Here is a 72089-nt window from a genome sequence, read left to right as displayed (position 1 = left end):
AGGTATAGTATTCTATTGCAATGTGTTTAACCTCAGATATTGAAGTCAGTAAATATTTTACTAGTAGTAATTTTACATTGCTTACCTGTTTCTACACACTTCAGAAAAACATAATGAATCATGCTGAGGGACTGTTGATTTCTGGCTGTGTTCACCTACCTATAAAATACAAGAGAAACTTGTAGAGAGAAAACATTGTCTGTTTGTGGAAAACGCTTTGCCCTCTCAGTTAATGGATCTCTTCTGCTTCCGTTTAAACTCAATGTTTTCCGTAAGATTTGGAGTTCTTTTGAATTTTCTTGTGCATGAAAACCTCAGGACAAGAACAACCGAGTTTGACCTCATACTAAATGTCATAATGAATTAGCTGTTTTCCTGAAATCTTTTCCCAAATTCAGTCTTTCAAGACACCTGTAACCATGTGGATTTCTGTAGGATTACAACCAGATGCTGCACCATGACGTGCAGCAGCTCCACGGCCGGTGGGATGCTGCAGGGATGGGGGGAGCCAGCACACCCTTGCAGGAACGCTGCCCCGGGGGCTCTCTCTGGTGGGCTCCCGGCCTCGGCTGGGCCCCCGGCCTGGGCAGAGCTGCCACTCCAAGCCCCCGGGGATGTGAGGGCCTCGAGGCTGCTTCCCTTACAGCAGGCTGGGTGGGTGGGAGACTGGCTGCCATGCTGCCGGGAGGGCCTGCCGCCTGCCCTGCCTGGGCCCAGCGCCCCAGCTTACTGTCTGTGCCCATCATCGCCCGGACCTACCGCCAGGGCCTATCGCCCAGGCCCGCTGCCCGCGCCTGCTCCAGCACCCGGGCCGACGGCCTAGGCCCGCCGCCCGAGCCCGCTGCCCAGGGCCACCGCCCGGGCCTATTGGCCGCGCCTACCGCCCGGGCCGCCCGCCCGGGCCCACTGCTCCGGCCCACCGCCCCGGCCCGCCGCCACCCGGCGCTCCGCCGAAAGAGGGCAATGTTGCCGTGCAGAAGCGGCGAGCGGCCGCGCCGGTTTCCCCGCGGAGCCGAGCGGGCGGCGGCCGCCCCTGGCCCCCCCACTCCGTCCCGCCGCCGCGGAGCGGACTCTGCCGGGCGCAGTGCCCTCCCCGTGGGGCTTGGGGCCGAGCATGGCGGGTGTGGGCGCGGGGCGGCCGGCCCGGCCCCGGCCCCTTCCCCTCCGCTGGCCGGCGGAGAGGCCGAAGGCTGGGGGCCGCGGCGCCAGAAGCGGGGCCGGACACGGGAGCCCCTACCATATTGAACAGGGGGCATCGGGCAAAGACGGGCACACCCCGTGCTGCCCTTCAGCCCGAAGGCGATGGTCGTGTTTCATAGGAATAATACAGATTTTTATAAATGGACAAACCGAGTTCTTACTCCTGTAAGAGGGAAATGAAGGTTCCTTTGCCATTGCTCAGGCCCCAGAGCCAGAGCGGGGCCGGGGGCTGGCTGCAGGCAGCGAGGGCCGATGCTCCCCATCCCTGAGGGTGTTTACAAGGTGTGTAGATGTGGCGCTGGGGGACATGGTTCGGTGGTGGCCTTGGCAGTGCTGGGCGAACGGTTGGACTCGATGGTCTTAAAGGTCTTTTCTGACCTAAACAATTCTATGGCTCTAACATGGCGGGCAGGGCCAGAGGCAGCGGGGCACTCCCAGCTCCCATGTTCCTGTATTTAACTGGGCATGAAGGGTTTGAGGTAAGTGTACGAGCCCAGGGACAGAAATAGCAGCAAGGGGGGGGAGCGGGGGGAGCGGAGCCTGCTGTAGGTGGTTCCAGGAAAGCCTTATTTAACATGGACTTAGTTCTTACCGTGAGCTCTGCTTTTCATTTCTTGAGTCAAAGCTCTTACACCAGCCATTTCATTTCTGCTGCCTCTCCGACATCTGTCAGTAGCTGTACCTGAGAAAATCTGTTATTAAAAGAATAATAACTGTATTGCAGGTTTCTGAATCCGAGATTGTATTTTCTTTCTCAAATATTCATTAACAATATAGAATGTATTTTATTGAAAGTGGCCTTTAATGAATAGTATTCTTGTTTGCGTACAAGAAGTAGCTTCCAGTGCAATTCTCTGACAGTAATTGTGGTCTGAATTGAGACTGCACAATAACTGAGTGCAGTTAATGGCTATCCTGTGGATTGAGTGCTCCACTTTTGTCATTATCAGGCTACTTTTTAAAATGCAGAAATTAGTTAGGCCAGCAAAGAGTTAATTACGTTCCTGTGACAGGAAACCCTCAAAGCACATTAATTGTGAAGAATTCTTTGTCTTTAATGCAAAGCAGAAATTCGAAAGACCTTTGCAGATGATATCATAGAAGTAGTTACCCAGAGCATCATTTAAAAGAAAGAAAGAAAAAAAGAAGCAATGACTACACGAGGAAACCCTCCTGGTAAATAAACTCCTCTTACTACAGTGAGCTGGAATAATTTTGGAGGCATATACTCTTTTTCGTGTTTCTGAAGGAAAAACTAGGCACCTAGATAGAGTCTTTTTGACTCTGCTCACTTTCTAGCCTCACTTTCTGCTGACATTTTTCACAGTTTCTAACGCTCATGCCTTGGCAAAGGCACATTAAAAAAATCTTCCAAACTTCCAGAACAGAATGCTGAGGCTGTGCTTGCAGTGAGATGCAGAGCAATGCACAGTGTTGAACGTGTAGATTTCCAGTCTCTGGCCCAAATAAGCTCCTGCCCTTGGGCTGTGCTCTTGGCAAGGGTGCCGCGCACCTACCTTGCCACCTTTTGAGCACACGGCAGCCCCAGGCGGCTTCAGCCTTGGAGAATGCTGATGGTGTGGGAGCAGCATCACCTCCATGCAGCTTGACAGGGACTCAGCCACCACTCAGCCCCCTGATACCTGATGCTGGGTATCTTGAGGGGCATGGGGCAAATGGAAACACCACATCCCCTTGTTGGGGGCGGGAATCCAGGAGAAAAACCCCAAAGAAGCTGCCTGAATTGGCCTCACAACAAGAACAAATCAAGTCATCATGTCCTGAATGTTGGCATTGCCACAAGACCTGTGAGTAATTGTTGATTACTGGGCTGAGGAGGAGCAAAAATTGTCAGCACAATCAGAGATGGTGTAATTAACTGCAGTATGTAAAAAATAAATTAAATAACACCTCTCTAATGATCAAATGCCACGCTGAGTTGAGTGGGTTAATACAGCAGGTCACCTAGGTCCCTGCATGGGGAGCACTGGCTGCTGCCATGGCTTGGCTGATGGCTGGGCATCTGCCAGCCTCGCTCAGCAGCAGCGTGGGGTCCAGGAGCACTGGGGTGTAAGGCAGGAGATAATGACAGCCCCCACTGCTGTGAAGGGAGAGGTAGGGTGCTGGCTTGGGCAGCTGATCAGCCTGGGTTTCAGGGTGCTGGGAGGAAAGCTGGGCGAGTCACTTGCCAGCTGCAAATGCTCTTCTGTAGCTATTTGCCAGCTAGGCTGGGCTTTTGGCTGAGAATAAAAAACCTGTATCACAGGCTCTCCTTCATTTTTAAATACTTTTACTGATGCATTTATTGCTGGAATTGGACCATGGAATACCATGCTTGCAGGACCGTTCAGAACCTGGTAGTTAAATTGCAAGCACCCTTGTTACACAAACCACAAACTTCAAGTGGTGATGGCAAAGTCTTCTAGTCATAGAAGAGATGTTTTAATTAATGAAGCAGCAAGCTGCAGCAACACCCAGAAATCAAGTCTTGCCCATTTTAAAATCAAGCAAGATCAAACATAACAAAAGTCCCAACTAGTCCTACAAAAATTCAGTCCTAAAGGCAGATTGAAAAAACGTAGCAGAATAGAGAACAAAAGCATATCAGGTAACTTCCATTAACCAAAAAAAAAAAAGATTTGGATGTACAGAGGTGGAGTTGCTGTGTGTGGTGGGATGTGGTGAAAAGCGCAGCCTGAGGCCAGTGTGGCTGATGCAAACGCAAGACCCTGGGGAGCAAGAGGACAGCAGAAGGGGTACAGTGGGGTCAACACGCAGAGCTCTGTGGCCCTCATCCCACCAGAGCACTGTGCCAAGGCAAAGCCTCGGGCAGGGTAGAGCTGGGCTGGGCATCAGGACAGCCTGTTGTTGAGTTCTTCCCAAAACCACAATCGCCTCAATGGCAGCAGGAATTCCAAGGATTTTCCCCCTTTTGCTCATTGCTTTCTTGGCTTCAACCCTACACCATGAACGTCAATAGAGCCCTGACCCTTGCAGGTTAAGAAACTACCAGGGATTGGAGTTGAATTCTCAACTGTCTGAAAACTGAGTCACGCTCTGATCAATACAGTCCATTCTTCATTGTCACTAGCAGTTAAGGAATGATAAGGGGGCTGAAAAGTTGGATAATCATGTAAGACAATTTTAGACTGTTACTTTCAATTATGAGTTAACAGAACTGTTACTTTCATTAAAACAGCTAGTAGCCAGTTTCCACTCAATGCTGGGTTTTTTTTTTTCAGTTGCAGTTTCTCCCAGCTTATTTGCTAATTTAGGACAACAGTTTAACTAAGTCAGAATCAGCTAAATAATGTATCTTGCCAAATATCCCAGGCTTTTCCCATTGCAAAGTATGGCCATTGCAAATTATGAATAAAACTCCTCCCATTCAAAGCAGGAAAGTTGATAGTAATCACACTTGTAAATACAAACTCTGCAGAAAGGGACAGATTGAGCACTAATATACTTGGGGTTTATAGGGAAAAAACAGGCTTCAATGAACATTTTTTTACATAAATATTTTCTGTTTGGATTTAATTAATCAATTTTAATGGAAAGTGTTAGTATCAGAAGCCGACAATGTCAGGTTACTGCTATGTACCTTTGTAACAGGATTAGATTCCCTGAAAGAAATATATTATCCTTAAGACTCAGGCAAGCCTCTGGATGCTGGCCAGGAGCTGCCCAAGATGTGATTCTGCCGCTTCCTTCTCCCTGCCGGAGCCCATCTCCACCGGCAGCGGCTGCACCAGGGCGTTATTAGTGTATGCCGACAACTGGTTTTGTCTCTGGGCTTTCATCAGGATGGGAAGCACAGGAAATTTCGACTGTCACTCTTGTTCTCTATTAGAAGATATGTTCCGGAGGAGGTTACTGATCATCTTAAAGTGTCAGCTTTTGGGCTTCTTTGAAGGCAAATTTATGCACTACCAATTGATCTCTGATGACAGTGAGTCAAAGAGATATTATGAAAGTTCAATGTGGATAGTTCCTGTATGTTAAAGTACACCAACACACACAAACACCCAAGAATACGCTAAGACGTGTGGCTATCATTCCCTCAAGCCAATTCCTCAACCATTGAGACAAAGCTAGAAGTGGCATTGCAGTGTGGGATCTTTAGCTTTGCTAGCATCCAGCCTTTTTCAGCCAAGAAATTATATGCATAATTGATTTCAAATATTTAAGCCCCATTCGGGTCTGTGTAGAACCCAAAATTCAGCTCAGCCTCATAGAAGGCTTTACAGAGCCTTTTACAGCATTGTTTAACAAGCAAGCGTTAAGCGCTTGTGTTGCCTGATGCCCCTGGACAATTTTCAAGCAGAACGGTGCTAACCTTGTGGCTCTGGCTAGAAACCATGCAGAAGCTGGAGTTAGGAGTTTGTGATGGCTAACAAGCCATGGAAAATTGCTGTGGTTTTCTGAGTGAATTAGAAGTGCAACAGGAGCATTTGGTGCAGAGGTAATACAGCACTTCCTTCATCTCCAGGCAGAGACTCCTCGGACCAGGTGGGCAGCAGCCACCCAAAGCAGCCATCCGAAACTTGGGGTGAAGCTGCTGGAAGCAGATGATCAGGCAGAAACCATACGATTTCCATGGTGTATAAGCCGACAATAAAAAGAAATAGTTAGACCAAGGCTAAGCAGTCATGGAGGACCTGCCAGAACAAGAAAAATGGGCACCACTGGCTGTGTGAGGTGCTTCCCTGCATGGGATGTGTGGTCTTTAGGGATCTAAATAATTCAGGAGGAAACTTTTCCAAAGGTCATGGAAATGTATACACTTCACACCAGGTAAAACCTTAGCTCTCCCCATTTACAGAGTTGAAGGGGGATAAATGATTTGATGATGTTATCGGAGTTCATCTCTAACCATCTCTCTTCACTAGAGGAGCCTCCAGTGGTCCTTTTATCTACATCAGATGCTGCTCTGCCTGGTGAATGAAAGGGAGGGAGGTCTCACCACAGATTACACTAGTAATTCTTCTCCAGAACTAATTAACTTAAAAGATACGTACTGATTGCAGAAAAGGTGTTAACAGAAGCTTGAGAAGTTGAAAAACAAAATAGATCTGCATTTGAGAAAGGCTCTCTTTAATCTTAAGTTTGTGATGTAGAAAATACTCTAAATGGAGCATATTGAAGTAAATTAAGAATTTCATTTTTTATATGTTTGAAAAGCCACTATATCTGGGAGAGGAACAAGAAGAAATATCAACAATTTTCATTTCCACTTGCCACTTTGTTCTTTCCTGATAACACGAAACAGAAGTCACACACCTCCAGAGCATGAAGCCACACTTGGTGTTAATTGCCCTCCCCACCATCCTGGGGGTCCGAGCTGTCAGAGCCCTCAGGGAGGCCAGCACGGCCATGGGTGAGCCTGTCCATTTCCAGAAGGAGAGGCACTGGGATGGAGGCAAAGTCCGTCCCCAGGAGCCACGCTGATCCCCCCTCCCTCAGATGTGGAGTGGTGCTGCATCCAGGGTACCAACTGCTATGTGCCTTTTTAAATATTTTGTTCATATATTGAAAGCACTGAATTGTCAGATTTTTTTACCCTCTAGAACATCAATGTCATTAAACCAGGCTCTGCTGTAACGACACACTGGAGCCGAGTCAGCCCACAGCTCTAGATCACCAGAAATTTTTTCAAAAATTGTTAATTTGTTAATTAACTCCACTACAAATGATATAACTGTCCAAGAGCCACTCCAAAGACGGAGGTGAGGTGGCTGCATGTGCACACACCGGGGAAGGGGTTTTCACGCAGGCTGGATGTGGGAGCATCGGCATGCTGCAGCCCCTGAACCATCGTCCTGCTGCAGCCTCGAATCCCGCAGTGCGGGAGGGTGCAGGCAGGACTGCCGGGGGCACGTGGACCCTGGTGCGGGGGGAGCCCTGCAGGCAGCAGCTCTGCCCTGCCCCTGCCAGCCTGCTGAGACCAGCTTTGCCCACCTCTGTTCAGGGGAATGTGGGGGTTTAGTGTTTTCCATGGATCTCTCTTCCCAGCTAACAACTTGGTATTTTGAAACAAAACCCATGGCCAGTCTTTGAATATTGTGTTCACATAAATTCCTTGCAAATCGTAAAATGGAACTTTTAAATCTGATTCCTTTAAATTTGGTAGCACCCTATATTTCAAGGCATTTTGGACATTGCTGGCAATATTTTTCTTTCTCGTCCTATTTCCTGCACTGTCCCCATTCTCCTTTTCCATCCATCCTGCTTTAACCTCTGACTACGCTAATGTCTCTAAAGCTTTGCATTTACACCCACAAAGGTCCAGCGTCGCTCTGATTTACACCCAGGGTGGGAAGGAAACCAAGCCCTCTGAGCCAAACACAGGCATTTTCTGCCGGGAAGTGTGGGCAGCCCTGACTGTGCTTTGGATCTTTGGTGGTTTGAGATGGGCAGGAGAAGCCAGGCAGGGTCTCCCCAGCTTGGGGGTCATGCCAGTGGCCCTGATCCCAGCTTTCTCCCCTGCAACCCTCATGCCAGCCCCAGCTTCTAATGAGGTTTCCCAACAAAGGAGGAAGATGGATTATATTTTAATATCCAGAGACTAAAATTAGTTTATATTTTAGCAAGTTAGCACTTCTTAGCAGTTGATTTACTCTCAAAGCTGCAAAATCTGTGAACTCGCAATTAATCACATGCTGGTCATTTTCTTTCAGAACCGTGGAGTTGGGCTGTCTGGATCATAATAGGGGCAAACCGCAATTTTGTGGCCAGGAATTACAGCCTCTGTTCAGCTCTGTCATAACGTAGTTCCTCATCTGCTCATTGTTCTTGGTGTGATAAAAGAGTGCATTTTCTCATTTATTTATGGAAATAAATTTATTATGGGATTATTTAGGAAAACCGCGAAAGGGTTATCTGCTGAGAAACAAAGTGCTTGCCAAGCCGTGTGTGGCACAAAGGGGTTTGTGACATTAAGATGATGGGAAGAGCAGAGCGGCGGATGGCAGCCGCCTGCCAGTGGTGTGCAGGGTCCATCCCTTGCCCCTGCGCCACTGCTGGGCTGCTGCCTCTGCATCTGGGCACACCGGGGCAGAGCCTGTTCCTTCTTCTACAAACCCAGGACAAGTTCCTAATGAGACATTAAGGTGGCAAAGGAGGCTGCGCATAAACATGAGTTTGTTTAAACATCGTGGGCTGTATACTTACGAGGAGCTGTTTACTAATAAATCACAAGTAAATTATTGGGTTTTGCTGATGTTAAGTCACCTCTGCCAAAAAATTAACCTGTAAACAGTTTGACATCATGGAGTAATATATCAAAATGCTGCCAGCATACTGATCCCTCACTATGCTGCTGCAACAAATCAATTAGGCTACCAATTCTGTTCATTAGAATTCATTTAAATCTCAATTAAAAAGTTAATTAAAAGTAAGAGTGAGAAGGAAATCATGTCTAACATTCTTATTAAACTCAAATCACCAAATTAATTTTAAATCCAAATCAACAATCAGAAGTGGAGATATAAAGAAAAAGGGAAAAAAACCAAAACCAGTACAGTCTGGTCTCCTATGGGAAGCAGGAAGGAGGTTGCGCTTTAGTACTCCCAGAGAACGATTTTCTGGACCATAACGCTGATCAGAGCCTTGTGTCTTGCAGTTCCACCCTATTTTATTTTAAAATATAGTATGTCTGAGTCTAAGATAAATTTGTCTTTGTCAGACTGAGCCTTCAACAACCCCATGAGTTCAAACAAATCCTGCTCCCCCTCTTTCCCTGTTAACTCACCCCAAACTTTACGCTTTTTCCTTCATGCCTGTGTCATGGGAGACTTTTCTGAAAAAAGGGAGTAGGCCACCTTCTGTGGGATTAAGCTGCCCTCACTGCAGGCGGTGCTGCCAACAGCCCCTCTGTCCCCGGGGTGTGGTGGGACCTCTGCCCTGGGCAGGGGATGTGCAGGGGAAAGGAGGGGGCTTCCCCAGCCCTGCTGCCCTGGGCATCTCGCTGTCTCCTCTGGTGTCGGGGGCAGAGGGACATAGGTCCAAAAGGCATCTCGCTTTAACTGAGGTGTGATGATGACCTATGACTTTTAAGAGATTGTTTTTAATTAGGACACAGAGCTTTCCTGCTTGGCTGGAAGCAACGTAGTTTTTTCTTTTGTTTTCTTAAGGTCCAAAAATAGAGCCCCTTTGGTCGTGAGCATCCTCCTGACAAGCTGCAAAAGGCTCAGACTAATTTCATATGCAGTTCTTGGCACCGAGGTCTGGGTGGAGGTGGGCAGGGTCCACCCAGCCTTTCAGTCTCATTAATCATTTGGCTTTCCCTGGCTGCTTGCAGCATCTTCTGGAGGAACCCTTCTCTTTATTCATTCAGACAACCCTTTGGATTAAACAGAGCCAGCTAAATGTCAAACCAAATCTGAGTCTTGATGCAGATAATCATTTCAATAATATTTCTCCATTTGTGCCCAAACACCAAGGGAATAAAGCTTTTCTGCTGTCAGGTAGTGTAAGACTGCAGTTGGTGTAAATGCTTGACATTGAGCCAGATGGCTTAGCCGTGCTGCAAACATATGTTCAACAAGCAGGCTTGCACACATTGGAATTTTATTATTTTGAACTGGTGAGGCATGCATATTTATTTACTTGACCCCCCCTTTGGTGTCACTTTGGTATTAAAACAATCAGTTATAGAGCGTCTCCAAGCAGCGGGGCAGCCCTGGTTTATCAGCTCCTTGTCAGGCTCCTGTCAGCGCCTGGCACTGGCCGGACTCACGCCGTCAGGGGAGCAAGGCTCCCGGACCACCCCACGGCACGGAGGAGTTCCCCTTCTCTGGACAAGTGTTGACTCTGCAATTATACCAGTAATTTTCCCACTTTTTAAAAGACGGGATCTCTCGACAGGTGATATATTATGCTCTGTCAAGTGCATCCCAAACATCTTGCTGGGAACACCAAATTAGAAAGAAATATCAGTGCAAAGGGGAAAAAAATGAACAAGATAAAAAATTAAAATCTTTGGATGAAAGCAGTGGCAGTCAAACACAGAGCTGAGCAAAATCAAGTCTTCTTTTTTTTTTTTTTTTTTTCTTGCAAGGCTGATATTAAATAGCCAGACATAAATCTAAGTAATTTCACAAAACAGCACCAGAATGACCTGGGACCTGATCCAGAACTCATTAAAAGCTGTAGGAAGCTTTCTTCTGCCTTACATGTGCTCTGGATTGGGCTTGTGTTATATTTTTGGGTCCCAGTTCTGGAGCTATGCAGACCAATATAGTGCTTTCTGACCCAGACTGGTGTGAGGTGTATTTTTTTTTTTAAAGAAGTACCAGTATGCAAACTGTGTAGCCTCAAATAGTTGTAAAGCCAGCATAGAAACTCAAAATATTTCAGGATGTTGCTTTTGTTTTCATTAGCCACCCTGGAGCGTGGGCAGGCACATTTAGCCCTTGCCTCTGCTCATTCCCATCCCCACCCTTGGAGCGGGTGGTGGGGTTGGGTTTGCTGACCTGACTGCAGCCCTTAACTTCATGAATGCCCCTTGTCACAGTCCTCAGGGCAGGTGCAGAGGGCTTAGGGGTGCTTGGCAAAGGCTGAGCAAACCCTCACAGAAGGTAGTGAGTAGCTTCCCACTGATCTGAGGGGCTCTGGATCCCACCTTGACACAGGCAAGGCCAGTAGGTAGCAGGGGCTGGTTTGTCACTGATGGGCTGTATTTAAAAATGCAGCGTATCACTAATATTCAAGACTACTTTTGAGTCGTAAATACTAAACCACTGTTAAAATAACGTGAGAATGCAAACAATCCATCTATTGCAAAGAGTTCAGCAAACTCTTTGTGGAGGAACGTCCCACAGCTGTGACCCCAGAGTGCACGATCGGTTAATTAGCCCATGGGGGTGCTCCATGACTCCCACGGAAGGCTGCAAATCTTGCCAAGTGCTCTGTTAACAGAGTCAGTAGGTGACTGTCTGGGGCAGGGATTGCCGGCCATATGGGTGAGGGGTGCACCAGCATCCTCGCCTTCATGCCCAGGCTGAGCAGGCAGCATGGGCTGCCCTCACCCTGCCTGCTGCGCCTGCACTGCCGCAGCCCCGTGGGGCACATCCCTGCCCAGGGAGGCTTTTCCATGCACACCACTGTCTGCAGCAGGATGATGACTCCTGCCCGGGGAACATCTTCAGCTCCAGAAAGACAGACATAATAATTTAAACCAATATCCTGTCCTTGCCATTGGGTATTCAGTGGAAATCAGAGAAAAAAACTTGCCGTGACTACAGTCGGTGCAGGTCAAGTGCAGGAGCAAATGGGATAACAGGCACAGCCCGTGCTCTTTCACAAATGCCGTCACTGCCATCATGCTTTGGCTTTCCACAGTCATGCTCATTGTTGACTGGGGCTGAGTTTGTGCTATTTCAGCTTCAGAGGGCAAGGACCGTCAATTATTTTTTGTCCATAAAGTGCCACGCACATCTGCGATGCTCTTTAAATAGTAATAATAATAATGTTGTAGCTCCTGACAAAGCTTTTGCCCGTTCCACGGTCCTCAAGCATGCTGCAGCAAATTGCTAAGCAACACCAATTTCCCCACTTGTTTGCAATTGTGAGGTGCATTACCAGGGCTCCTGGTGGCCTCTCACCCCGAGGGCCAGCATGTAGCTCGCCACCACGCTGCATCCGAGGGTGGGCTTCTGCTAAACACACTCGCCCAAAGCACGCACAGATCCTGCTGCACTGGGATCGAGCGGCTGCTGCTCCAGGTGCTGCAAAACACCAGGTGATCAGGTAACAGCAACCAGAACACCCAAACTGAGAGCTGGGTGAGAGCTCCCTGGTGTTCACAGAAAAGCAGCGATGTTTTTAACGCAATGGTCCCTCTGTTTCTGCTCTGTGCCTTCAGGGTTTGTGCTTTCATCTTTTCGCTGCTGCTGTACACCTAGTTCGTTTATTTACTTACTTTCGGGAAGGCTGGAGAAGGATGCCGTGGCTCTTGTCATAAAACCATGAAGGCTGGTGATGCCCCCGCACCCACTGTGCCGCGCCTCGGGCATCGCGATGATGTATTGCCTGCATCTGCAGGAATGAATGGTGCGATCCTGAATTACACTGGCCGGATTATATATTTGTTGCATATGAAATAGGATTATCCTTAATACGAGATAAAATTCTTTTCTTCCCAATTTCTAAATCTTTGGAGCGACTAAAGGGCACATACAAATGGGTACAGTGACTAAATGAGTTATGCCATGCTGCGATAGCGGAGACAGATGTGTCATGTTCAGATGCGGTTGCATTTCCAGAAGTACTCATTTTGAGCTAATCAGTGCTGCTAAACAGTCGTTTTGATTTATATCTGTTGATAAATCATTCTTCTTTAGCAATGTCCAGCTGCGATTCAGTCAGGAGGAGAGGGCGCCTCCTCAAAGCTGGGAGGATGCTCCAGCAGCTGGCTCCAGGGGAACTTCAGCATGCAGCCTTGGAAATCGCGGGGGCTTCTCCGCAAACATCATGTATGTTCAATGGCAACAAGAACGATCACCAGCACATTAGTGTTGCTGCTGTTATCAGAATTCTGGTTTGTTGGGTTTTTTGCCTTGAAGTTGGTGCTTGCCGGGTGTGAAGCCATAAGGATCCGGGCAGCCTGCAAGCCCCAGCCGCTGAGCCGGTGTGCAGGCACCGCTGGGTGCTGGGGCATTGCACCCACGGGCTGTCCCAAGCTGTGTCTCCGGCGCCCGAGTTGCCTGGCCACAGTCCCTTCATTTACCTCAGGAGCAACTACGTAAAGAGCAGAAGAAAATTTATGGAGGAAGGGATTGCTCATGAATTTTCCTATTTATTTTGCTGGGTTTTGAATTACTTTCCTCCACTGAACAACCCCACCCATCCTCATTTGCATAGTGGGAGCCAATGACGGTAATATTTAAAATTAAAGGCCTGAGCAGCCCTGCTACAATACCAGGGATTTTGTTGAATGTGAGAAGAAAGTGTTGCTTCTTGTCCGTGTATCTTCCAGTGAACGGTTTCCAGATCCATTTAAACCCAACAGCTATTTGACCAAGAACTTGTGTTGCATTAAGTCCTATATATATTTATTTTCCATTTCCCTGAATTCCCATCCTTTCAGTGGAAAGCTCGTGGGTGTTTGTCTTTGACACTACGCACTGTCATTACAAAGTATCTGAGTATAACTTTGGAAAAAAGAGTTCTGCCGTGGAAATCTCGTCTGCAATTACAAATGCAGCTCTTGGACAGTCACTTCAAAATCCTCAGATGAGTAATGCGAGATAGAACTATAGCATTTATTGCCACGTCTGTAACGGGATGCTGAGTTGGCTGGATGCCATGGTGCTCCATGTGAGCTGGGTGACCAGAGCCAGGAGGAGGGTGAGGGACTCTTACGGACCCTGAAAGAGCTTGGGTAAACTGCTGCTGGCTGCAGCACGTGTGGGGGGTGTGCAAGCAGTGTGCAGATTTCATAGCAAATGTTATATGTGAACCTATATACTGCCACAGGGGTGATGACGTAAAAAGGGGAAAAGAGGTGGTTAAGCTGCAGGGAGGAGCAACACAGGGCTGCCCTGGGTCAGCCTGACCTGCTGGCAGCACCAGGGGCAGGAGCAGGGGGTGGGCAAGGTGCTGAGGGCAGCGGGGTCCAGCTGCACCAGGATGCCTCGTGCACCGCAGCTGGCGATGGCCTCTCCTGCCAGAGAGCTGTGTCCTGCTGGGCGGGTGCAATTGGAGCAGCAGGGGCACCTCACCGGGTACTTTTGGGGAACAGCGGAGCAGCTCCCCTCCTCAACAAAATCCCACTAGAAAATAGAGTAAATCGCACCTGACAGTGCTTTTCCTTCAAAAACAATGAAATGGAACTGGAGTTGACTTAGGATATAAATCTCTATCCTCTCAGTCATTTTTGTGCTAGTTTTTCATAAACTTGGCTGCTTCTCGTTTGCCCTCTAATAATTCTCTGAAGGCTCATTTCCCCTGTATAACTCTGTGTAAACACGAAGTTGAGGAAAGGGTATTTAGACTCATCCTTCAGGAATGCTGTTTTTGAGAAAATGCTTGTTTACCTACGTCAGTAATTTTCAAAAATATAATGTGCATTTGAAGATCAAAGATAATCATGTGTGAAAACTCCAGCATTTTGATCAGGTCGAAACTCCTGCAGAATTGCATTTTCAGCTCTGCGCCATGCAGGCTTGCTTTATATCATGAAAACAATGAAAAGGCAAGTGATCCGCCAGCTCTAACAATAGGAGGATTAATACTGAACACCTCCGATGGCTGATGGCGTGGGTCCTTTATGACATTATTCTTCATGAGTGAGGAGGGATCTGATAATTCATGTTATTAGGTCTTCCCTCATGAGTAAAGATAAATGTCATCAAAGGTAGGAGCCATTATGTATTCTATACAATGCAAGTTACCTCGCTACAGTTTTTTCTCAGTGTATTTTCTTATAGTTTTATGTATGCAAGGGGGGAAAAATGTGTAAAAGCTCATACAAATTATTTTTAATGCATTTTTTAAGACTGTAAAAGAAAAAGTTATTGATGATGTATTTGGCACACATCACATTCTCCTATCTTTATCCCAAATTCACAGAAATGGACAACCTTGAGAGGAAAATCACAGCTTTGGTTCCCAAGTACCAGAAATGCATCAAGTTGGGTGTAACTGGGCAGCAGAAGGTGACACCCCCAGTCCCATGACCAGTGGCCAGGCTGTGCCAGTGCCGTGCCAGGGGTTCCAATGCACCTCCCAGGCACCCTCCGAGGAGTTTGGTTCTGCCCAGCACCCAGACTTTGAGTTTTCAAGAAACCTGTGCCAGGTTGTGTGGCCAGTATTGCATGGTCAATCAAGGCACTGCTGAGTTACGCTGATAACTGTGTACAGCTCCAGTGGCTATGGGCACATCATTGGGTAAGAATTGGGCTTCTCATTAAAGGAAGTCACAGCAGCAACAAAACCTCTTTATAAAAACCTCAGTAAAGCAAAGAGATTAAAAACCTGACTGATGAAGAGCCAAAAAACTACGAGGCCCAAGAAGATCTCTAAAACTGACCCTTGGGAAAACCTTAGGAAATTTTAACGTGTCCTTGCTGAGGGGCTGATTCATACAAGCTGATACCAAATTATCCAGCAACCCTGAGCTGGGCTCAATGGGGCCACTTTAATTTTACATATGTGTGTTTGCATAAAATAGCTTATTCCATGACATAACACCGAGGGAGCTGTTGTGGTTATCATGGGCATCAGTGATGTTGGGGATTTACAGATAGCTGTGGGCTATGGGTGCCCCATGCATTGGCACAGCATGGCATGCGATGGCATGGCACAGCATGGCATGGCACAGAATGGCATGGCACCACCTTTAAAATAGGACAGCAAAACAGCTAGGAGACCATGATGGGTGGTTTAGATTTATAAACAGAAGGAAAAATGCGAGGTCCCCTCATTTTGTGCTAGTGTTTCCAAGCACAAGGTCAGGGATGCCCTCACATGGACCTCGCAGGTGTGTGCTCGCGTGGACCTCGCAGGGGGTTGAGGTCTCCTTGGGTCTTCACCTGTAAATTATTCACTCTGCAGTTTTTGTCTGCTTTGGATTTTTCTGGGCTGGCGTCTGCTGGCACCACTGGCGCAGCGCGGTGGGAGCCCTGGCGCCCTCCAGACTCCGCTGGGCTGCTCTTATCAGGCTGCGGGTATTTCAGCGAAGCACTGGTGAAGGTATTTGAGGTGTGAGTGCCACGCTGGAGGCGGTGGGGTGGGAGGCTGAGAGCAGATGGCTGTCCCGGTCAGAACACCCAGCTGCGCCACCGCTGCTGTTTGATATTTCCATGGCTTTCCAGCCCAAGGGAGCCTGGGGCTGCTTCCACACCCTTTTCACTGGCAGAGAGTAGTGCCATGCTGCAATGGGGATGGACCCATTATTTATACAGGCTCAGGGACGACCTGCAGCATCGCGGTGACGGGACAATTCCTAAATCCCGCAGCAGGAAGCTGGCCCTGAGGCAATTCATCAGGTGAGGCAGGAAAGGCTCTGTGCCCATGCCTTCAGCAAACAGGAATATGCACGTCCACACAAGGGCAATTACTTTGTGCGAATGTGACAAGGGAAAATTGAATGTAAAGTCTGCTGTAAACAGCCAATAAATCTTGCTTTCTGTGCTTAGTAGAGGAGGAGCCCAGGTGTTTGTAAGTCCCTGTGTAGGTAGCAGGAGTGCAGCTACGTGTGGTGAAGGCAGACAGAGCGGGGTACTGGAGCTGCCTGCGCCCCAAGCGCGTTCATGTGCATCATCCGCCCCACAGGTTGCCAGCCTCAGAGCGCCTGTCGCTCCCATACCCCTGTGTGCTCAGAGGAAGAAACCTCTGGAGAAGCTGCCGGCACCAACCCCACTTGTGTGAGCGATGCCCAGATGGCTCAGCTGCAACCCCACTTGCTCTCCAAAGCCTCTGCGTGGTGACCAAAGGGGCTGACAAGGCTGCCCGTAGGGGCAGTGGTGATGCTTTTGCACCGGTGTGTGCCTGCCCTCACATAGGAGTGCTGGGTTTCCCCAGAGGCATGCCCTGCAGCCAGGAGAAGACGTGACACATGGTCCACTTACCCTCTCTTGCTGCCCCGGCCGTGGTGCCCACACACCATGGTATGCCCACAGACCATCCCAGCTCTGTTGCCATTTGTCCCTCTGGCATTTTGCTCTAAAACCCTGTCAGTGCAAGCACTCCATCCCATGCCAAGCTGCCCTTGTCCCTTGGGGCTACAGAGGCCACATATAGACCCTATAGGTGCATTTGGGCTGTGCCCCATGCCCTGCCAACTCCCCACCCCTGTGCCCTCCAACAGGTATCGGGGTGTGTAGAGGGTGATGCTTTCCAGGTTTGGGGCATTGGGGAGCTCTGCAGGCAGCGTGCCCCCCCACCCCCCCGCACCCTGGGGTGCCCATCCTCTGGTAAGGGTGGGAGCAGGGATGGGGCTGGACGGAGTGCTACCCAGCACCAGGGAGGAAAGTTTGTAAAGAAAGTACTGAACACAGACTTCCTGGGGTATCAGAAGGAAAATTTATGCATCGCCTTTGAGTTCAACTTCTCCATTAAAGCTTTTTCCCTATAATCTAGGGAGTTCTTATCTTGGTGACTTATGATGTTATGGAGGGGCTCATGCATGGAAAATGTCAATAGAAATAGTAACTCTAGAAGGGAAGGGCCTCCTAATTAGTCCCCATTTAGATTTTATGATGGCTTGGAGATCTGCTCATCCTGACAGTGCGCACTCTGGTTACATATTGTTCTAGCCTGAGGGAACCATAGGAAAATCCAGATTTATTGTACCTATCATACCAGCATATTTCATTTGCCATTATGAGCAGCCATCTCGCAATGATGCAGGAGTATTTATTACAGATTAAATTGTAGGACCTGGATGGTTTAGTGAGGTTCTTGAGGTATCATTTATGTCATTAACTGGCTCATTATCAGATCTGCAAATCTCAATTCCTTTTTTGTGCCTTCTGTTTAAGAGCAGGGACCTGGGCTGGGGCTCTGGCAGGCTGTGGGTCCCGGAGTGTGCATGTATGCCAGCACGTGTGCATCTGTGCACGTACACGTGTGTGCGCGTACACATGTGTGTGTGGTGCCAGGGCGTGGAGGAAGCACAGCCCCTGCCTCCTGCCTCGGGGAGGACAGGCACTGGGAGCCGGGGTCAGGCTGCTCCGGCTCGCCAGGGACCCTCGATGACAGCACTTAATGACCAGCTATGCACATGTGTAAAAACAGGGCACAAACCTGCCTCGAGCGAGGGTGGTATTTCACCCTGTCCTCTCCCATATGTTTCTGTACCGATTCCTCTCCATTAAACCACAACTTAGAAAGGAAAAGCTGAGAAAGGCGGTGGTAGAAGAGGAGGTAATTTAACTCTAATTATTTAACAAGTCTATTCCAGGCGTAAGCTTATTACCGGTGGCGAAAGAATATGCTGGATATTTTTTTTCCCCTCTCTCTCTCTTTTATGCTTTATCTCTACTTGGAGAATTATTTGAAGAGGTTTAATCCAGCCTTGATTGTTGTTGTTAATGGGAAAGGAGAATAGGTTATTCTTACATGTGCTCAGCTGCTTGGCTCTCCAGAAAAGTCACAGAAAGGAGCTTTCAGACACTGCCTCTGCTCTTCGATTTAGTGATATTATTTGAATTTATTGTTCGATTCGACTTGCGTGTCCTTCCTTGTTGGTATTTGCCCTATTTACTCTCCTATATTGCTTTTTCATAAAACCAGGGAATGGCATTTAAGTTGTTGTGTTCTTTGGTATTAAAAAGCACTCTGTACAAGCTCAGGAGCACATCCTGGATTGCGGGGTTCAGGGCACAGACTGCGGCAGAAGGTGTCCCACTGTTTGGTTGCTAAGATTAATTAATTCATGCGATGGCTAATATTTGCAGGGAAACTAAAGCTTGGGAAGTGGGCAATAATGCATGAAAAATACAATCTCTCTTTTCCCTTCACTTCGCAAGCCGAAGGCAGTGAAAAGACTTCTGTAGGTGTTTACATTGGTTGATTGCACCTGAGAGTTATTTTTGTAAAAGTAATAATTTGGGGGCTCTAAATTCATGGCATTAAGAGGATAAATACGGGCAGTCACCTCCCCAGGATTGCTTACTACAGGGAGTGGCTCACCAGGGCATTTCTATTGCTTCAGAGCTCTGCACGTGCCTGTATGGCATCGTCACAAAGGGAACAACTTGGTGTGATGCTCTGGCACAGAGAGGGGACCACCCCTGAAAGGGAGCTGAGAGTGAAATTCAAGCCCGATAAAAGGCTGCCTCAGAAGTCTCCAAAACGTGATTGGCACCCAAATATTTTCTGACCGAGCCTGAAAACAAGGCAAGTCACCGCAGCGCAGACGCCTCACGTTAAACTTGTGGCTGGCAGCCCAGAGCTGCCGAAGCGGTGTGGAAGGTCAGTGGAGAGTCGCACTCCCTTCTGCTGGTCAGATCACTGGGACGCTTCCCCACAGCGTCCTCCTTACTGTGCTGGCCAGAGATATTTTCCCCCAGTGATGCCTTAAACAGTCCCCTGTAAAAATATATATGCATTTTAACCTCCAAAGTCCATAATACATTTTGGAGGTCTGTAAAAATTAATACTTCAGGGGTTTTGGTGCCATGCTGATGATTTTATTCAACGTTTTGTACATACCTCTTAATAGAGCTATTGGCTCCAGAGTTAAAACGTGCAAACCAGGTTGAAAATAGAAGGCGTGAGGTCATTTAGACTGTGCTTTTTCCTTGAAAAGGATTGGAATCCCCTAAGCATTAAAAAAGTTTAAATGAGATACTTCTCTCTGTAACTTATAAATGGCCCTTTCCTCTTTATTTCATTTATTTTGCATTTTCCTCTATCAGCCTGAAAAAGGGGACATTTATAAACTAAAAGGAGAACAATTGTTGGATATTTATCTCAAACCAGTCTTCTAACATTTGCCCTGAGTGTTCACACTGGGTAAGGAAATCTTCAATGAGAATGTAAATAAAAGTGGTGATGTGTGCGTCTTCTTTTAAAGAATATTTTCTGTTCTGAGCAGCTGCAATGCCATTAAGTAATTTAGATATTTTGTGTGCTTTAAAACTACAACTGCATCAGTGAGGAAAGTGTCTGTAAATAGAAATGGTTTGGATATTGTTTAGCTATTCCCTCAATGGGTATTTTAAAATGAAAATGGATTGTAATTATTAAAAAAAAAAAATAATAAAAAAATCCCTTTACCTGAGTTGATAGCCAATTACTGAGAACTTAGTGCTAAATGAGTCGTCTCTCCCAGCTGGTATACTATAGGTACCCATGAATAAATACAAATCTGAAACGCTATAAATAGGCTCCTTGAAAGAAGAGTCTTATCTGAGCCTGCTTTGTAATGCTGCTCTCGCCAAGCTCAGTCTTTGCAGTATAATCTTAATATTGAGCTTGCTCGTTAATCTCCATTCCTTTTTTAGGTTAGTCTAGACTGTTCCGGTAGCAGTGGTGCTGGCTGGGTTGCCGTAGGAACAAGGAATTCAAGCAAATATGCTCACAGAGAAGAAATGTCTACTAATTAAATGTGAATAGCATTGATAAGGTGCCAGATCTGGTAAAATGTAGACCATAACGTTCTTTGATGTAATTCATTAGAAAATATACATATATATAAAAAAATATAAAATATATACATGAGAGGTTTGCAAGACATATATGATACATATACTTCTTTGTGGGGAGGGTTACATATGTTGAAGAAGGCAGCAACATTTTTATATATAGAAGTGACACTTTATATGGTTTTGTTCCTTTTGAGGCTATAAATTCTGTAATCTTGGGCATATATCTTTTTATTGCATTTACATGGCAGATAAAGACATTTGATTCGCTACTGCAAGTGCTGGAAGCCCTGATTAATCCCTCACCAACACCTAACTCGATTTCCACCACTGAGATATAATTTTTCTCGTTGCTCAATGAAAAGGGGCCCCGGGCCCACAGTGGGGTGGGGGTCCCACCGCCAGCAGATGCTCGTCCCAGCGCATCGCCCGGGTCACCCAGGGGAAGCTGTGCCAGCCTCCTTGCTGCTGCTTTGGGTGATTTTTATTCTTATTCTGTGTTTCAGCCCCCCTCCACAGGACCTGATGCCTCAGTTTGCCCTGGGTACAAGTGGGATAATAACATTTCTGACCTCCCTGCTTTCTCTTTGTTTGCTACTTGGCCAATCCCTTTATTTTCCAGGCAAGGACTATTTAATACTGCGTACATAAATCAAACCTGGGTAGAGCCCCAGCAGGTACCGGGGCTGTGAGGCGTGCCTAGCAAAGCTGGCTGATCAAGGATACTACCAAAATCCAAAATTTTCCAACTATGTAATTCTAAAATGTACTGCAAACACTGATAAATACACTGATGTTACAAATGGGGAAAGTGAGTCATAGAAAGAAGAAGCAGATCTTATTTCAAAGTCTCCAAAAGTCAGCTGCCTCAGCTTCCCCTTCCCAGAACACCAGGGAAATGGCACATCAGTCACGTGCAAGGGGAAAAACAGGGTTTGCTTTTCGTGCCTATCACCCACCCACCCAGCCAGCCGTTCTGCAGCACACAAACATCACCTGGTGCTCTTGGTTGTCTTCACAGAGCCAAGGACTCGGGGCTGGGATGCTGAGAGAGCATACATAAAATGGGAACCATTCATCACAACTTCGGAACATGACTTTGGAACGTCCCTGTTCCCTGAAAATGGTGTGTGCAAAGATATCCTCTAAAGAACAATGTTTTGACTGAATTTTTGCTGGTTTTGCAGAGGATATTCTACCCACCAGGCAGCAGGTTCTCAGCGGATAAGGAAAGTGTATTCTTATCTGCATAAACACGTAGGCTCTACAAGCACGCTAATTTCATTCTCATTTTTAATTACAGTTCAAAGACTAAATTCATCTCAGTCATGCTCATGCTTAGGTGGGATGAATGCAGTGAGGGTCCCACAGATTTACAGCAGTGTGGTAAAAGCAGGATTTTGCCTAATTTCCTGATGCCCCCCCGTGCTTGCTAGGGGCTTTTACACTTAGTCTTGGGTTGTTTTATTTTTACACTTGCCTTGGCTTTTACCCTTAGCCAGCTCCCCGAAGGGGACAGGGGTCAGGACAGAGCTTGTCCTGCTTCACCGGCCTGAGCAGCTCTGCATTCCCTGCTGGCACTTCTTTAATGTCATCATCTTCTGTTCATCAACAGAGTCACCACATTGGTTCCTCCTGTCCACATGTGGCATGACCTGAAAATGCCACCCTTCCCCTCTGTTCTGGGGGATGCTCCCAGGCAGCCAGGGCAGGGGCCACCCGGGACCCCCAGCCTCCCTGTGACCACCCAGCTCCTGCCCCGAGGGGGTGCTGCCTGCCCCCCCCAGCTCTCCCGCTGTTGGGGGGAAAGGACCCACGGGACAAGGAGTAGTGATAGTGGGAGGCTCCAGCTTTGGCTGCAATATCTGGTGGCCTGGAGTCCCAGGGTCCTGAGGGACAAGCCACTGCTTCCCCTTAATGCCAGTGGTCAAGCCCTGCCCCGGGCAGGGGGAATGCCTTCACCCATGGGCTCACCCTGTGTTCACCTGCCGGCTGCCCAAACCAGGGTGGGGGCTTATCTGGAGACCGGTGCTTTGCACGTGTCAGCAGTCACAGGATCAGGCCATCAGCTTTCCGACCTTTTGCAGCCATGGTCCCCACCATGCCCAGCCTGCTACCTGGGCGCCCTGTGGACACAGACACCAGTGGGCATCAGGCAGCCGTGGCAGCCTTGCCGTGAGTGGTGCCTGTCCCTGCTGTCGGCACGTGGTGCGAGATGCAGATGATAGCCAGCAGATCGCTACTGCAATGGAAAAGCACCCAGAAGAATGACAAGCTGATCTGAGTGTCCCCGACCATTTACAATTTATATGTCCTTGTCAGATAGCGAGTTTGATGACTCTAATGTCATGTTTGTCCTTCACCCTGAGAAAATCTCCTTTTAAAGATCACCAGCCCATCTCTATTGACAATAACTGTGCAGGTCACGGTATTAACATGTGTTGGATTTTTCCAAAATGCTGATCTTTTTTTAACCATAAAAAAAAGCAGCAAAAAACTTAAAAACCTGCGATTCACAAACCAGACAGGACACAGACCAAGTCTGGCAGAGAGGTGAACTGGGGCTGGGTGTGGGTGAAGTGGCAGCCTGTGTGATGCTGGAGCCTGGTTTGCTCCTCTAGCGTAACCAGGGTTTCTCATGCAGCGTTCTTTCCCACTTCTGAGAAAGGCTGTCTGAAATGTGAATATTTTCATTCCTTGTCAGGAGCTGCTCAGCCCTGGTACTTTCATTTCCCACGAATCCTGCACTCGCAGCTCCTGGAAAGCTGCAGCGCATTACGAAAGAAATAGGTTTATCGGGCAGATTCTGCAGAACAACACAAGCCTGTGTTTGATTGCATTTCCTACATTTCCCTGTGTTCCAAGCGAGGCAGGAGCTGACCTGACAGCAAGGAGCACACCCGTTTCTGCCTCTAGTTCTTCCTGGCTGCAGCATGGAGTGGGCTCGATGCTGCAGGGGTGCTGGGGACTGAAGGGGACCCCAAGGGACACCTGCCCTCCTGCCTGCCCCAGATCCAAGCACCCCAAACCCTATGGACACCCTCCCAGGGACTTTGGGGGGCTCTGGATCCAGCCTGGTGACCTGAATTTGGGCTGTGGGAGATGGACTCACTCACTCCAGGCTTCACAAGGACTGCCTGTGATGGATGCATCTCCTCACACACTGTGTCCTGCAGTCTCCCTGTGAAGGGGGGGGTCCAGGCAGTGACTGAGACAGACTGGAGACAGGGGCACACACCCCTCACAGCTGACAGGCCAAGGGACATGCCCAGCTGTCCCTCCACCTCCACTATGCTTTGTGTTGGTGTGTGATTACAGTGGGCAAAAGCTGTGCCTTTCCTGAGAGCAGGGAGCTCCCAGGTGAGCGCGTGCTGGGGATGTAGAGAGCCTCCTTTCCTCCCTGAGCCAAAGAAAGAAGCTCTCACCACCAGAAATTAGACCTATTAGGTCCACTGATCTGTCACACTTGCTAATACAGGTTTGTTCTCTCTAGAGGTTTATCAAGTACCTTGTTCAGCAGAGTTTCAGCTATTCGAGTGATGCTGCTTCCACCACATCCCGCGGGAGACCAGGAGGGATGCTCTGCGAGACAAAGACATCTCCTGAATTCCAGCCCTCTTTTTATTGCATTACTCCATCTCTCAGTGTTCGTGCACCCTTGAACCACTCCGCACTCGACTGCTGTGGTGCATCTGTTTTGACACTGCCGCTGTCAAAGAGCCATCAAAGTCAATGGGAATGGGTAAGCGAGTAAGCTGACCCAGCAGGTCTACAGCTGCAGCGTGCACTGTGTCCAGCAAAGCTGGAGTGCAGGAGAGCACCCCTCCCCTCCCCCAGAAGTGAGATGGTGCTGAGGGCTGTGTAAATGTTTTGGAGACGTGGGTCAGGGCCAAGGAGGAGTCTTTGCTGCACATCCTGGGTGCTGTTGCAGCGGACACCTGCCACTAGCTTTCCAAACTCCTCTTTCATACATAGGTAGGTCCAAAAATGTCATTAGCACCGATGTGACCAGTGGCTGTGTGCTGGGGCAAAATGTTTTCCTTTGCTTGATCTTTCTCAAATTTTATGCTCACACCTATCAAAGCTCTGGCCAAGAGGGAGAACACTGAAGAGGTGACCCCACTTCTGCCCAGAGTCCTCGGCCAGCCCGGGACTTTGCCTTCTGCCACCCAGCAGCCCCGTGTGGCAGTGGCCGAACTCCCGCCTTGTGCTGACCACCCTGCTCCAGGCATCCTCATCAAGCGGCAGGTCCTCCAGGGCTCGCAGGGAGAAGGTCGATTCCTCACTCCCTGCACCACGATTGCACAGGCTGATTGAGGGCGCGCCACTGGCTGTGGCAACAGGGGGGCTTGGGGAAGTGCAGGGCTCTCCCGGTGTGCTGGTGCCACCAGCACGCCGCAGGGCGAGGGCAAGGAGGGGGCAGGTGGTGCGTCTGGGCTCCCAGACTGCATCCCCACGACAGCGTCCAGCTGTGCAGCAAGAGCGTACTAAAGCTGGGCACAGGGGGTCATGGCAAACTCCCCTGCTCTGCTGCCGTTCATGCCAGGGGTACTCAGGTGCACAGGACTGGGTCTTGCAGTTGGTGGGATGAGTCCTTGGTGGACAAGAACTCAATAAAGTATTTTATTTATTTAGGGAGACTCCCTAAGATATAGTAAAACATGATTTTACATCCTTGCAGGGTGCTCTGTATGACTGAAAGATGGGAAATCCCACACTGTGCCAGTGTGGGGCACATCAGCCTCACACTGACCCCCGTGTCCCACAGTTTCCCACGCATCCTGTGGATCCACCTGTCAGCCAGAAACCTCCCAGCCCTGAGGTCTATCCCCTCTAAGGGATACATTGCATTGTAAGAAGGAAAAAGCAGAGGTATTGCAGAGCCTAAGAGTTTGTCACCTGTCACATACTCAGATGTCCAGGGTTTATAGTCTCAGCTTTACCCTCTGTAGAGCTTTGGCAAAGGGAGTACAGTGCAAAGCATTTCTGAAATACTGTCCCAAATACTGAAAGGAGCCATGCTCCTACCCCTTTTGTGTTGCTTTCCAGCACTGCTCCAGTGATCACAAGTCACAGGACAGTGTTATCACTTTGCTCCATTTTGGAGAAAGCTTTGAGTCTGAAGTTCTCACGCATGCTCACTTCAGTCCAGTGCTCATGCCCTCATCCTGTGCGAGAACAGCAATAGTACTAGGTGATGTAACCAGCTGGAATTCAGCAAGTCCATAAAGTTAAAGCATTAAAAAATAAAATTAAGATTCATAGGAAATCAGAAGTCACTTTGCAGAAGAAATGTGTTTCTAACAAGGCTACTCGCCCTTTGTTCTCCATTTGATGCTGTGGCTTCTTCCAGCTCCCAGGAGCTGCCCAGCTCTGTGGAGGGGTTCATTTCATTAGGCACCAAAATCAGGCATGTAGGGCAAGGCAGGGGGGCTCACCGATCGATACCTTGGGACTGTAACCCCTCCCTGTGCTACGGGGGGTCTCCCTGAGCCGTGGCAGGTGCCAGCCCCTGGCCCCTGGTGCTGTCCCCATGACTGGGGACAGCTTTCAGCTCGTAGCAGAGTGGGAGCAGGGAAAACAAATGATGCAGGAGTGCTCCCATCTCCTTCCCCAGTGCTGCTGGGCCTGCAGCATGGGAACATCAGCAGGGCGAAGGAGCGGCGAGGAGCTGTGAGGTGGTGCCCTGTCCTGTTCAGATGCTTGCATCATGGGCTGCTGTCATTTGCAGAGGACCCTGCCTCTTCGCTTTGCAACAGTGGAGTGAGAAGAGGATGCTCGCTTGGGAATTTATAAATTGAACCGACAGGGTGTTTAAACTCAGGTGCTTATGTTACAAAATGCAATGATTGCATGGTGCAGGAACATACGCAAGTGCACGCAGTCCAACCTGACTGAATTCAGCCTTAAAAATAAAGGAACACAAAACAACTTCAAGGGCCTGACCCTGCAGCTCTCCTGCCTGGGAAGGCAGGGTGCATTGCTGTGTTTTGTGCAACCAGAGCTGACGGCTCAGCATTGCATCCATGGGGGTGCAGTCTGTATCCAGGGCACACGTGTAACTCCCATTAATTTAAGGGGAATTATGTGAATTGTACAGCAAGAGTTGACTATACTCCTGAGTATTGCTGTTATTATGTTTACCATCAATATTCATGAAGTCTTCTTAAAAAAAAAAAAAAAAAAAAAAAAGCAGCAGCAGGGAAATTTTGCTCTAAAGCAGAGAACTGCAATATCTTCTGGAAGCGCTTGTGAAAGTAGCAGGTTTTTTCCCAATATATTTTCACTATGTCTTTCTCAGATCATTGTCCTAAGTTGTGAGGACAGTTATTCAAAATAGCAAATTGTCATGATACTGCACATCATCATTGCTATGTTTAGCCTCTTCCGGAAATCAATTGGTCTTGATTAATAATTTGCTTTGGAGTTTTCCAGTCTAGCAACTCCCACATATAAGCAAACGTGCAACTTTAGAACAAAGGATATTACAAAAGCCTGCTTCTCCTTTGTGTGGTGCTATATTTGGATGGATGCACTAATACAGTTTGTACGGTGCCAAAAGATAAAATTCTGTGGGGCTTTTCCCCTGTTATTGCTGCAAAAGTGTTGTCCTTTATATGTATCACAGCATCACTTACTACCGCCTTCACAGGTAACGCTTTGATGTATGCAAACAACTAAATGTTTTATCCATTTGTGGAGATGTGAGGGGCACCGGGCAGCAGTAGGGGCTGCAGGTGGGGAGGAGGAGGCTCTCCATCCCCAGCACCGTGATCTGGCTGTGCCCTGTGCCAGGGCTGTGCCGGGGCTGTGCTGGTGGTGGGGCAGAGGATGCTCTGCCCTCTGATTAAAGCCAGCAGAAGGAAAAAAGACAGAAGTGGGCCCGTGTCTTCTGTCACTGCCTTCAACCGCGGCCCTGCAGCAGCCTGCCAACAGGGCACTGCTCTGCCAGTTGTAAATTTTAATTGGCCATCTGGGGAAAGCACAAACCACTGACTAGAGATTAATCAGTAAATTAACCCAGGCATAATACACATTTCCCAGCGGGGCCCAGGCTGCTCGAGGCTGGGGCGGAGCAGCCAGGGATGCGGGAGGACTTGTGCAGGGATGCTGTTATTGCTTACCGCCGCACCGCAGAACATCTTCCCCGTGTCCCGAAATTCCCTTCAGCGTGACCTTGGCAGTGCCCCTGATTTGTATGGCAGTTGCAGAGAGGTTTCCCTGTAAGTGCTCAACACAGATGGCACAGGTACCGCTGCCGTCGGAGGAAGAGTTGATGAATCAGTGAATGTGACAACTTCCCTCTGGTGAGCTGTTCGCTTGGCTGCGGAGCTGCCTCCGGGAAGAAACAGTTGTGTACCTGAGGCTGTGCCTAGAGGGACCGCAGGGGGTCCAGGCTGTGCAGCCAGTGCCCAGCCTGTAAATAGGGCTGGGGGGAAACAAGCAGCACCAGCACCATGGAGGGCAGGCTTTCCCATCCATTATTTATTAGTCTTCGTTCTGAAGAAAGATTTCAGGCATCCCTCATGTAGCAGGAGAGTCACCTCTGGCTTGAGCATCCCAGATGACTGCAGAATGCTGATGGGGCAGGCCATGGGCAACAGAACCTATCCGGGGAAGGGGCAGAACCTGCTTTCCCCCTTTTCTGATGGCCACGTCCCATGCTGGTGGCACGGGTGGCAGGAGCAGCGGGGAGGAGCAGGAGGTTAAACACCGACTAGCAACAGCATCGCTGCTCAGTCCACACTGCAGAAGCCCGGTGGGGTGTGGGTTCAGACACGTCTCACAAGGACATTTTCATACACATCTGCATGGCAGGAAATGCACTGCAGTGACAGCAGGTACCAAAGGCTGGCTTGTCCCGCTGCAGCAGGCAGCAACACAACATCCCTCATGCCTGGCAGTCTTTGCTCTTGCAACAGCCTGTGTGACAGCCAGGGCTTGTCCCCACTATCTTCAGGCAGCCCCTGCCAGGGCTGGGGGCACAGCGGGTGAGGATGGTACTGACCCATGAGGCTACAATGCAGCAGCCATCCCGTCGAGGGAGGGGACCAGCAGCCCAGCCCACCATACAGCCCCCCACCAAGAGCACTGCTCTAGCAAGGCTTTGTGTGTATCAGCATCTATCATGCAGCTGAATTATCACACACATTTTACTTGCAAGGGAACTGGGAGGGAGCCCACTTGCGATGCGATGGTTCGGGGCAGAGGCAGGAATCCCCTCCTTTCACAAATGCTGCTGCGTGCGGCTTTAGGCCAGGACGAGACTCTCCCCATGCTGCCCGATGGCATTGCAGAGGTTTGTACTGACTTTCCTGTCCCTTTTCCCAAACATGCACCATAAAAATTGTTTCTGTCAGAGTGTTTACATTCAGGTAGGGTAGTGAGGGGAGAAATTCTCTTCTACATCCCATTTGCACAGCTTCCAGCACAGTCGTGCCAGACCTATGTGACTTCTGAGTGCTGCAGCTGAGCAGGGAGGGGGGAAAGGAAAAAGGAAGGAAGGAAAGAAGAACAGCCAAAGGAAAATGAAAAAGACAAACTGAACAAAATTCAGCCATGTGACAGGGAGTTGGAACATGGCTCATTTCCCCAGAAGCTAGTGCAGCTCACCCCAGTGTGATAGCAGTGTCGAAGTGCAGCAAGCTCGGTGCAGGAGCTGCAGCAGGTGCAGACTGGTGCCCTTGTAATGGGTTTGCTACTTCAGCTGGTGCACTTGCCACTCCCCCTGCTCCAAATTCCCTGGCCAAATCCTGCAGCAGCTTCAAAAACCACCTGGGCTTGGGGAGCACTTGTACCCTGCTGCTCTCAGAAGTGTGACATCAGGGACTTTGCCTTGACCTGGACCCTGCCAGAGCGCCAGGTGTCTGTCTGATAAACCCCCAGCTGCTGCGGGAGACAAAGCACATCCCCTTCCACCCTGGGATCAAAAATCCTGCCCAGTGGCCCTTGCCTGACACCCACCCAGCAGCCTTCCCAAGCCTGATTCCTAGTTAGCATTCTCCTAGTTAGCAACAAGATCAAGCTGATCTTGATAGATATCCTGATTGACTGAATAAATCAATCACTTGTGCAGTTGAGTGAATTACACTCGTGCTCTGATTCTTATTTTCCCCCAGATGGAAATCTTTGCCCAGTTTGTAAAGTGCCATGGGATATTTACAGAAGACATCCCTGTGTACACATCTTACTAGCAGTAGTATAAGTACATCCTCTCTACTAGACTTGCTACTTTGGGGTGAAGCTTTGTACCATGGCTCAATTTATTAGCCCCTAGGACTGGCTCTGTCAGCCTCCGTTGCCATAAAGAATGAACCCTGCTCTTCTGAATTTAAACATTTCTCCTAATAAGTGGTTCCTTAGCTGTGAATATATGGATGCACTGTTGTATCGTGTCTGTGATTTTGCATTTTCCCCACTGTCTCTTCTGTCTGACATGATAATAAGCTATGTGTTAAGCCAGAAAAAAAGCAATTTTCTCCTGAGGTTAATTTCTTTGGATTGCCCACCTGAAGTGGGGAGTTGCATATAAATTTTAATTTGTACTGAAGTGGAGAAGATTGAGTTAGTTTTTTGGCATAGATGATACAGTGCAAATCCTTATTGACATACTGGTTGTTTTGTTCTGTCTTCCTAGCAATTGCCTTTGGAAGAAAATGGTGTTAAACCCAATCTTTGGCTTCCCAGATGCCAGTGCCTGTGTGCCTAGCATGGCTGTTCCAGCAGACAGGAGCCCCTCTGTCTCTGCAGAAGATCTGAGCTGTGTTTGTCATCTCCGATCTGCTGCTGGCCACCGCTCTGGAGAGGTCCATGCTGCCAAGTGAGTGAACTGGGGTGATCTACGGTGTGAGCTGTGACTGGTGCCCAGTGAAACAGGGCATCACTGCATAGCCTAGCGCAGAGCAGCACAGCTTGGCTGGGAAAGGCTCTTGAGTTGGTGACCGCTGCTTGCCCCAACCATGGGTACTCTTCTCCTGCTGCCAAGGAGCCAGCCCTGCTTGGAGAGAGAACCTCAGGGCTAGCACAGTGCTGGAGAACACACATGCTCTGGACAGGAGCAGTCACCCATTTGTACATGAAAATGTGGCATCAGCTCCTGAGACAAGCCTTTAGAGAGACCATCCTCTTCTGCTGTGGCACTATTGTGGTGTGGTCCCACCTGCAAGAGATGCGCCTCTTCCCACGGCACCCACCGCCCATCTGCTGGGAGGGGGCTGGGGCCAAGCAAACACCCCTGCCATCCCCTTAAGCCCTGGCTGAGATCCCACCACTGGGCAGGTCTGGAGCTCCCACCACCCCCCGGTGCCTGCAGTCCTCCCCTGGGACCGCACATCAGGAGACAGAGACTGGCAAAGGCATCGAGGGGCAGCCCTGGAGACTGTCAGGCGTCCATATGCATACCTGTATGTACCTCTGCAAATGCTACAGCGCACTGAAGGTCGGAGAAGGGAACTGTTTTGGAGGAGGGATCCCCAGAACAGGAGCAGGGCACCAGGCAACCAGGCAGTCCCACACCAGTGTTTGGTGCTACATGCGGAACCACAGATGCGCAGCTAAGATGTCAGTGGGGTTAGCTCCTTGGCTACCTTTGGAACCAGGTCCAGCTTTAAAAAATGGACAAAAAAATGCCAGATTAGCAAGTGTTTAATGGTACCACATACAAAAACTTAGCTGGAACACAGCATATGAGAGTAAACTAATTTCAAAGATCCCAGCTCGTGTTCACTATTTCAGGTGGCTGATCTTGCCATTGAACTCAAAGCAACAGCAGCGGGGTTCAAGCTATTGCCTGAGCTTCAGCACATGCTTAAAGTGCGGCAAAGTCATAGCCCGGTTTTCAGTGGGAGAGCTGAATGAAAGCACATTTGGTAAAAACAGGTCTCATTAGGAGCACGTTTTGCAGTGACGTTACCATGACCTGAAGATGAACATCCCACCAGTACAAACATCCTACTGACCTGCCCTGATGGTGGAAGCTGTTCCCAGGAGCAGTGGGAAATTACAACATCCCACTCTTTTGGGGGAGCCTGGAACCACTGAACCAGGGGAGAACAGCCTCTGGCCTGTCACGGCACTGAAGGTACCATCGTTCTTGGAGGTGGGCATTCAAGGCTCTCCTTGGTGGAATGGAGGCGTGTAAGGAGAAGGCACATGCCTGAGGTGCAGATGGGAACTTTAAGAAGCCCACCCACCGCTGAAGTTGGATAAGAAGATTTCTGGTTCATCCCAGGGAAATAAATAGATAAAAATTAATTTATTCAGCTAGGTAAGGGATAGAGGGTGGGAAGAGGAATGAAAAAGCAAGAAAATAAAATATTCAGAGAGAGAAGGCACTGTGCTTTGGTCACATGAGGAAACATTTCACAAGAGCTGGGACCTATAGAAAGGCAGAGAGAAGCCAGCTTGCTCTCAAACAAACAAAAAAAGAGGCCCAATGTGCCCTCTGCACTAGCGTGATAGAAGTACTGATTCAAGGGTCCCACACTCTGGACCCCCTGACTGCGTGTGGCACCGTACCATCCAGGTACGTGGGGACGGAGCAGGCAGCTGCAGCACGCTCCCACCACTGGCGTTTCCCCACGTGCATGTCCTGTCAAGGGATGGTTGTGGTCTGGTCTAGCCAGAGCAGCTCTGCCTCCTCAGGTGCCAGCCTCCTTCTCACCAGGGCTGCTGGAGGATTCATCTGCTTGTGGGGCAATCAGCCCAGGTACTTCCTCACCAGAGTCTTATTTTCTTGCAACTGAGCCTAAGAACTAGAAAATTTCCACCCATTATTTCCCAGAGCAGCATGCCAAGCTGCACACCCTCAGCATCACTCAGCATTTCACAGAGAGAGGAAAACTGGGTAGGTTCTTTTCTGTGTTGCGATTTAATATGTAGAACTCCTAATTAATGATGGGTCTCATAGCAGAATGCATAAGTAATTCTTTTGTATTTGATAACAGGGTATATTTGAGGGGCTCTACACCTAATTATTACATACCAATTTCCTTAAAGGGTGGGCAGCCCTGCTTTCCTGACAGCATCCGTAACTACATGGAAAAAGCCTCGTAAGGGTCAACGGGAAATGATTTGGGTTGGTGATAATTCATTACCCTTACCAAAGAAATAGAAATGGTAGTGACCAAGAAGCATATTGCACTCCAGCATCCACGCTGGTGTGGCTGGGAAAGAGCCTGTCCTTCCTCAGCTGCGACACCAGTAACGCCCACGTATACAGGCAGAGGATTTTGATGGAAGAACACTGACACTTTAATAATGGTAATTGTTTAAGTCTGATCAGAGACAGAGGTGTACAGTGGCATCTCCATGCTCCCCAAGCCCAAGAGCCAAGCTGCCTTTTTAAGTTGCAAAACCATCCAAATTCAGTGCCCAATTCAACCAGTGCAGTTGAAAAAAAAGGAAGGAAAAGGTGGCTGGCGGCCTTAGGAACTGGATCAGGTGTAGCTCTGGTGGATGGTGACCCTCCTGGGTGAGGGTCTTGGTGTGTAAATGCTGGTCCTTGCAGCCGCTGCAGGAGAGGAGGCTTTTCGGGAGGGATTTTGGGAAGGAAAAGTTTGTGCATTGGGGAGGGCCAGGCAGACTGGCATATTCCTACTAGAAGTGACTGTGAAGAACATATGGTTTAATTTAATGCAAGAGACTTTGTAGATTATAATTGAGTAGATAATTGGGAAAGGATGATAATTGTTTATGAGAGGGAGGGATTTAGTAATTATTCAAAGCTGTTTTAAAAGACTTATAAATACTCCTTGACAAAGGCCCAGGAGGGGCCAAAACATTGGCTTGATCATTTCCCTACCTCTCCAGAATTAATGTTTAAGCATGTATGATAAATCAGTAATAAGGTGCAGTACACTGCTGAGCGCTTGTGGGTGCTGGGGGATGGAGGGGGGTGCCCCAGGCCCTGGTACCTGTGCCCAGCCTGGCATCCCCATCCACTTCTCCCAGCTACCAGGAACCTGGTGGAAACACCTGGGCACAGCAATTTGCACGAGGCTGTACAAAACCATGCATGTGCATATACAAAATGATGCACAAAAGCTGCTAAAAAGGAGTTCAAACGATGTTTTATCCCAAAAGGCCCTGCTGGCACCCTTTGAAGGTACGTGTGGGCTGCAGAATTGCATGCACGAGCATGTTGGCACCAGTCCTTTTGCAATTACATCAATTTCTTTTACTCTGAAGAGTGAACATCGATATCAATTATTTAAAATTCTGGACTGTCAAAATATATGTGAATAAACAAATCTGAGCGGGCAAACAGCACTCACGTATACCAAATATTTCTTCTCTTCAGCATGCCTCTCCAGAAAAGCCCAAACTATCTAAAATAATTAGATTTTGTTCAGTAATCAAACTCAATCAGATGGATTCTCTGTGAACTACTTTTATACCCACAATGAGGAATGTGTGTCATTCTCTGTGCATTTGCATATTTTTCCATAAACCTAAAACCAATCAATTTTGAAGAGTTATGATAATATAAAGAATCTGAGGCAATTACATGTCTTTTAAACAGGGATTCAAAATGCATTCCACTGACAGGATTCATGTAGTAAAACAGTCAAAACTTCTTTAACCCTTTTAGTGACATCTCTGTTAGGGCAGGGTGGCTGATGCCGGGGATGTCAGAGGAGCCGATGGCTGGCGGTGCAGCCGAGGGCCGTTAATCCCACCGGCCATTAATCCCGCCAGCCGTTAATCCCGCCAACAGGGCCTGGGGCTGGGGCTGCTGTTGCCTTTACACGGCCCCACCGTGGAGCTCGCATCGCACAGCGTGGGGCGGCGCTGCCGGGGAACCTGTCCCAGGGGCTGATAGGCAAATTAGCAGTGCCATATTTTCCTCAGCGATTATGCCAAATATCACATCAGCCACCATATGGGCTCGAACACAGACTTCTCGGGGATTTCATTTTCATAAACAGGGAGGAATTATGCAAAGTGCTATAGGTAGGGCTTAGAAATGTTTTTTTAAAACATCCATTTGGTGGAAATGACTTTTTAATGATTTCTCTCTGTGGTTACGCCTGTCCACAGCAGCCTTTTCCATGTTTATTAAGTAGTTAAGACTTTGCCTTTCTCACTGCTAACGGTGTGATCCGGAGAAGGCAGAGCATCGCTGGGAGTCTGGGCGCGGGGCTTCGGCTGGGCACCCTGAGCCGCACATCCCCGTCTTAACAAGCATCACTTCAGAGGGGAGCTGGCCTCAAAAACCTCAGCTAAGCGTGCTTAAAAAGGGAATTTTTTCCAGTGTATTTGTGGCCCTGCTCCACCTTCAGGACCCAGAAACACTTGCCATCTTGCAAAGCCCATGCCCAAGGGATGGGGCAGCTCCAGAGCACCTTGCCATGGATGAAATATGCCGTTTTTTAAAATAACTCCTCTTTTTAAAAAGTCATAAAAAACTGATATATTTTATCAGTGAAGCTCTTTTGTGAAAACAAAATGTTTCATGGCACCAAACCACCTGTGCCATTGTGGAGACACTTAACTCTTCATTTTGGGGTTATGTTTTCAATAAGAAAGTACTTCATCACATCTGGGGAACTTCTCACTAAAAAAAAAAAAAAACCACTTTCTAAAAACAACTAAAAAGAGTTTGGTTTTAACCAGATATGCAGGATTTGGGGCTGATGTCAGAATAAAAGAAATATTAAATCAGCCAACATACTGAACAGACCAACTTGCCGTCAGTCCCTGAGGTGAAAGGAGGGAGAAGCTGAGACCCATCCCGCACTAGCAAAACTGGGAAGTCCTAAAACAAGTTAAAACCTGATGCAAAGTCTACTGAAACCAACAGCACTCAGCAAAACCTCAAACAAGTACATTTTGGACTGCTTTAACTTCTCAGTCCCATTTCCACACCAGATCTGCAGACAGAACCGATTCCTTTCTCTCTCTCAGCAGGAACAAATTCTTTATTCTTGCATTTTGGTCTCATTTTAATGCCTGCCAGCAGCCTCTACAGACGGGCTGCAGCAGAACCTCACAATGTGATATGCCACGGCTTTGGCTTAAACTTTTAGATTGCTCTGAGTCTTTCATGGATTTAAAGAAAATGGGGAAAGTATTCCTTTGTATTTCTTGTGTGGTGACAGACAGCATCTGAATTCAATGCTGACCCATGCAGAATAACTCCTTTTCCCCTAGGAAACACCCTTTGGCTGTAGAGTGCTCTCTGGTATTATAATTTTAAAATAAAGAGCGCAAAAGCATACTTTTTATTGGTTAATGCAACTTTTGGTTTACTGGCAGTGCAACTTTTATGAACGATCTGTACTTATAAAGGTGATTTCACTTACTGACCTAGCTTGCAGTATTCTTTCAAAGTGATGGATTGGGTTGGTGTCCATTGATAACTTTGGTGCTATGTTTCTTTTTACAGTTTTTGAGGGATATGGCAGTTGTAGTGGATGAATTTATACTGCATGAGTCTTTGAGGTTTTTACTTTATACCACAGACAACACTTCTGAAAATTTTTTAATATAGAAGGAAATTATTTAGTGAAAATGAAGAGCTCTGGGGTGACTGGGGGTGGGGGTGAGGAGTCACATTAAAGTAATCTTAAAGACCTGTTCAAATTTCATATTTTTCTCTATAAGTGACAGTTCTGTCAGCACTGGCTAGAGCAGCTCTCTGGGGTATGCAGAAGACCCAGACCACCAGCTCTCTGCTGGGCCAGAGGTAGAGAGGGTGTTTCTGCCTGTGCTTTTCGACATTCTGTGTCTTTGCAATAGCAAACTTTAGTTATTGGAAAGCGTTAGAGAAGTAATTCATTGCATAAACAAACCAGCTCAGAGGATGTTGGCTTTGTTTGTTTATGTAGAGAAGACATTGAGTTCATCCCTTGGTGCAAGACAGACCCCCCTCCCAGTGATGGCATCACCAGCCTCCCTGCCACAGGAGGACACACAAAAAGCCTCGTAATGAGGAGTTAATCTGTGTTATGTTAAATTACACCTACTTTGATATTAACACCAACATTTGTAAAGAAACAACATCCACCTTAGTGGCAACAATGAAAATACAGCTGCCAGGTCCCCATCTGTATCGTGTGCATGTAACGTGCCTTAGCTGAAAGACCTACATATATCCAAGGAATAGGCTCATTCAGGAACAACCAGGTGGAGAAAGAAGATATCCACAGTGTGCCTCACAGGGAGGAAAGCATGTTTGCTCAGAATATATTGGAGACCCAGATTCAGAGGAGGTCACGCTTGTGAAAATATTACCACTGTAATATTGCCAAGGTCATGTCTGAAGGCAGGTTTGGGCTGTGCAGGAGCTGGCATGTTAAATATGTGCAGGAACAGCACACCTAGAGCACCCTTCCTTTCCACTACCTTCCCTCGTTTGTCACCCGAGAGTTAAATGCTGCCAATATGTTTCCCTCGATGTGCCTTTGCCTCCATCCTCTGACCTTCCTGCAGCTTGTGGACCCTAGTCCACCCCAGACCATTGTGGACCTCCTTGTGGAACCCTAGTCCTCTCCAGACTCTTCTGGACCCCTGGTCCTCTCCGGACCCTTGTGGACCTTTTTGTGGACTCATAGTTGACCCCAGACCCTTGTGAACCTCCCTGTCAATCCCTACTCCTCTCCAGGCTCTTTGATCCTCTCCAGACCTTTGTTGGCCTCCTTGTGCACCCCTGGTCCCCTCCAGACCCACTTCTCACCCTGAATGACATGTTTCCCCAGTTGCAAATCTGCTGTGGTATGCTGGTGGCACGAGGGTGGATGTATTGTTCTGCTTTCAGGAAACTTTTAATCAAATGCAATTTCAGAAAAAGTGACTGTTTAATTTTGGCCTTGGCCTTTGGTCTGCACCTTGGTGGATCTGTTACTACAGGCTCACCCCACCTTCTCTGTGAGCTTCAAACAGAGCAGAAAGGAGGAGTGGGTCATTTCCAAGTTCGGTATCTGGAGAAGGTAGGAAAACAGGGGGCTGGGGGCAGGAGGAGGTAGCAGATGCCAATAAATGGGGTTTTCAGATCATGTCACTGGAGACAAAGACTGCACTGGCAAAAACTTTGTAGAACAGCCCAGAAGCCACCACCCCAGTGAGACTGCCTTTCTGGGCTGCAGCGATGTGCCAGTCCAGAGCAGAGGAAGAACAGGAATTAACTATATTTTATCAGCTCTAATTCTTTCAGGTGTAACCTGTGCTCTTGGCTGGGTGGGAAGGGGCAGGGGAGGCAGGGGAAGAGGGAGGGGTGGGCAAAGAGCAGCCACCGCGGTTGTTTGTGAGACCCAGGGATGCTGGCGACGCTCGCTGCAGACACTCGGTTCATGTAAATTCATATTTATTCGCCTTGTTCTTCTTCTTAAAGGTGGAGAAATTCATTCTGCATTTCTGTCATTTGTTTCCCTATCGGAATATCTTTCACAAACATTTCCAGTGTCCTCTCCTCTTGCAAATGAGTAATGGGGGAAAGTAACTTTGGAAATGACATTGCAATGTAATCATCCATATTGTGTATTGTGGTTAAAATTGATTAAAATAATATTGAAACTCCCCCAAGGGATTATGCAATTATAAGTCAAGTCCCAAATGGAAAAGGTTTTTGAGAACTTGGCAGATGTCTTAATGAAAATGAAGCATTATAGTAATATATTAGTGCTATTTGTATATTATTGACAGCAAGATCACTAAACTGTATAAATTACTGTCCAGAAGAATGGCTGAATTGTTTTCCTTTCAGGAAATTTTTAATCAAATATAATTTCAGAAAAATAATTGTTTAATTTTGGCCTTAGCTTTTGATCTGTACATTGATGGATCAATTATTAAACTGAGTTTTAGCCACTCATTTGCTTTGAAAGTTGACAGTTTAAATATTTGACTTTACACCCGTTTTGTTTTATTACAAAATAAATTCTGGCTAATGCCATAGACTATTACTTGCAGCCTTGCAATAAAAGGTAGTAGAGGGCTCCCAACTTTTCTTTGCCGTAATAAAGCTGCTCTCCTTGCATGGTCTCCTCTGAAGGCTATGGTGGAGCAAAAAGTGGGGATGCCGAGAAGGGCAGGCTCCCCCTTAGGAAGGCAGGTAATCGTCTTCACTCAGGGAATTTTGAACCCTTTAAAGCTGCCTCATTAGGCATGCACTTAAAAGGGCTTGGGATTTGGTTGTTGTTTTTCTTTTGCCCTGCACAAAGAAGCCCTGTATAAATACCAGTAAATACAGTAAATTTATATCAGTAGCTTTACTCCTATACAGGAATTTCTGTTTCAGTGGTTAGGAAATAAACTGCTTGCCTGCAACTACACAATATTTTAGTCTCTAATTTTAAAAATACGCTGTATTTTAATACCTTTTTTTAAAACAGATACCAGTTTTTATGAAGCACTACATGAGTTGCTGATGGATAAATCACCCAAGCATGGTTAAAAAGACCCTAATCTCCAGATGGTACCAGATCCATTTAATTGTATCCTCTGACCTCATCTCACCTAAGCCTGCATTAAAATCATAATACAGTTCAAGTGTAAAAATGATATAGTGTTTATTCGTCCTGTTTATAGGGGGGCAAATACACAGTTAAATTCATATGTCGAAAATTAGTGTAGTCATTTGAAAAGGTTGAGTTAGATCAAACTGACTCCCAGAATTTTATTTGCCCTTTTTTATTTAAATGGCTCTATTTCTATAGTTCGACATCTTTAAATGATGGAGGATGCTGAGAAAGAGGTGAAGCGGGTTTCTGGGCATGTAGAAGGCAAGGTCTTGCATCAGCCATGGGGCCGCATCCAGCCCTGGGGAAGGGGGATGGAGCACTTGGTCTCATTTTTAATTTGTACTGTGTGTAACGAGAGAGGGCTGTATACATTGTAAATCCACTGCAAATATTTTAGTATTTCGGAGCGCTCAGATCAGCTGTAGGACATGGGCATGCCCCTTCCCGCCTGGCAGGGTCTCCTGCGCACACCGTGAAAGAGGTGCTTCTCCCTCCTGTTCCCAATTTCTGGCGTGAGCCCACTTGCCTCCACACTCCCCAGGCATGTCCCGCGGGCTGGCCAGAGGAAGCATTACGGGCGCAGTGCCCCCACCACAGGGTTCCCCCTCCCCGGGGCAGTCCCCTGCAGGCAGTTCTGCCAGCACCGTCCCCATCCCGTCCCCCCAGCCCCCGCGCACCTCGGCGGGTCACTTTGCTGCTATCCCCTAAAATAGGTATTTTTCGTGTCAAGTGGTCAAACTTTGTGGACTTGTGATTGTGGGAGCAATTAATTACCCATACCCACCCCAGAGTCACACAGAAAAAGGAAGTTTCATGTGAAATATGTATTGGCTTGTGCATCGATGGGGCAGCTTCTCTTCCTCACCTAAGAGCAAAATACTTTGTAAGAGCAAAATACTTCTCCAGGGTACCACTCCACAAAGGGGCTAAGCCCCTGCCTGAGGGGGATGGAGGAAAGGAACACAGACAAATAACCTAGATTATTATGAATGTATTGACAGAGCCAGGTTAGCAGTTTTACTGTGGATATACTAGATTATGGAGAGAATTGAATAATTTATCCAGCAATTTTCACATAAGCAATATTATTAAAAATGAAGACATGAAAAAAGAGGTTAGTTATAGTGGAGAATATATATAGGCCATGAATAAATGTATTAGGCAGTAAGAGTAGTGAATGTTTTAGTAGGTTTAGACTAGATTAAAAAAACCTGTATTTGATTTCAACGAAGTCCTAAAATATCTGCTGAGAAAAAAAGCACAGCTTACAACGGGCAAGGCTGGAACAGATATATAGATATAGATATAGATATAAGCTAGAGGCAGTGCTTGGAGTAGAGTGGGGTGCTCCTCACCACCATGCTTCCACTACTACGCGTGCCACGGTGCAGGGATGCGGACCCCTGGTCCATGTGCGTGCACGAGCCCCACGCTGCCCTGTGTGCACACTGGGGCCGTACGCTGGTTTCCCAGGACCCAGGTCCTGGTGGGCATCATGCCCAAGGATGGACTGGCCTGCCTGCCCAGCTTCGGTGCTGCCCAGTGCCTCTTGGAGTCAAACTTTGGGAATCCCAGGAGCTGCCATATGCACAAGGGGATGCCCTTATCCCAGCATCTCTGCTTTGCCAGAAGACGGCTCCTGTTATCCGTACAGAAAATCCCTGTCTGTCCATCCACATGCTCCTGCAGAGCAGAGTCCAGCGAGGGGCAGGGCTGGCGTGAGGGTCCTGGCTGCCAGCACGGGTGGCTGTGGTGGCGGCTGAGACCCTCGATGTGGGGGGGACCCAGGGGCACAGCCGCGCTTGCGGAGCCCTGCGCTGCCAGCTCAGGGGGTGGCGGGGAGGGGATTTGGCCCAGTGCAGAGGTTATCTAAATGGCAGGAAAGGTCCACAGCGCAGACACAGGAGTGTTTATTTTTGTTTCCTATTGAGTTCCCTTTTATCTCCTGTCCTTATGGTTATCTCTTCTCCCCCCTCTCAGGCTTTGGCAGGGAAGCCGAATACTGATGAGGCGTAAGCTGGTAAAGTCCCAAGCATTTCCAGGCAGTAGGTTTGGGAATGAGAGGTTAGTCTGACTAATTAGCCTGGAGGATTTTTGCTCCCCGGGCACGCAGGTCGGGTATTACAATAACAGCCTCTGCAGCCAGCAGCTTTTGTGCCATGGGCACGGGCAGCTGCAGGCAGCTCTGGCCCCGGTCCGGCAGCGGGTCCGGGGCCAGGATGGGTCCCACGAACTGTGGTGCCTGTCTCCTCCAGAAACTTCAAATAATGACTGAGGCAAAGCTTAGGAAGCCCCGTTATGTACGTGCCTGAGGCATGCACAGAAAGAAAAACATCTCTGGGATTCTCATGATCCAAGTTTTAGAATGATTTTCTTTTTTAAAAAAATACAAAACAACCACATATATCAATCAATCAATAAATAAATAAACACATAAAGAAATATGGGAGTGGGAATTTGGTGAGCTGGCTGTAAGTGGTGGTGCGGGGACAGCTGCCTCTGCCCCAGGGCACCTGCAGTAGGGATATCCGAGCTCCTACACGGTGCCAGATAGGGACCATTTCTGGAAGCTAAGAGCCACGGCATGGTGTGTAAGCTCACAGCTCCGCTAGCATGGCTGGGACGGGCGTGCTGGGACTGCTGGGGGGGACCAAGGCCACGCTGCTTGTGGCGCGGTTGGACATGGTGCCAGCAGGATGGGAGGGAAACCCTGAGCAAATGAGCAGCAGCAATGGCATCTGCACCACGTACACAAAGCTGCCATGCCTCGTATGGTACTGAGACGCTCCTGCAAAAACCTCGGGATTGAGGCGTTTCTAACAGCCATGTTTGCTGCCCACCTAAGTCCATTGGCCCTTGGTGGTCTGCCATGGAAAATCGCTTCCCACAGCTGGAGCAGGGCACTTCCTCGCCTGGGTCTGAGGTGGCTGGGCATCCGCCCATGGGACTACGGAGCTGGCAACAGAGTGAGGTTCATCCTAAATGCAGCTGAAATAAATTTTAAATATAAGTGTGTATATATATATACATATATATGTATGTATGTATGTATGTATGTATGTATGTATACAAAAGCACTCTCTCCCTTTTTTCTTTTCTTCTTTGTTTGTAGAGGAACTAACGTCAAAGCTCTTTCAGTCAGTTGTGATTGACTAACCAAATGGTCATGGACAAGCTGAAAATACAGATCTGACTTTGAAAGCTCGCTCTGTTTGGGGTCTTTTGCTTGCTGTGGTTTGTTTGATTTTTTAAAAATAGTTTACACTACATACCCTTATGCTCCTAAAATAGGGCCGCTAGAAAAATCCTCAAGGCCAGCATCTTTCAAAACCAGGCCTGCAGACGTTAAAATGGTATTGCAGCGTACCGAAGCGAGCCTGATGGGTTTCTGCAGTGCCGAGTGAAGGAATGAGTTTGGTTCCATGAGCTGCACAGCTCCAGCCCTCCCAGCACTGGTGGGCTCTGCCCAGCTCTCCATCAGCAGGACAAGTGAGATGATGCACAACAGAAGGACCTTGCCAGCCCTCTGTGGTGTGGGAACTGGTGCTGAGCCTCACAGGGCATGGCGGTTCATTCCCTCATGGTAATGGAGCAACTCCCACCTAAAGAGAAGATTTCCCCTTCTTCCTTACAAGACCACTGGGAAAAAGCTAGCCATTTGCTGCAGCCGGGCTCTGTTCCCTCAGGAGTGACTGCATTTGGTACCCAGCCAGCACCACGACCCCTCAGGGGGCTTGGCATCTCCTGGTGATTTACACTCTTCTGACCATCCTCAGAAATAGCAATACCTGCTGTTCCCTGGCCCATCGGCTCTGCGTATACAGTTCTGGGGAGAGCTTGGATCTCATCTCCTTTAGCCTAAGACAGCAACCGCCATCTGAGAGCACCCCCCATAAGACACTGCAGCAGAGGAGCTGTGCTGTCCTGCTGCCTCCCAGACAGACTTGGGTTCGATACAAAAAAATGCCAGCGACCCATTCCTTTCAACAAGAAAATGCCATTTGTAAACGTTACAGGTTTTTTCCTTTTGCTGTTCATGTCAAATTCAGATATGTCATGTCACTGTGATTACCTTATTCATCACAGAATCACAGAATGGTTTGGGTTGGAAGGGACCTCAAAGCCCCCCCAGTTCCCAGCCCTGCCCCGGGCAGGGACCCCCCCCAGCCCAGGCTGCTCCCAGCCCCATCCAGCCTGGCCTGGAGCACTGCCAGGGATGGGGCACCCACAGCTGCTCTGGGCAGCCTGGCCCACCGCCTCACTGCCCTCACGGTAAATTTTTCTTATTTATAAGCAAAAGAGGGAAGGCTTTGGCTGAGCCAGGGAACATGCTGTGCTGATTTTGAAACAGACTGGAGGGAATGAAAGCCCAGAGTCTGCTTCCCACTGAGATTGAGGGTCTACGGGCAACTCCAGCACTGTTGGATTCCTGCCAGCAGGGCTGGTGCGTTCCAGGTATTATACAGGGGTCCTGTCCCAGCTCCATCCCATCCCATGCTATTCATCCCATCCCATCCCTCTGGGGGTCCCAATGCCCTGCTGAGCATATGGGAAGAGGACACCCAGGTTTCCCTTGGGAGCAATGGTGCATCGCCCCGACACAGGGCTGAGGTTTCACTTTTCAGTCACAGGCAAGAAGCAGGCTTTTTTTTAAAATACTGAAATTCAGGATAGAGAAATAAAACCAGTGAGTGGTTACCAGTGACAAAAGCGTACGCAGCAGCAGCATGTGCCCCTTGCCATTCACAAAAGATATGCTAATTGGAGGTAAATATCATCTATCCTTGACAAGCCTTGCAAAGTCAGATCTGACTTATAAATAAGAAAAAGTGCGCTGGCTGCTAGGAGTGGTTTGCAGAGTGTGTAAGAATCACCACAGACATTGGGAATGTCTAAATAGAAGGTGCCGGGGTGGATACGGCAGATGCTGGGACTCTCCCTGTCCCCGGGAGCAAGAGCACCCCTAGGCTTTGGCTGAGCCCCGGCACAGGCAGCACCCAAGGGTGCCCCGGGGCCCCATGGCAAGACTCCCACCACCACCGACACCCTCCAAAACCCCAACAATCCTTGCTTTATGGAGCTGCGCTGGCCGAAAGGAGCCAAATTAGCTGAAAAGTGCTCTAAATTGCTGGTATCTTACTGCCAGGGCAGTACCGCTTTGCATCAAGCCCCGCGCCGCTGCTCCGGCACCTCAGATAGGACGACTTTTTGGTCTAATGGTGCTCTTGTTTGGTGCTGCTTCTTCACATCTGGTCGCCAAAGAGTCACTCTGTCACCCTGCAGCCTGCTAATGAGATCCCCCATTTAATTAATACCATAAGAATTTTAATTCTGACTGAATCAATTTAACGTGATGTGATTTTGTCAGCTCTATTCCCCAAGTAAAAAGTGAGCCTGATGCTTATTACATACATCATTTCACGGGCTCTGCATTCCCTGCTGACTTAAACAAATTCTAATTAAGACTAATTAAAGCATCATTTATGAAAGCGCTTGTGATAGCTATGCAAACATTCTGGGTGGGTATGCTTTGCATAATAATTATCCTAGTTAATATTAAGGCTAGGTTCTTGGCAATTAGGTCTTTGAAACAGAGAGTTATTCTGAATTTAGCCCTTTTCACTGTTAGCAATGAATAACAAAAAAACAACATGCTAAATTTATGTAGTGGCTTCATTAACCGGAAAAATTTAGAAGTAGTAGTATTGTTTGCATTTTAAAGTTTAAGCATTGTTTTTAAGCCAGGTGACGGTTATTAAAACAGAAGAACAGGGTCTGAGCGGCGGGTCCTGAGCCCGCACCACATCCCATATGGGGAGAGGTGACTGTGTGTTACATCCAGGCTGCAAAGCTGCTCCAGTCTGGGAGTGCCCTGCCCCTCCCTCGACCTCCTCGCCTCCAAAGTCTGGCTACAAAGCAGGGACTGGCAGTTTTAAAACATTGTCAAACTAAAAATTAGTTCTGTTTGGTTCAGTCTGTTTTTCTGAGTCAGGTTTGAGAGATTTTGAAATCCCTGCAACAGATGATAAAGTTTGGGAGGGGAGTGCGGGAGAGCTGCAAGGATGCTAACGCAGTTGCTGTTGGGTCTGTATTGCCCAGATGAACATTTCCTTGGCTGCTGCTCGGTGCCGTAAAACCAAACATCTTCCCAGCCCAATAAAAGGATCTAGCTGTGTTCCCAGTGGGTAAAACACTGCCACCGGGCAGGGTGGCAGAGCATTGTGTATGACATTCAAAATACTCTACTTTTTTTTTTAATGTACAGGGCAGAGAGTGGCCTGGGGGTATATAACAGCTCTGCTCCTAAACACTTCCCAAGAGAAAAAAGTTGGAAACTCTGCTTTGAACCCCACAGTCTGGTGTGGAGCACAACTCAGACACACCTTCACTGCAAGACCCAAGGTGACATAAAAAAAAAAAAAAAAAGGGATTAAAAAATACTTTCACACAGTTTCCAAACATCTTGAGTGTTTAACATAAGAAAAAAAACCCAGCCCATGGGTTTGAGCACAAGGTCTGATTTTCTACCAAGAGATTGTGTGGAACAGCTTTTGGAGGTGGACTTGGCTTCGGTGCCATTTTTCAGTGGTTGTTCCATAGACTAAATCCAGTGTATCACATCCAACACTTTGTCTTTTTGCTGACTGATGACAAAGCTCTGCCTGGCCTGTAACTTTGTCAAAATTAAGGTGGCATTTGGTACATCCATCTGATACCTAATGCGAAGGGTTTATGCTCCCTGAGGTCAGCCATCACTTGGACAAGGCATCTTCCAAGAAAACCCAGTGAGGTGGGCTGTGGACAGCAATCTTGCTCTTCACCCTGTTTTCTTTAGACGTTTTTTTCTCTTTTCATGGCTGTTATTTGTAATTGGGAGAGAAAAGCGCACAAAAGCCACCTGGCCCAGCTGAGACACTTCTCTTTGGGGGAAGAAAAGTTTGGTGCATACAGCTCTGCCTGGATAACTGGGAGGCAGAAGAGCCGCTGGCTTCAGTCGCCAGCAGCATGGTGGGAATTTGGAGATACTGGGTGTTTAACACTGTGAGAGGAGAAAAACTGCCGTGCCTATGGCTGCAACTGCCCTTGCCCGGGAAATGGGAAACACTGCCATGAGCTGAGGTCTGTCTTGAAGGAGAAGCAAATGAGAAGCCCCAGGTAAGTCTGTGTTCAGAAAAGAGACGGTGCTGGGAATGTCGGGAGCGCCTTCCACACCCTGGGAACCCCCACGGCTGTGTGCTCAGCAAAGCCAGCTTCCTGGCATCCCCCTCCAGCCAAGCCTGGGATGCTCTCCCCCAGCGCCTCCACCCCGACGAGCCTGACGTGGGGCTGTCACTGGGATGAGCTGGGGGGAGCATGAGGCAGTGCTGGCACCCCCTGTCCCGTGCAGGGTGCCCTGGGTGGGACCCGTCCCCTCCTCCCCAGGGTCCGTCCTTCAGAGCACACTGGGAGCAGTGCCCCTGTTACTGCTTGTAAACACCGGGGAGGGAACACAACTGTTCAGCATGTTCAGCAGGGCAACTGAACTAGAAATACATACTGTATAAACAGAGGAATATATCAATTTATGTTAATTTTGTCTGGTTAATTTTTAACAGCTTTTCGCTATATTAGCTTTCTAGGTTGTACTATATGACTTTCCGGTATTATTGGATTGACAGGCAGCTGGCGCAATAATAAAACTGCTATTCCCATATCTGCCGAGGGCTCAGGGAGGGATGAGTACAAGACAGATATCTACCCACTCACCATTTAACGTGTACCGCTCCTCACTGAACATGCAGATGGCATGGCGGTCCCAGATTTCATTTGAGTTAATCTAATCCCTCCACTGCTCCCACTAGAAAGGAGGGCATTAGCAGCCATATGTCAACCAGATTTGTCAGATTATTCATTACAATTAATTGCTGTTCTCACTTAAGGCCTTTAAGGCTGTGAATTGCTCTGAATTCTATTGCAAACACAAAATTATGAGTAAAAGACTTTAGCCCTGTCATTCAAATTTCACACTGACCTTTATCAGCTTTTGGCTTTTCCATGGGTGCTGGGCTGAAAGCTTTCTAATTGGGGCTCCATTTCTTCCTCGCTACAGGTAAGCTGTCGGCCAGATCTGGCACTGCAACCGGCAAGACAAGAGGAAAACTCGCAGGTCCCAGCAGACAGTATTTAACTGCCAAGTAATAATGCATTAGGAGGGTAATGAAACGAGCTGGGTGTCATAATGACCCAATATACTAATTAAGCCTCTAAATACTGTAGCTTTTTAAGACATTTTCTGTCCTGGGCAGACTTTTTGGAACTGCGTTTCTCTTAGCTTTGTTTCATTAGCCAAACTCTCTTGCAAGTTATTACAGATGATAGTTAGAGACGAGCCAGTCTGATGTTCCCGCAGAGGGGAGCAGGGCTGCCTGCCCACACTGTCCACGCTGCCCACGCTGCCTGTGCTGCCCGCACTGCCCATGCTGCCTGGCTCCGAGGGCTGCCCAAGGAGGAGCATCACACCCAGCCCATGGTGGCCGAGGCACCAATCTAAGACCATCGTCCAAGGAGCCTTGATCACCAATAAGTGCCCGGCATCACGCTGGCCCTGCACAGCGGGCTGCCCTGGTCAGCAGCGTGTTTTCAACCTCCAGCAGCGGTTTTGTCAGATGCTTCACAAACCTTGACATAAAACTTGTAGGAAGGATCCCCTGAATGGGATCAGCTGGCAATTTCTAGCCTATCTTGCTTATTCTGCCACATTTCTGCTGGACAAGCAGCCCAAGGACTGCGTCTGTGGTTGCACCTTTCCCCTGCACTGGAGAGGGATAACTCTCCGGTTCTGGGACTGATGCTGGGCTGTCCTGCCCCTCTGAGAGTGGCAGACGCGGCCTTCAGCCCCTTAGATACAGCTCCTCGCCTTCATTGGTTCACTTGGCATAATTTTCCAGGCTGAAGGGCCACTAGTCAAAGCCTAAAAGGAAAGAAATGTAGTGAAGAACTTTTTTGTGATCACTCTTACAGGGTGAGGAGCATCAGCTCAGGTTGGTGGGAGGAGGGGAGAGGGGACTGGTCCTACACCCTGGGGCTCTTCTTCACCTGGAAGGGTGCGTGGGCTTTGCTGGGAGCATGGGCTGAGTCCTGGGTGGGAATGCCCCAGGGTTTCTCCCAGCTCTCCCGGGTGAAAGTAACCACCCTGAGACACACTGACATTTGTCTGTAAGAGCCTGTGCATCCTCCCAGGAAACAGCAGAAACTTAGAGTCTAGGGGAAAAAAATGCCATTTTTTGGTAACAGCTCTGCTCCTGTTAACATTTACTCTGTTACATCTGGAGAAATCAGCTGCAAATTCTCTCTCTCCCTCTACCAGCACCCACACCTGTAAACTGAACTGTAAACATGCTCCCTGCATGGTCCCCTTGGAAAAAATCTGGTGGCCAATTGTTGTTGCAAAGTGATGAATTTAAAGTGACTGGTGTGTACCCAGTGTTACAGGTGCCTCACCCTGTGGGCCAATGGCCCATCCTTGCTGCCTTTCCCTGCTGCCTGTCCCCATTGCCTGTCCCCTCTGCCCATCCCCTCTACTTCACCCTCCAGCTCTGCGATGCCTCTCCCACCTCCGCTGCCCGAGGCAGAGCAGCAAAACCCTCTAAAATATTGGAAAGGGGTATGCACCACGCAACACCCAGCAAGGCAGGGACTGAAGGATTGTCCACACTTATTTCACAGCTGTAACATTGTCAAAAACAGGTAGTTAATGGCATCACATCTCCCATTTAATGGACCTCTTGCTAGACGAACAAAAGCCGTCACTCTCCAGCTGAGAGTCCCCTTGTGTGCCGTTAAGCTGGCTTCTAACTTTCCTCCAAGAAAAAAAACCTGCTTAATGAAGGGAACGTGTTGCCCTCAATTTAACTTTTGAAAAGTTAAAAGCCTTGGCTGCAGGGGGCTGCTGAGGCACCGGGGGGAGCAGCTGGTGTGCTGGGATGGCAATGGGGATGCAGGGCAGCAGAGCCCCCGGGAGCACGGTGCGGATGCAGCGATGGGCAGATGGCTCCCACGTGGGGACAAGAGAGCAGGGAACACAGGCAGAGCCAAGGCAGGGCTTCTGCTCCTGATGAAATGGCAAGGGTCAGCTACAGGGACCCAGCTGCCTTGGGGAATGATGCTACCTGCAATGGAGAGACACACAGGGCCGGCTTTGGTTCTGCTATAGCTGTTGTCATGCATGGTATTCATGGTACAGCCAGGAACAGCCTCTAATGATCCATTTCTTCTGGGCTGGCATTGAAATAGGAAAATCAAACCTCAGCGGGGAAAAGGTCCAAAAAGAGAAAACCATAATTAACTAATCTTCCCAAAGCTCTGCCCCAAGTTACCCTGGCCAGCACCAGCCCCTCCCTTATGCTCATGACAGCACTTTTGGGCTGGTTTTGGACCCAGCATCTGCCTGCCTCCTCATCAGGCACCAGCTAGCCCCCCTCGGCTGCAGGCTGAACGCTGTGAACCAAACGGCACGGCCTTGCAGGCTGCTGGCTCCCCACCTCCTGGTCATTTGCTTTACGAATTTATCAATATGATGTGCCATTTGTAGGAAAACCTCCCTGCACCTCTGGCTGGGCCGCTGGGGGGAATGTCTCGCATGGCACTTTTTAGGGTTTCTTACACTCTGAGAAAGACAGACATATGTATGTATGTGTATATTTATATGTATAAACACACATTTATATATACATATATATAGGTAAATGCCTTTGCGTCTGTGCATGTATATAAACATCCAGTTAACATATATATAAAAATATAATATATTTTAAAAGGTATGCATTGATGATCAGCAAATAGACAATCTTATGATCTGTAAGTACTTTGTATTCCAGTCTATTCTCTACATGAAGTGTTTGGATTCACAGTCTGTAATCTCACATCTCCTGCCAAAACATCAACCTGAATAATGTCTATTTACTTTTAAATCTTGCTGAGAGAGAAAATTTACAATTCATAGAAAGCGCTGCCTACCATCTCGCTGTGTGACGCAGGGCTCCGGGCGGGCACGTGGCTGCACGCACCAAGCGAAGGCACTGCTGCAGCGAAAGGCAGCCAGGGCAGATGTTGGGGCTGCTGGCGAGTGAACGCATCAGTGGGGGCCAGCAGCCCCACGGCGAGGATGCGGGGGTGCATGGGGAGCCCCGCCGGCACAGCCGGGCAAGGTGCGGCACGGGGCGATGCGGGCAGGGGCGGGTGGCCAAAACCCGCTGCACAGTGCAATATCGGCCAGTGGCCACTGTTATTAAACATACAATATCCCCGCATGGAGTGATAGAAGAAATGATATAAAATTTCATATACCTAACATAGTGTATAAACAGGGTAAATCCCTATACATTTTAAACCTTCAGCAGTCTAAAGGTTAAAGCCTGTCAGCTGGATTTCACAGATTCTAGGAAGGAATGGAGAAGTCACGCCAACTCCTCATTGTATACCAGTGATCAAACATCTCCTCATTACACTTCAATATTGTTGCCTCTAAAGGTCACCATTGCTGAACATAATCACACAAAATCAAAACTGCAAACTTTATATATCATAGAGGTAGTAAATAGCTCGGAGGTTTATTTTCTGGTGCCTGAACAACATTCTGAGCCCATTTATAAATTCCTGGGTGCTGTGGCATGAACCAAGCACATTTGTGGTGACTAACAAAAGCTTCAATTAAATCAATTTCCTGTAAAAAATATTCAAAATAATTTATTAGGTCAGTACCAACTGGTCTAATCAAGAAATTGTTCCTCAGTAACTTTAATTTGCATAATTAAAAAAGAATTTTGATTGTTTAAAAAAACAGCAGATTTTTAAGAAAATTATTTCTAGGTCAGATTCCTTGAATCACTTCATCCTTGATGCAAAGAGGATCCCAGAATTTATTGAGAGGTTTCTAAGATGTGCTATAAATCCTGGATCACTCCATTATTTTCCTATTCACTGGTTTTACTCAGCATTCATTTAGCCTGTCTGCGCCTCCGAGCCAAAGGCAGAGCCTAATCCCCAGCTCACAGGCAGGCTTGTGCCTTGGAAAAGCATGCCCGCTTCTTCCACCTAAATGAAAGGCCAAAAATTTAGATCGGGGGCGGATGCTTTTTCAAGCTCAGTCAAGTAAGATATAGGAAAATTTGTACCGAAAAGGGAGACAGATAGCTAGAATAAGCAATTTTACAGGAGGATGGGTTCATGGATGAAAAGGAAAATTTCCAGGAGCTAAAATCAGTGGCAAGCCAGTTGTCAAATTCAGCCCAGGGCAAATATGAAAAGGGAGAAAATGTAGACCAGAAAGATTTTGGCTATTAGGTTCAGCCAACTCAAACCAGGGGGGTTTTGTCCCTAAGAAAAAAAAAATAAAACCAAGGAATTTTTATGTAGACTTAAATGGAAATTATTTTATGCCAGTTTTCAGCTCAGCCCCTGAACTAAACAACTTGGACCCTTGGCCAGAAGGTCAAGTTCTGATGCTGGAACATGTCCATAGACAAAGCCCAGGCTGAGGCAGCCCTGCCATCCCACAGGGATCTCCCTGCAGTTTTCCCACCTCTGGAGCAGGAAAGGGGATGAGGCTGGACCCCTCTGGCTCCAGACAGCATCCCTTTGGGGACAGCCCCCTGTTCTGCAAAACCAAATGGGAGCATGGCTCAGTCACCCAGCCACACATGTGGGGCTTTAGCCACGTGGCTTGAACACTTTGAGATAACTTTCAAGTGTGTGTATTAAAAGCTGATTCTCAGCAGTTCATTTTAATCATTGTATAGCACCTGACTGGTTCGTTTCTACAGCTGGAGGGCTTTCTTCCCCTTTTTTCCTGAAGGATGCTGTGCTAGTCTTAAATATGCGTAAGTCAAAACCTGACCACCACCTGCTAGATTTCTTCCTTTGCAAAGTAAAGACTCAAAGGAGATGAAAAGTCCCATTAATCAGACTATCTCCATTCTTTTTGATATCTAAATCCGTGCCACCAGGCTGTCATTCACTGAGCAGAATATTGCAATTGTCACTGAGGTCCTGGCATTTTGCTTCTGTGCACAGCAGTATAGCCAGGCTCCGTCGCTGAGCTGATGCCAAGCAGCAGTGGCACATCATTGATGTGCTTGTGACAGCAATGAAAACACCCAAACCCGAAATAGACGGATACAAACAGCACGTGTGTCACGGGCTGCTGCAAAAGCAGCTCGTTTTAACATTGCTCCACTAATGAGGCCTCATGCCGGGTTACAAGGAAGCCACCTGCAAAGTTTGTGTTGATGGCGGGACGCTGCTGGCTGTTCCCCAGCCCTCCGTGTTTCCCCTGTAACCCAGGTTTCCCCTGTACATTGCGGGGACTTGGGGAGCTGATCGTTCATGGCTCAGCTGAGTGACCCAGGCTGCAGTGCTGAGCTGCCCGCACGGGAGCTTCCCGCAGGCGCCTTTAGGCTTTGTTACAGCTCCGCTTCTGTCACGTGCAGTCTGGGTTTGCCTAACGAGTGCAGTGAGATATGTTTTACCAGAGTCCTCCTTGGTACAGAACCACTATTTCACTACTGGGTGCATGTCTTATTTGTACAAGAGAAGGAAAATTCCTTGGTTTTCAGTACTTTTTATACATTTTTCCTGCAAGCCCTGGGCCCAGCCTGGCACGAGCAGGGCCCGCGGGGGCAGAGCCTCCCGTGGAGCTCAGCACGGCCGCACCTCTGAGGGGTGCCTGAGCATCACACCCAGTAACTCGCACTGCTGCCATCGCACCGGCTCCTCCTGCCTGTCCTGCTTTGGCCGGGGACTCTCACAGGTTGCTTTGCCCCAGTAGGACAGATCACAGGCTGGGGGTCACCAAGCTGTCTTCTCTGACTGTCGCTGGACTCACTGCCCAACGTGCCAGTGGCGGCCATGAGTGGTTTCACTGGACTGACTCGTCCTGCCCCTCCACGGTCGGGCTGCTCCTGACCCCAGTGCCGCTGTGCTGCATTGCTGGGGTGTATCCATGGGGCACCCTGGTCCTCAGGCCAGCTCCTGACCACCCTGCTCCTGGCCACCAACACATGTTTAACTGTGCTTCCCAACCCCTTCCCCTCCAGTGCTGTGCTGGTTTTGGCTGGGACAGAGCCACTGACATTCCAGCTAGCTAGCTGAGCAGCTACAGATTTCAAATAGATATTGGAGAACACAAAAAAGCAGGTCTGTGCGTGTCCGCATGGGTTTTAAACCTCAGCCCTGACTCCCTCAGCACGTTTTGCTGCTCAAGGGAAAAAAAACCCTTCACCTCTTTGCTGTTATCCCAGCAATTTAGTACCAGTTGGGATCCTGCTCTCCTTCCGATGCAGCTGTGGCTCCAGTGGAGCCTCCTTTCTCACTCCTGCTGCAGTAGAAGGAGCGAAAAGCCACGGGGAAGCCCAGGAGGGTCCCTGCTTGGCACAAGCAGGAAAACACAACCAAAAAGTCACTTGGAAACGACAGGACACATCCCCTGGCAGTACAGTATGGAAATGCGATGCCTTTGTACAGCACAATGAGGGCTGAGGAGTGTTACACCAGCAGCGGAAACACGCTCCTGCACAGAATGCCTGAGATGAGCCAAACGGGGTGCCAGGAGACCCCCCAGCTGTCCCCCGCAGCCAGGTTGTTCCCAGCTCACGTGGCCATCTCCAGTCCCAGGCTGGGGCAAAGGGCTGCCCTGCTGGGTCAGGATGCTGAGCATCAGGAGCAGCCGCAGCAGCTGGGCTGTCACCAGGAGCAGGTCCCAGTGGGCGGCCAGGACCTTTGTTTTCCCCACATTGTCCCCCGTACCTATTCAGTCGTTAAATAAATCTGCTGTGCGTCGGGTCTGCAGCACGCTGATATGAGAGGCGGTCGGTGCCGGTGCTTGTGTTTGTATGGGTGAAAGGTTTTATATCTGCTGTTTGAAAGTTAAACACAATGCAACAGTTTGGTAAATAAAGACAAGGTTTCTTGTTCTCTGTCAGCGAGGGACAGGAACCTTGGGCAGGCGATCCCCTGCCTGGAGCCAGAAAGAGCAGAGGGGGAGCAGGATGTCCCCAGCCGTATGTGAGCAGTATCAGTTAAACGCACCTTTTTCTGCCTTTACCAGATTTACACCAAACTGCATGAGCCCAAGGCTGGTTGTGTGCAAGTGATCCAAAAGCGGCTTTGCCTGGCGTCCTTTTGGCCGGGCACGGGGGTCCCTGCGTGGGCAGCAGTGCGGGCCCTGGGTTGCACCCTGACTGCAGCCCCTCCTGCTCCCCATGCTAGGCGGCTGCGCAGGCTGTGCTGACGCAGGAATCGCCCCGTGCATTTTCCACGTGAAACATCATCACTGTTTTAAAAGTCCCATTAAGAATGGCAGGGACCACTGGCAGGAAAGCTCCCGCGTGAGGGGAAGGCGATGAAATGCACTGGAATAAATGGCTTCATTCAAAGTGGAGCTGAAAAACACTACATTGATCCGATGGTTTCAAACAGCTTTTCAATAGCAGTGAACAGTGGCGTCCTGCTGAGTTCAAAAGATGGTCTTGTCTGGGCTGAAACAAGGCCCTTTAAACATTGCCATCATTCAGGACGTTTCAGACACACACTCTTTTGCTGCCTCCCTCCCCCTCTCCCCTGTGGAAACTTCCCCATATAATTGATCTTTTCAGGAAAAGAGAATAACAGACTTGGGGTCCCATCTTCTTGCAGTGGGAGTCAATGGGAATTTGGCTAATGACTCTCCCGGGAGCAGAGCAAGCCTTCGATTTCCAATAGGGAAGCAGCTCAGTACTCCAGGAGAAGGTTTAATACAGTACCTGGGCTGCAGCGGCTAACGAAGGGGATGAACTCCCCTCCTTGGGCAGCCTGCATGGCTCCGTGCACTGCACCAGTGCCAGGGACCAGCATGTGCCGGGACCATTCTTCTGTGGAGCTTCTGCCATCCGGGGTAGGAGAGCACCCTGTCCCCCAGAGCAGATGAGCACAGGGCAACGGGATGCTGAGCGCAAGGGCAACCCTGATGCACACCCAGCAGCTCAAGCCCTCAGACAATTCACGTTTAGAAATAACCTCAATTTTCTTCTGTTCCTTTCTGAAGGACACGCTTTCAGCACCCACCCCAGCCAGTGTTCGTCACATGCTTTTCTCATGTTCTCCACCAATATGCTCTGCAGAAAAGTCCAAGGCTTACCAGGAGCTGTGAAGGCTTCCCCCGGGCTCTGTGTCTGGCTGCTGCCCATGGCACAGACCCACCGGCACTGCCAGCTCTGGGGGGCCACGGCCCCCCGTGCACTAACTTCTCCTCTGCTGGAGAAGCCTCTTGACACGACGATGCCACCATGGCACGAACTCTCTCCCGGGTTGAAAAAGAGGTGATTTCATTAATTTTTCTGTTGAAAGCAAGGAGGTGACTTGAAGAGTAAAGTGCCAGCTAATCTGTGCCAAGAGATGTGGAAACAGATTTCACATTTTTCCAGGAAAACTGTACAACAGTTATTTTGATCGATACACGGGCACTTCAGAGCTGGTGTGTTATGCTGGTGCCATACAAATAGGTGCTTTGCGCAGATTTTGCTGCTTTTTACCATGACAAAGGAATCAGGTTCATATGAATAAATCTGTAACTAGACCACACATGATTATTAGGCTTAATACCAATTGTCCCTCATTAATGTTTCAGAGAAGCGATTAGCATTTTGAGGCAAACAAGGTGTACTTACTTAGTGGGACATGACCCAGCTGTCATTAAATTATATCTGTGATTAATGATCTTCAGAGGCAGAGAGCTTAAAGTCTGGGCAATGGCGAACAGCCAGGGAGGAAGGGACGTCGCAGCCAGTGGTGGGATGGATGCAGGGGCACATCTGGTCTGGACCTGTGGCTGCCAGCCAGGATAGGGTGGAAGCACAACCCAGATAGCTGCACAAGTTAAAACAAAAAACATTTCCTTAAGGCAAGGAGTGGGGACAGCCCTAAAGCAGCCACCCAGCCCAGTGCGGCTGCCCCCTGCGCCCACCACTGCTATGGCCATGGCCCTGAGAGCACCAAAGGCACCTCCAGCCACGCTGCTCAGTCTCCAGACACCACTGTACTGGTCTCAGCAGTACGGTACAGGCACAACAGGACCATCCTGAGGTGCCCAAGACCAAAATCACACTTCCACCGTTTTTTATACCTATTCAGAAAGGTCTATATATATACCTATTCAGCTGGGGAACTGAGCACTGCTGCATGTGCCTGAGCTGTCACGCTGCGCCTGCCTTCCTATGGCATTCCCAAACAGAAACCAGCGTCTGTCTCCACGGATTTTGGTAAAAACACTGAAACCGTTTGAAAAGCACCGTGCCATTTGGGCCATCCAGTTCCTGTCTTCTCTCCTCCTCCTGCACCTCCTATTCCCCTGCAAGATGACCCCCAGCTCCATTTCAGCACACACACACCCTTTTATATGTAATTACTTTGGAGCAGCGCCGGTTGCTCATCCGTCACCTGTGATGGGATGTGAAGTAGCACAGTCCCTGCTGAGCCCCCATCCCAGCACCACCCTGATACCGGCTGTGCTTTGAGATCTGTTTGTCATTCACAGGGAAGTGGGATCCCTGCCGAGATCTCCGCCTCACGAGGTGGTTTTGGCAGGGCAGCAAAGAACCGGGCGGCTGCGAGGTCTCGGGCGAGCCTTCGCAGGACTGACTGGTGCTGGGGAGGGTTAGAGGAGCCTGCCCCGGTGGGATAGCTTGAACAGGAGGGATGCTCGAAAACATGGGGCTGGGGGTCAGCAGGTGCTGCCTGGTTGCTGGCGATGCTCCGGGAAAGCTGAGTGTGCTGGTGGCGGAGAGGATCCTCTCCCATGCCCCAGCTGGGCTGCCTGAAACACCCGCTCTGCCCTATTTCATCTCAGCACTTTGCACAGCGCAGCAGGGTCCCCAGCGGAAGGTTTGCAAACAGGGCACGGCGCTGCTCTGCCCCAGCCTGAGGGGGCCTGGGGGAAGCGGGGGCTGCACCTTCAAACCGCAGAGTGCCAGTAGCGCCTTCCCGTAGCGCCAGGTGGGACCCCAGGAGGGCAGACATGCTCACCCACCGCCCAGGTCGGGGTGGAGAGCCCATCGCTTCGCAGCCAACACGCACCATTGCCAGTGTCTGCCTGGGCGAGCTTTCCGAGTCTCAGACCTCCAGCTTCTCATGGAATTGCATTATTTACAGAAAATCTTGTAACTTATTCAGCAACTGAAGATTATTATCAAAAGCAGTTGAGGAAACACAGCGGAGAAAGTAATTTTATAGCTGAGGAACATGTAAACAGCAGAGGCCAGGAGTGAGTGTTGTGAACAGACGTGGCCAATGGCTCATAACAAAAGTTAAAATATTTAGAGGGAAAAAAAAATGTTTTTTTCTGCCAAATTTTCATTTAATTAGGGATTGTTTGGGTTTTGTTCTTTTTAATGCAGTTTGTTTATGGCTGTTCATTGAGAAGCATCATTGTCATGGCAACAGGCAGCAAATACACTGGGTAAGTTGCACAGAGAGCACCGGTCCATCCGCAGACATGTGTCACTCATGTGCCGAAGGCGGAGAAGGGGGGAGTCGTAACAGAAGAATGTTAAAAAGTCTCAGAACAAATTAGGATTGTAAGTGGTGAAAGCTGTCTGTCTGTACTCACCAAAACACTTTCTTACTCTTCCCCAACTTTTTTGCAACACTCATACGTAAGCATTGAAACAACAGAGGGAAAATTAAATGAAGCTGTGGGAAGAATGCTGAGTTTACCATCTGATTTTGATTTATGTATTTTTGTGGTAAAATCAGATTTGCATTTTTCTTGCTGGACAGACTTTGCAGACACTTAGCAATGCAATCAAGATTCAGTGTCTGGTAAAAAATGCTCAAAAGTGTCTGCCCGTTAGGTTTGCAATGGGAAAACAAGCTGAAAAATGCTGGGGGTTCCTCTGGTTTTGTTTATTTGTTTGTGGGAGAGAGAACGTTATGTGCACTATGAAAGCACCAGGGTTGAAACAGTTAAATAGAAAAAAACAGGCATTGGAGGGGACAGCTGAGAGAGCAGGCAGGGGTGGTGGGAGGGAATGGTGATGGTGGCAAGGGCAGCCACGGCACATGCCAAGGAGCTCCGTGCAGCACCCGCTGCTCCAGCTGGGCCATCCAAGTGACAAGGCTGGGGGATAACCTCATAATTCGTCCATCACATGCAAACAAGAGCTCCAAGGGGTGAGGTTCAGCCTTGGCATGCGTTCAGGGACTTGACTCAGTCAAGCCTCTTCTGCTCTTGCTGGGGATGACATTGATGAGGGAGGGAGAAGGTACAGCTTTGGTAAGCACCCCCCAGTTTTACAGCGTTTCTCTGTGACAGGACCCCCGATACATGTGATAAGAAGCAGCAGACAGGCTCGGAGCGACAGGTTGTCGCAAACATTGGGCAGCATCCTCACGCAGGCATTCCTCACCGCCATGGGTATGATGCTCCCTGCGCAGCCCCACTCGCCTGGGCAGCCCCAGCTGGACCCATGTGAGTGCGTGGTGCCCTGTCCTGCCCTGCGGCCCGTGCCCCTGCTGCGATGCTCCGGCATCCGCTTCCCTTCTCCCGGGCTGGGACCGCCCTGCTGGGCCCTCGGGCAGTGCTGCTCCATCCCGTCCCCTTCCAGACGGGGCTGGAAGCTTTTTCCAAAAGTAACTTTTAGCTTGACATGGAACAAAACACACAGTTTTAGTCTGATGAAATGCCAAAAATCCAAACTGAAAAAAAACCAGCAATCTAGTTAAATGCAGAGGTTTGGCTTATATATTTTTTTTTTCCTGCCTGTGTTTCTATTGATGTCTCTGATTTCCAGCTGCAGCTTAGCATAGCACTGCACTGCCTTACACCTCCTTTGCTTTTAAGCAAGTGTTGCAGTTCACAGTATCACCCATTCAAACACCATGTGATACACTCAGGGTCATTCTCACTGCTAATGAAGTGAGGGAAAATTTGCCATTGACTTCAGTGGATCAAAACCTTCATAACTAATTTATAGCTAATTACATTATTAATATCTGAGCTCCTTATAACATGTCCTAAATTGCAGCAGCTGTTTGAAGGGGTGCTGGTGGGACCGCGCAGCATGCCTTGCTGCAGGACGCCTGGCTGCAGGCACAAGAGAGCAGGGGGAGGTGGTGGGTTTGTGTTCGGCACCACTTACATCACGTGGGCTTGTCTAAAACCTGAGCTCATCATAAGTTTAATTTCCTTTCTGAGGACAACTGCCTGCCTTTGCCACCAAAACAGTATCCAGGCATGACGCTTTGCTCACGAATGCACTCAAAACTGATAAGCAAGCTCCCAAAGCTTGTGCTTCCAGGAGGAGTTCTTATTCTACGCTGTCCCAACAGGCTGGAGGTGCACCATGCCTGGCGAGGGGCTGGCAGAGAGGTGGAGAGGGGGACGGGGAGGCTGGGCAGCCCCTGTGCTGTGGTGACGGCTGCAGTGCCGTTGGGGTTTTCCTCTTCTCCCCAGGCCCAGCGTCACAGGGGAGGAAGCGAGAGAAGCGGGACTGGAAAAGGCAGAAGTGAGCTTCATGTGACTCAAACCAACATCCCAGCTGGAGATGACACACCGCTCACCAGGGCGCATGTGACATCCCCGTGAGGAGCGGTCGACACACCAAATCCCGGGATGGAGCGCAGCCCTGACTCCTTCCCAGCAGAAGAAGCAGTCCCAGGCATGGCAGAGGCAGCCAGCTCAGCTCTCGCTGTCCTTCGGGAGCCTCAGACCTCCGCACAAACACTAATTAACTTCACCTCGAACCCCCCGTGGGCACATACACCTGGAGTTACCCATCTGAAAGGGATGAGGGGTGGTACCCAGGGGGAGGTGACCCCAGGGTGGAGCTCCTCGTTAAGCCGGGGGGGTCTGCTCCGGTTTCCTCTCATCCTTCTGGTAGGGCACAGCCTGCATGACTTCTTTTCATGAACAGAGCTAAGACTGAGAATGTGGCATACCTGGGACGCAACTCCTATCTATTATTTAAAAATGTCCTAGTCACAGAATTAATTAACATCTCTTTTTTCGCCTCACTGCAGCAGATCTAGTAAGACAACTGGCACTTTGACAGATGACTATGGATATTTTCCTATAGAGACATAACTTGAGGGGCATGTGTTCTCGTTTGCGAATTGTTTAACACAACTGTACCTGGCAGGCACCCAGGAAAGGGAAGGGCAGGAGGGTTCAGGTGGCAGGCACTGTGATCAGGATGAGAGGCTACCAACGGAGCCACCACCAGTACCACACACCGGTGCCGTTTGGCACTGTATCTTCACACGAGGCCAAAACGCAGCGTAAACCCCAGCTGCAGGGGTGAAGTACCCATGGGATGGGATGAAGGACCTGGAGGCAGCAAAGCAGGACTCTGGGAACGCAGGCTGGGACTGGGGAGCCAGGGCCATCCCTGGTGTCACTGAGCACACAGAGCCCACAGGATCCAGTGTACACACTGCTTAAAAGGGACGAGGGAACAGCAATCCTATAGCATCCAGAGAAAATCCCAGTGGAAACAGGAGATGCTTCCAGCTGGGAGCACCTCTGTGCTCTGAACAGCTGGGTCAGGGGCAGCATTACCTGCAGCAGTGCGGCACAGGGGGAGGGACAACGACTGACAAAATCACCCCTCTACGCCCAGCTCTTGGGTTTTGCCACCTCCAAGCAAACCAAAGCATTCACGGGCGGTTACTTCTCCAGCACCAACTCATAATGCTGCACATGCCAAAACCCTGGACAGACTCCACTGGCCATCCTGTTCTGTGAAGGCATCGCCAGTGGGACACATCTGCGGAACACTGGGCAGCGGTAAGGCACAAGTCTTCTCCTCCAGAGGGGGAACGGCCCATAATAAGTCACAAGACACAGAATAAGATATGAAGGTCACTCACTTATGCATGGAAATAAATTATATTGTACCATCAACTAAGTTTCTTCAGCCAGTCATAAAGCAGAATACCGCTAAGTAATTTACTTGCAGATGATGGTGATAAAACACTCACACTCCAACAAATCAAAGGCTGCCACGCCACCCGAGCCCCCACGCTGTACGTGCTGGTGATGAACGGGGGAGCCCCTGACCTGCACCCTCCTATCCTGCCCGCCGCCTGTGAATGCCCTGGCATGTGGACCTCTCCCTGATGCCAAGCCCCTTCAGTATGCCATGCCCCAGGTATTGAAAAAAATCCTAATAAAAGTAAAATATATCAGTTCCTTCCCACAGTAACCGACCATTTCCCAGCACAAGCCCAAGAAGCGATTGCTTATTTACAAGGTGCAATTACAGGGTTGATGGGGTTTTGTCACTTTTTTGGCACCCCTGTCACCTCGTGCTGAAGACACAGAAGATGGTGCTGTGGAAAAACATCTGGTGACCGCACTGCCAGGCTCCATGTCCCGTGCAAAGTGCGTAAAGCTCAGATCTAATTGCCACTCTCAAATGACCCTTGAAGCTGCAGCCCAGCCAGGGCAGCCAGCACTACAGCCCATGCCTGAAACGAGGTGTGACTTCTTTAATGATGTCTTTCTCCTGACAAGCACAGTGAAATTTCCTATCTGTAAGACACTTTCTCTTGTGATAAAGTTCAGGTGCCATTTTTTTCTTCTAGAAAACCTGATACACCCGCATTTCTGCTAAAAGTAATAAAAAGTGATTATTTTGTGAGGCCACGGTTTCATAGGAGAGATACACCAAACAATACCTCCTTTAGCATGTATGTAGTTAACATACAGAAGGAAGCAGCCCAATACCCCGTGTTCTTAAATAGAAGGTAAGGCAAAGCAAAACCAACGAGTGTTAAAATAACAGGGCAAAGACTGCAGCAAGGTTACGTTGCTGAGAGGGTGGAAGCAGTCTCTAGAGTATAATAGGTTTTAAATTGGAGGCCTCTACTTAAAACCCACAGGAAATAAGAAGGGTGAAAAAGGTAAAAATTGCACAACTGTTATATTACTTTAAAAGACAATCTAATTTCTCCTTCAGAAATTGCAGTGGTTTTTTGGAAGATGTCTTTGACAAAAGATGTCATAATTCAGGTCCATTGCTGAATGAGAGAGTGGCCAAGAACCCGGAGTTTTATTCAGCTGAAGTGTTTCTGTGAGCGTGCTGTAGAGCTGTGGCATTTCACCAAACCCATTCAGCCCGAGTCGGGGGGGTTGAACGTGGAAATACAAATTACAACAGGAGAGACCCCCTCAAGGCAGGTGCTGGATGCTCTTACTTGGAAAATATGCAGAGCAAGAGCATGCTGGGGTGGACGGCAGAGGAGCCCTGAGCTCTTTACACCCACCCGTGCCCATCCCACTGCTGCACAAGCAGGGTGGGCACCTGCAGGCAGGACCAGTAGAAGTCCTGCACCGGGCCCATGCTCAAATGCTGCAAATCCTGCTGGCAGAAACTGCTGACACATACAGTGAAAAAAATAAAATGTCTCCTTTCTCTTATCCTCAGCCTGCCCGGCTTGCTTGGGCTGGGGTTTCCTCCTTGGTTTGTCACAGAGGTGCTGCATGGTGGGGACGGTGGGGGCTGGCCACGGAGCAGCAGTACATCTATGAGGGGCCGGATGGTGATGCTGTGTTTGCTGCAGAGATGTTTGGGCAGCACCTTTCAACCCATGACTTCTACCACCCCCGTCAAGCAACACAACCCTACTCAACCCTATCCAACCCAACCCCAGCCACAGCCCCAACCTAACCCTACTCAACCCAACCCAACCCAACCCTACTCAACCCTATCTAACCCAACCCCAGCCCCAGCCCCAACCTAACCCTACTCAACCCAACCCAACCCAACCCAACCCTACCAATTCCAGCCGCAGCCCCATCCAACCCAATCCCAGCCCCAACCCATGCCTACCACTTCATGCAGCAGCCCATCACAACATGGTCTGGATTTTAGCCTATTTCTCTAAAAGCCAGAAAACCCTAAGAAATACAGGGGATGACACAAATGAAAGTTGATTCTCCCACACACAGTTTAGAAGTTTTCTCTTTTTCTGCCATCTGTAACATTTAGGCTCTTTCTCAGAATATCTAATTCTACAATTTTGTTTGGGTTTTTTAAAAAGAAGCTACACTCTCTACATCTTACCTTGTACTTGGGCAATATCATCTGATAGGACAGTGCAGTTTTCACCAGGGAACGTTCAGGCCTAGTGTGAAGCTAATTTCTGATGTTACTATTCTCTCTTCCCAGGTAGCAAAGGAGCAGGGCAGATTCTCAGAGACCTCAAGTTTTTACTAATCTCTTCCAGCAACAAATGTACCAGCCATGACAGCAAAGTTCAGCTACAGTGTGCCAAAGCATTTGTCCATACTCCACAATAAAACAGAACCTCAGTAATGCAAATTTTCTGTAGACTGAGAAGTCTTCTTTTACACTTGAAATGCTGTTTTGTATTTCCATTTTTTCAGTAACTTACTAATTTGTGAGCTTAGCAGGAGTATGCCCTGTGTCATGTGTCTCAACTGCACCCCATAAATATTTAACACTACTGGAAAACAATAATTTTCTAACTCAAAAAACAGTGTTACAGAAATTAAACAATTGCTAAGTGACCACTGTGCTTTTTCATGAATCCCGTCTACTTTATTAAACCGAGACATGCCAAGATAGCCAATTACAATGCACTAAAATGTACCGTCAACTGACTGGGAAAGGCTATTATATTTTCAGCTTCTGTGTAGTTCAATGAAAATTAGAGTTAAATGTGTATTTTGAATGCAATGGGTTATTACTATGAAGTTAATCATACCATTACTTTTTATTGTGGGTCGGTATATAGAAGTTTAAAGGGACCCTGACAGAGAGGAATAAATGAGGCCAGCCCTCGCTGCTGCCCCTGACAGTGGGGTACCGTGCCGGGCTTAATGCACCCTCCTGAAGTCTTCTCAAATTGTGTCACTTGTAGAATTTGCACTTGACTTCTGCAAACATTAAATGTTCTTGTCACCGAGAACTAATTAAGAAATCTGGACCACTATTGCTGAGCTAATTTTGTTCAGGTTGACTGCATGTTCAAATCTGACTCTAGATGCTCATCTAATGTATACTGTGACCAACTATTTCGGTTGGATTAAGGTAATTACCTAGCTCAACACTTTTCTGATACATTTTATAGTAATGGAATCCGAAGCTTTTATATGCTTCTCCATCTTCACTTCAGAGGACTGGGAGTGTGAAGCTGTGCTCGAGGACGGAACAGCCAAAGCCCAGCTGATCACCAGCTCACAGGGCAGCTCAGCTCGGCTTCGGCTCCCCAGGTCGGGGGGCAGGGAACCAAGTGCCACCTGAAAGGGCTTTATTTTCACGGGCCTCAGAAGGAGCCTCACCACCGGCAAGGGCGATGCAACCTCCTTCGGATTTAGGGAACCGGCAACTCTGTGATCCAGCAGAGCGGGTCAGGGGGCATCACAGATCCCCTGCGCCCTTCCCCAGCCACCGCTCCTTCACAGCACTGCAGTGGAGGCCGGAGGCAAGTGGGGTCACGCAGTCCTGGACTGAGTAGGTGCTTCCTGGAGCGTTAAATCCTTGCCTCACTGTGGCAGGCTGCTGCCTGAAGCATCAGGCTCCTCTCGTGGGCACAGAGCTGCCAGGACACATGGCCAGCATGCCACATCCGACCAAGCAGAGGCTAATACCTCAGTGCCCTTGTTCTGGGCATATTACAGACACAGTCACCACAAAGGAAAAGTTCCATAATTCCGCAACACCTCTGATGTGCCATGAGTGGAGGAGCCAGGTCTGTGGGCAGAGGTAGTACCTTCCACATGACCACAGCTCATGTCCTTCAGACACAGCATCCTTCACCCATTTACCATGATCACATCTCCAAGACCACAGTCCTACAACTGCTCACCATGTTAGTCCCCGTGGTGAGATGTAGGGATACATCCTATGGACCTAGGTAGGGAGACAGGATATTCCACCACACCAAAACACAGGCAGCCAACAGGAACTATTGGAAAAGTTATTGTAACTAAACCAAACCACAGACCATTTCAGAAGGTGGCAGTGAGCAAACACACATGTGACATGTGGGACACCAGTGTGTCCTGTACATGAGAACTCCCCTCTGAAGGAAAAGATCATCACAGCTTTGCCCCCATCTTGGTGGAGGAGGTTGGCCAAAAGGACGGGAGGAAGGTCCATCCCAAAGGGCATGCAATGGGATGGCAGACCCTGACCTGGGGAGAAGGGAAGAGCTTCCCAGTGCCGAACCTGGCGTGAGGGTGGTGGTGGCTGCTTGCATGCGGCTGGAGGAAGGACTCATCTTGGGAAGACACCGAGGACACGGCCATGGCCCTCCAGGGCATATCACCCAACCTACACTGCAGCTGGTCTGCAGAAAGCTCCAGGGCTAACCTTGCCTGCTAACAAAAACACTGAAAAACAGAAAAGCTGTTTTTCATGAACTACCATTTGAAGGGATGGAATTTCTTCCCAAGAGCATTTAACCCAGGAGGTGCAGAGCCACCACACCGTGACTTCCAGCACTTTCTCACGTGCAGATAGACAGTTACCCCAGAGCCTTACAGCAGCCTGCTCCAAACCAGTACATTGTGGGCTGCAATGCAGGTCTCTTACTGGAGAGGAGCAGGTGGGACATGGTGGCCCTTGCCTCCTCCTCATATCACAGGAGAAGAGATGTCAATGTAATGAGGAGAACAGTGGGACTGCTGAAGCAATGACAGTATTTTGAATTTGTGGACCTCCTACACACCTTGTTTCTATAAAACGTCCAGTCTCTTCCTCTTTGTTCTGTTGAAGTGTTTTATTTCCACCTATTTAACGGTTTATGTCAGAGCCTATAAGTGTCTTTGTTTTGGGCACAACATAGAACCTTGTTCAACAATTTGGGAAGGGGAGGATGATGAAAGTATGTAGGCATTTTTTAAGCAACACTATCAGACTGCCTTTATTGTATATTTAACTGTACATTACAACCACACTGAAGACCCCATAGTTATTTTTAGTTAAATTAGACACTGTGCCAAGATCAGAGCTTTCTCCAAGAAGAGGTTTTAAAGCTCAGGATTGAACGCCTTGGCATACATCTCGCATGCTCTTTAAGACATCCTGTCACTTACAAAATAATCCTGTAATCTACTTTTGCAGTCAATACTAACCACAACACTTTAAGAAAAAAGGGTTTAAGTGAAAATCATGAAAACAGACATGGACTTCCATTTCATAATGTCATGGTAATGAGGAACAATGGAAATCTGCCCGTTCTTATTTTCTTCAGTCTTCTGGGTCTTCATAACCAAAGAAGCCTCTGGTGGGGAATGTCACAACATTCGTGCTGATGTGGCTCCAGCTGACTAGCAGAAAGGCTTCTGGTGTGGCCTGAAGGCCACGAGTTGTCCCTTCTTTCTGCAGCCAACTGCCTCAATGCCCTGGGCTGTCTGGAAATGCACGCAGCACCATTAGACAATAGATCCAGTCAGCATCCTCCTCCTCCTTGTGCTGCTGCCAGTGCAGCCTTGGGTACAAGTTTGGAGTTACCTCTGGTTTTTTCCTGCCTTCCTCAATCACTGGTACTTTTTGAAGTGCAGAGATACCACACACTCCAAACCTTCACAAAGATAAAGGTAATTGAACAGGCTTTGGTAAGATAATTAAACAGTGCTTGCTATTTCAAGAACACAAAGGGAGCCTGGCCTTCCTGAAATCAGGCATTTACGTTCTTCAAGGCATTAAGCAGAAATTTATCTGCAGACTTGGTATGCCAAGACCTCGCACGCAGTCAGCCCACATGTTCTCACCTACTGACACAGCCCATAGAGAGAGCAGAACACCTCCCAATATGGTCTTATGCAAAAGGTGTGATTTCATTAATCGGTAAGAAATCCTCCCACCAAAAGAGCTGGCCTGGATGCTTTGATGTGCAATTTAACAAGGCACCAATGGCTTTGCATTGCATAAACTTGGTGAAGAAGATACGTTGAATGTCTCCTGCAGCTGGAGGTCAGCTGGGTGCTGCAGCAGGACGCGAGTGGCACAGCCTGTCCCTCGCCCTTGCCAGACATTCCCCTTCATGGACAGGCAGAGGTGGAGTGACAAAGGTAAACTCCCTTAAAATACTGTCATGTCCTCAGTGCCCTAGAAAGGCTTTCAGTTATTTATTACAGCTCAACCCACCAAGGGTGATGAAAGCACTCCCATGTTTTTAGAAGATGGCAGGCAGCTGCCTGGAGAGCTGCTCCTGCTGTCCCACATGTCCCAAGGCAGACTGCATCCAGAGCATCTCAGTGGGTCCGGCAGCAGCCAGAGGGCTCAAGTGCTGGACGGCGAGCAGCCGGTGGCTTTCCTTGCTGCCACCAGCGCTCCCCAGCCCTCGCCTGCTCTGGCCTTGCCCCCCAGCAGCTGATCCTGTGTCAGACCCAGCCCTGGTACAGCCCTCCTGGCGCAGGAGGGTGACAGAAGACCCAAGGAAGCCCACATCATTGCAACTTCATCACTAACCATTAATTTCCTGGGCAGACATGGAGGTGGAAAAGAGTAAGATGGGGGATGTCTTGAGAAAATTGCTAAAGAAAGTCTCAGAAGCAAGAACCCAAATGCAAGCAGTGTTAGGCTTGCAGTTGGACTTGAAGATCTTAAAGGTCTTTTCCAATCTAAATCATTCTATGATTAAGCCACTACTAGGGAAATGCAACAGATCTCTCTTGGGAAGCAAAGACCTTTGGTCTGTTGAAGAGAGACAGAAGGGCGGCCACAAGACCTTTCCATGCTCCACAGCCAACATGCTCAATCAGATGAGCTTCGCCTTCACTCCCCTTCAGACCTCAGCCTCCCTGTTAAGCCGCTAACAAATGCCATTTATGATGGTTCTTTCTGGGATGTGGTTGCCTCTACCTCAGGAAATTGTATTGAGCTTATTCCTCATACGCCACAAATTGGGCAATAACTTTCAGTCACTACCCATGAACTAGACTTGAGTCAGCCAACTAGAACTGAAAGGTCCTCTGAAGCCCATTACCAGCCTCCTGAAATATCCAGTCTCTAAATGGACTTAGCACATGAGACACAGGAGTGCCAATATTTATTAGGTGCTCACGCTGTTTTCCTGATCAATTTTAGCCATGACCCGAGACGTGGTGTGCAGCAATGCAAAGCACAAGCAGCCAGAACAACACTGTCTTCGCTGAGGTTTATTTGCTGAATTGAGGTACTATATAGCCGATCTTCAACTCCTGTAACTTGCTTCTTGTCCATTGCCCCAGCAGCAGGTCCCTGGGAAGGATGTCCCCCCAGCACACTTGGGTCTCTCCTCCTGGCTTGCACAGAGGCGATGGGCAATGCGCAGGGGAGCACAGAGCAGAGGGTCTCGGGCAGCAGCCAGCGGTGCTCGCACACGTGACCCGCAGGCGTTTCTCAGATTACGTGTCCCCCTCAAACCTAATTTTAAAAGGATTTATTACAAGACATAGACCAGCACGGCTCCCGAAGAAATCTATCCACCTGCAAGAGAACAGGAGCCCTCCACCACTGTGTCATGAGCGGGTGATCAATACTGACTGAAAACCAGGCAGGCTGGACCGTGTTGCTTTGTCTTTGTGCAGCCATTACCAAGAGGAGGGACACCTTATAAATGCATCACTTTTCTTCACATTTTTTTTTTCTTTCTGTCATTCTGTGATTAGAGAGAGGGTACAACTACAATTTAGCCCTTTGGTAGAATTTACTTCAGTGATTAAAATAACTGTGGAATTAGCGCAATTCTAACATTATTTTTTATCTTGAGTGGCAGAAAATCATTGCTCCTTGGATAATTCTTAACCTAACAGAATGACCTCTACGAAATACATCCAAAAGTTTTACCATTTTCCCCTTCATGCTAATTTAACATAGTCCAATTGTTTAATCTTAAACTGAACACATTCCAAATAAAGTAACGCAGTTTACAAGACACTGTAGGAAGTAATTAGGTTGCAAGTTCTGGAGGCTTTAATATGGTTGAAATTATATAACTATCTTTGCATTCCCTGTATGGTTCTATTAAATGCAGTAGGCATTGATGTCGCTAGCTGTCAGGAAGCAAAATGAAAAATAGTTTTAATAGCTGCTCTTTGACCTGTTTTATATTTTATGTCAATTATAACAGCACACAACCATGCATAATTATGAAGCATAGATGCATTAAAATGTACACATAATTTGTGTTCTTATGGCAACCATTGCATTAGGATTTAGAAAACAAACGGATGACTTCCTATTGTTAAGTCATCTTAATCTCAAATACGCAAGAGTTTTGTCTGTCTGCTCGCTTTGTGTAATTAAAAAAAAATACTCGAGACAAACAAAAATCAGTGTGTAAATGTACATCTGCCATCTGCCCCGAGTGTCAGACTGCAGGGAACAGCACTCGCCACCGCTGCCGAAGTGACGCAGCCGTGCACGCGAACAGTCAGGCCTGGGGTTTTAAATGATCTGCTTCATTCACGGCAGAAGTTATTTGCTGGTCCACAGAAGATCCGCGACAGCATTTCAGCTTCAGCTGGGTCTTAAATAGGAGCAACTGTTTCGCTGGCTTCAAACGGGGGCAGTCATCCTATCTTTTGAAGCAAGTTGATAGAGATGAAAATGCCATCTAGGACCTAAAAAAATGTAATATGTTAAACCAAAGCTGCACAGCTAAGTGCCTGAGTTTGAAGGTGACTATTTAAAGTATCGTCCTCAGATCTTGTTCCCAACACAGAAAATGCATTTATGTAAAGCAGAAAATGTAGACGTGTTCATGTTACGGAAAAAAAAATCATCGTAAAGCTTTCCCACAGAGATGCTCTGAAGTGAAGGAATCTGCTTCTGCACCGTGTTCCAAGATACCAACAACAACTGCACCACATGTATTTTCACATCTTTGAGGCACTATTAGCACAGATAATGAGCCCATGGGTTTATTTCTCTGCTTCAAGAGGCACCTGGCTTACCTGAGGGACTGAGCTTCCTGCCTGCAGCACTCCCTCTGCGCTCACTGCGTGCGTTGCCGTGACTGCCTCCCCTGCCCCTTCTCCCCTTTGCCCCAGGACTGGGGTGAAGCTCACACTTTGACTGCAGAACTGATGCTTCCAAACGCTCTTGTTTCCAGTGCTGGCACACAGCTTCCCCTGGCTTCTGCTGTAAAGGCAAGTTCACGGAGTGATTTTTTTTAAAAAAAGAAACCTGTGAAATCCAGAAAATTCATCCTCTGCAACATCGAGACATGCCGTATTTTTACTTTAACTGGAAACTTTCTTATTGAAGTCATCTGCTCGTTTCACCATCTGCAGAAGGTTGCAGGAACAGACCAGGCACTGTGACAGTGGTGCCAGTATGGCACTTAGTGTCCCCTTAGACACTCTGGGTTTGCAGGAAGCCCACCTGAAGAACAGAGAAATACAAAATGCACCCGTAAGGGCACGCAAACATCTGCCTGGCAGCTGGCCACCATAGCCAGCTCCACCGCTGGCCTGGCACAGGCAGGGTGTCGGGGTCCTGCCTCAACAGAGCCACCCATGTGCCTCACCGCTTTATTGGTGTGAATTCAGGTCTGAGGGGGAGCATTTAGAGACCACCAGAAACTCCACGTGCATGGCAGAGCTTCCCTGGACACAGCTCAATGGGCCCGCGCACGCCGAGCAGAGCTGGCACGCCGCGCTGCTGCATGACCTAGCGCATTTAAGCCCAGATCGCAGTTCCATTATTTGAAGAAAAGTTGGCAGATCAAACATCTTCTACATCGATTCTTTAATAATGTATCCTTGTGCTCTGCATACCAAATCCGTGCCTTGCTGAAAGAGTGTGTGGAGTTTCATGGAAAACCATGTCTCGCACACAGTCCCCGAGGATGATTTTTTGGGGTGCCTATGGGTATCTTCCCATTTCGATCTATTTTAGGATGCTACCTACAGAACGGCAGAGGTTTCATTCATACCCGCCAGATACAACCATTCATTTTGCTTACCGTTCGGAACAGGTCAGCTGAGTTTACCAAACTGCCCAGCAGGAGGAAGGAGCGCTGCCTAGGCAGGGCGTAAGTGAGGGGCAGCGGTTGAAGTTCTCTTACAGAGCTGCCCTTTGCACGGAGCCGTCGGGGCTGGGCAAGCACAGCAGCACGAGTGATCCCTCCCGGCCCAGCGTGCGCTGAAGCTCATGTCCCAGCACACGGGCTGTCTGTCTGCATGGTTCCCACACGGCTTGGAGGCTGATGGGGCAGGGTCACCCACCCTGTGCGATGCTCTGGGATGAGCTGTGGGGCTGCAATGCAGCTTAAAGCTAATGGAGGTTTTTTTCTGAAAACACTTTAGCCCTTTGAAATAAGGCAGCTCCAGTTCAACTCCGTGCAGTGCGAGGGATGCATTCCTACCACAGCTGGCCTCTGCCCAGGAGCAGCAGCACACGGTGTACCTAAAAGCCAAATACTTCCCTTCAAGAATACACCAAGAGTCACAGGATGACAAGACTGTGAGAGGGAAATGTGCCATGTGACCTACTAAAAGGTCTTTCCCCACCCCAAAACAGGCACACTTAAACTGTAAGGGCAAAATACAGTGTCCTCCGGCGCCTGACCGGTGCCCCCAGACCTCCTCCCACAAAGCCAAGTGCAAACATGCCCCGTAGCTTACTCAGAGTGTGCTGTCACATGCTGTCACCTCCGCAGCTGCTGAAGCCATCCTTTTGGATTCACACCAAGTATGAAGACCAAGCAATGAGCACAGCTCTCTGCAGAACAGAGAGCTTCTCCCTTCACCCAAACACACTTCTGAGCAAAGCCACGGACCCAACGTGCCACTTCCAGACAACAGGTATCTCTAAAAAATCACTTCCCTAGCAATGCTCTGCTGGTTGAGCGCACCACCGTCCTGTCAGTGCCTTAGCATTCGTTCTGGCTCACTGATTTCTCTAATGGTATTTCTTTAGGAATATATATATATATATTTTCAGAGCCTGGCAGAAGTTTTACGTGGCAGAATTTCAAATGTAGAACATGACCTGCAATCTGGTTTCCACTTGCCTACGTATTTTCTTTATCGTAATTCTGGTTAATATAGTATCTTGGAGAACTACTAGTTGCAAATTCTCATTTTATTACGTCCCTGGCTGCTGCTCAGCCACACGTGTGGGCTGCGGCTGTTCAGACCTGCGGTATTCCTACAGGGGACAGAGCCTGAGCTCAATCCCACCAGCTGCAGGAGGATCCAGGACATTCACCCTCAGCAGCTACTAATCTATTTTCCCCAGGTCTTTGTATGGGCCTCCTGCCTCTTTCCAGTAACCTCATGGTTGGAAAATTCCATCTTCAACACAAGAAACTCGCCCCTAACAGTTCCCAGGCACGAGTGAGCTTTCAGCAGAAAAGCAGCTTA

Source organism: Falco peregrinus, chromosome 8 (genome assembly GCF_023634155.1).
Source record: "Falco peregrinus isolate bFalPer1 chromosome 8, bFalPer1.pri, whole genome shotgun sequence".
In the NCBI taxonomy this organism is placed as follows: Eukaryota; Metazoa; Chordata; class Aves; order Falconiformes; family Falconidae; genus Falco; species Falco peregrinus.
The sequence above is the reverse complement of the archived record's forward strand: the minus strand, read 5'-3'. Positions refer to the sequence as shown.